Here is a 72,089-nt window from a genome sequence, read left to right as displayed (position 1 = left end):
GTGTGGTACTCAAACACACATGATTAATGCCTACTATATAAACTGTCTTTAATGACTAAAATCAGAATACATAGATAATAAAACAAAGAAAACACAATAACGAAATGAGAACTAAACTGAATATAATCCTGACACACGTTTGATCCTCCGACAGGATGGACTCAAAATCTGAAGATAAAAATCTGAGTCTGTGTCCATCATACAACACGATTTTCTGTGAAATCTGTCAACTCTGACCGTCCAGAATCTGCAGACTGATGTACATCAGCTAGTGTTGACTCCTTCAGACTGCAGATCATGATGAAATCTGTACCCATACCCTCTGCTTATGCAGAAAGCTCAGAAAAAGATCATTTCAGTGGCTTCAATATAAGCTTCAGCCTCAACTCTCCATGTGACGAAATCTCACCCTCTATTGGTGTCCAGTTCAGAGAATACTCTTTTTCCTACCACAGTGAATTCTGTTCTGTTCGGGTCAGTTCTTTGTTGTTGGTTTTTTTTTTTTTGCATAAATCTCATTAATGTATTTAGAAATATTAGACTGGCTAAAAGCTTCCAATTCTGTCACTCTGTCTCTTCTCTTCTTTTGGATCTTAGTTCAGCCTTTGATACTTTTGGCCATTCGTTGTTACTTGAATCTGTATTTGGTTGGTCAGAGACAGTTCTTGGCTGCTTCAGGTCCTGTCTTACTGACTGCAGTCAAGTTTTTTTTATGGGTGGCTATAGATCCAAGGTTGATCCTGTTCATACAGGTGTCCCACAGGGGTCAGTATTGGGTCCCTTACTTTTTAGTATGTATATTTACCCACTTGGTCAACTACTAAGATATCTTGACCTTAATTATTACTTCTGTGCTGATGATACACAGATTTATATTCATTCAAGACCAGGTCAACATGTCTCTTTTACTGAAATACAAGACAAAAGTACTGATTCAAAATGAATTTTGCATTGTATGTGAAATCACTAACTCATAGTGGGCCAATTCTGCATATTTCACTTTATAGGTGAAACCTGGACACAATTCAAACACTACTGTGCTTTGTGCATGTTCGTTAGATATGAATTCTGTCCCAAATAATGGTAAAAAAATAAAATAATTCACTCTGACCACCTGATATTTTGCTGCTTTTCTGAAAAGCTTCAAATTCTCTGGTCAGCTACTTGCTACTTTGTGTGCTCTGTATACTTAAATTAGTATTTAAGAACAATGTGGAAAATACATGGATACAGAAGACTTTTAGGGTAGGACAGCCTGGGTTATTTTCATAAGATATGTTTAATTTAACTGATTTTAAAGTTAAGGTTTGAAATATATTCCATGGAAGTTTCAAAGTGTGTTGCGCGTTTGCATAACTGATGGAAAACTCATCCGCCAAGAGTGTTCAGGTCTACAGCTAATTGACAAAGCATCTGAAGCTCTCCAAAAACTCTCAGTACATTCAGATGTGTGCTTTAGCAGAGGAAGGATTGTTAAACTGAGGAAAGAAATGTGGAGTGCTCTCTCTCTCTGCAGTACCTCAGCATGGGGCAAACTGAGCCATCGCTAAGCTCTGGGGCCTTTGGTTGCAGTGTCTCGTACAGACAAGCTTCACAGAAATGAATGAGCTGGAGGTTTTGGAGACACCAGATGTGGACTAGAATCAGATGTGATATTGCTAAGCATCTTTTATCTGCCCTTTTAAATTAAATAAATTGTGAAATGATGCAATAGCATGATTAAAAAGTAGAGACTGTGAATTATAATGAAGGCAAATGCTTCCCAAGGTCAAATGAAAAGAGAGAGGCCTGAGATTTGAAAGAGATGATGATGACATTAGTGTTAATAAACAGAGCTCTAAAACTCACTCACTTGGATATTAACTGTTACTCACATCTACAGCAATAGTTCAAAGCTGCAATGCACAAATGCTGACAATAATAAATTAAGAAAAACAATCATATATGCATATATACAAACAGGCCATTTCACTGCTTTAGCTGTTTAGATGGTCATAGAAACACTCACCAGTTTTGTAACCATTGTTTTAACTGTTTCTCAGTTTCTATGTTTCTGTTTCTTTTTTTTTCACCATGGAATAAAAAATTAAAAAGGTTATTGCAACTTTTTATCTCAAATGTATGACTTTTTTTATTCAGAAATGGAAGATTACTGTATCTCTTGCTATTCTGGGGAAATGTCTGAATTGTGAGAAACATTTTGAATTGCATGGAAACAAGCTTCCATTTTAAAGATATCTAACATTGTGTTTTGCACCATTGCTTTGGCAAAGCATTTGTCTGTTAAACTAAAATCAAAATCATGTTATTAACTATTGTGCTTATCAGATCACAAAAGACTGCAATTTCATAAAAAAAAGCATATTGTCTGTTGTGTTTCAGAGTGGTGTAAAGTATTTGAGTAAATGTAGTAAATATAGTTTTATCACATCTTTGTGGCTATTTTGCAAGCATATTAGCAACTTTTACTCTCTACTGGACTATATTTTAGAATAAATACATCTATTCTTCACTACATTTCAAATGACAACAGCCTTAATTGATTACATTTTGCAAGGCACACAAACTGTTTCTGCTGCGGAAGAGGCGATGTCTCCATCTGCAGGAGACTGAAGCTACTGGATCTTGTGTGGTTTTCCTTTAAAAGCACTCGGATTGGTCAACAAATCCACTGCATGTGAATGTGAGTGCATTAGCAGCTAACCGCCAAATCACTGGTGTTTCATATCAGATGAGGACATAACTCTAACAAAATAAATAAAAATGTCTTACTATTTTTGTCTTGTTTTCCACTGCAAATATCTAAACATTCTTAAATAAAGATATATTTACCTGAGAAGCAAAATGACTTAAGTCTTGTTTTCTGGGGGGAAAATTTTTTCAAAATCTTCGTTTTTGTTTTAAACAAGAAAAAATATCTGCCAGTGGGGTAAGAAAAAAAATCTTGTTTTCCTTTGAAGATTCCCCATTTTATTATTTTTTTTTTCTTGGTCTTGATTTTATACCTATATGTCCCTTAGGTTTTGAGGGCTAGTGCATCTTTGAACCTTCATTCAATACAAGCTAAATTAATGCTGTTACAATGAGATGAAACTTCAAGACTTTTACTCAAGTTGTATTGAAATAGGTGACTTGTAACTTTTAACAGGAGTCATTTTCACAGTGAGTTTCTTTGATGAGTGGGGCGGGGCTGAGAGCCGAGGAAACGGAGCGAGGCCAGTGGAGTAATTGAAAATGAGCGACACCTGCACCACTCACCGGTCTCGAGTCCCACAGAGGAGCTCCGGAAGAATAAGGACGAGAGAGGACCAGGCCTGGATTTTATTTTGTGTTTTGGTTCTGTTTGTGCGCAGCAGTCATCCGCGAGGGGCTGTCGCACTGTTTATTTGGTTATTAAAGTTTGATTTGAATGTTCGCCGGTTCCCGCCTCCGTCTTCCCGTGATTACGAACGTTTTTACATTGTTACATTGGTGCCGAAACCCGTGAGGAATGAGGGACACGCTGCCGAAGATCCCTCGCCGCTGTGGTGAATCCACGGTGCCATCGAGCATGGTGGAGCAGTCTGCCACCGTGGATGCTCGAGGCGGTGGGCTGGAGTGAGTTGCCTGGGGGACGGACGAACTCGCTGCTGGCCGCCTGGGATGTGGAGGGACGGCTGCCATCTGTGAGGGAGCGGAGGAGTCGCTACCGTTCGCCTGAGGCCAGAGCCTACTGCCATCCACCATAATGGGGAGGAGCAGGGAACGGGGGACTCCTGTGTCGTGCCGTCCACTGAGGGCCATCCAGTGCCGCCACCAGGCACCGCGGAAAAGTTTACCCAGCTGGTGGAGGGCCGAATGGCGGTGTGTCTGGGAAACGGAACAAGAATTTTTTTTTCTCCTCTCTCCTCTCTCCCTTCTCTCGTCTCTGTCTCTCCTCATCCTTCTGTCTCCTTTTCTCTTGCCTCGTCTGTCTGTCCATACCCCCAGGTACCCACAGCCACCGTGATCGGCTCCCCCGGACTGGGGAGGGGGGGGGAGTAGAGCGCAGTCTCGTGAGTACCCCCCAGCCTGCGAGGGGCGATGTGGGTATGTGAGTGGGGCGGGGCCGAGAGCCGTGGGAACGGCGCGAGGTCGGTGGAGTAATTGAAAATGAGGGACACCTGCACCACTCACCGGTCTCGAGTCCCATGGAGGAGCTCCGGAAGAATAAGGACGAGAGAGGACCAGGCCTGGATTTTATTTTGTGTTTTGGTTCTGTTTGTGCGCAGCAGTTGTCCGAGAGGGGCTGTCGCACTATTTTGTATTTATTTTATTATTAAAGTTTTTATTTAAATGTTCGCCGGTTCCCGCCTCCTTCTTCCCAATTAACAAACATTGTAACAGTTTCCACTTTAAAGCTCAGGTTCAATGCAACGTCAGTAAAAAGACTTTATTCAGTCTCTATTCCATCAATTCGTAGCCGTGAATGAAGAGGTATCATATCGATCACAAGTGCAGTATGGAGCACCTCAAGGCTCAGTACTAGGGCCATTACCCTTCATGCTTTACATGTTACCTTGGGAGATATCATCAGGAAACATGGTGTTAGCTTTCACTGTTATGCTGATGATACTCAGCTCTATATTTCTAAGCAGCCCGGCGAAATATACTAATTCGAAAAACTAGCGGATTGCATAGTCGATATAAAAAACTGGATGATGAGTAATTTCTTACTACTAAATTCTGAAAAAAACAGAGGTGTTAATTATAGGACCTAAAAACTCTGCATGTAATAACCTAGAACGCTGTCTAAGACTTGATTGCTGCTCTGTCAATTCTTCGTCATCAGTTAGGAACCTAGGTGTGCTATTTGATAGCAACGTTTCCTTAGAAAGCCAAGTTTATAGCATTTGTAAAACTGCATTTTTCCATCTCAAAAAATATCTTAATTACGACCTATCCTCTCAATGTCAAATGCAGAAATGTTAATCCATGCGTTTATGACCTCAAGGTTAGATTATTGTAATGCTCTATTGAGTGGTTGTTCTGCACGCTTAATAAACAAACTCCAGTTAGTCCAAAATGCAGCAGCTAGAGTTCTTACTAGAACCAGGAAGTATGACCATATTAACCCGGTTCTGTCAACACTGCACTGGCTCCCTATTGTAGCGTATGAGCAGTTCATTCATTCATTGGTTCTGAATTAATGAATCATGGCTCGTTGAATCTAAAACAATGCACATTCCTTGGCTAAAACCCAAAGCTTTTAGCCCCTGAACTCATGCAGGTAAATCAAACTCTCTGCAAGCTGAATGGCCGGGCCTGGTGCCAGCATGGCTGGGTTTAAATTCCTGACCAGATCGTAAAACTTTATTACCCCAACTGAGAGAAACAGAAAAAAGGCCAGCTCGCTAGGAATTCTTGTAAGGAAAAGGAAAGTAAATATATCCTAAATGTATTGACGGTATTTCCTTTTTGTGATTAGATATCTTCCATATCAAATTGGAGTATCTACAATTTTACTCTCCCAATAAAACAATCACCTTCGAGTGGGACAAAACAACCCAATGACACATGTTCCCTTTCAGTCGGTCACGTTCGACGTTACGAATGGGATCTCGCCAGAGAGCCCAATCACCTTCGAGTGGTACAAAACGAGCCAATGGTACACAAAGTACCTTGGTCTGCGGGATTTGCATCGCGAGCTCCGCCCCGCAAAGCGGGTATATAAGGAGCAACGCGAGCAACTCGCATTCAAGCTTTCGCTTCGGAGCCGAGCACATCGCTTGCTGCTATCACCGGAGTGTTACAAGAGCTGGTGCTGGTGTGACGGCGCGATTCAGCGGTTCGTCTGGGTTTCCTGCGACAGCTCCCGCGTTCCCCTGAGTGCTTCAACACCTCTGAAAGAGCAAGATTCTTTCACAAAAAGAGATACGGGCCGATTTGCGTCATTTTTAAAGATGTCATTTCGCCCGTGCGTTTCTGGGTGCGGTCGATACATCGCTCCTCGTGACGGTCACGATCGCTGTGTCACGTGTCTGGGCTTTCAGCACGCTGAGACTGCGTTCGTGGATGGCTCATGTTCTCATTGCGGGGACATGACCATCTCGGCGTTGAGATCGAGACTCGATTACCTTAAAAGGTATAGAGTCCCCTCTGCCACACCCCGTTCTAGCTCTTCTCGTAAGAGGGCTACTTCGGCTGGTGGCCAGGGTGATCTGAGGGTTACGGTGTGGGCTTCCCCGACGAGCCAACCTCCTTGGGCCACACCCCCCTCACAAACGCCGCAGCCGGTTGATTTTCCGGATGAGTTTGCTGGACCCTCTCAGGGTCCTGACATCTCATTCGGGGCTCGCGAAGAGGACCGTATGTCGATCGCCGCATCACAAGGCGGGCTTGAGTCCTCGGGTGATGAGGGTTCGGCTGCATTGCCTCCCTCGGGAGTGCCAGCGTTGTCCGAGTCCGATCCCGAGCTGACGGCCGTGCTTTCCCGGGCAGCGGAGAGCATCGGACTTGAGTGGAATCCTCCGCCCTGTCCCGAGCGCTCGAGGCTGGATGATTGGTTCCTGGGGGCTGCTCATGCGGATCGCCAGCACCCCCCTCTGGTTCCTTTCTTCCCGGAAGTGCACCAGGAAGTAACCAGTTCATGGAAGGCTCCTTTAACTGCCCGAAAACCGTTCTGGTACTTCCTCCGCCTTCACTGCCCTCGATGGTGGGGCGGCCAAGGGGTATGCTGGGATTCCCCCGGTGGAGCGTTCTGTTGCGATGCAACTGTGTCCACAGAGCGCCTCCGCTTGGCGTGGTGGTCCCAAGCTGCCCTCCAAGGCCTGTAAGTTCTCATCCACTCTTGTGGCCAAGGCTTACAGAGCTGCGGGCCAGGCCGCCTCTGCCTTGCATGCCATGGCCTCACTTCAGGTCTATCAGGCCAAGCTGCTCCGGCAGCTGCACGAGGGCAGTGCTGACCCAGGGGTTTTGCAGGAGGCGCGCACTGCTACCGACCTCGCTCTCCGGGCGACGAAGGTCACTGCGCGCTCCTTGGGTCAGGTGATGTCCACTTCGGTGGTCCAGGAGCGCCACCTATGGCTGAACCTGGCAGATATGAGGGAGTCTGATCGGGCTCAGCTCCTCAACTCCCCGGTCTCCAGGATGGCCTCTTCGGCGACTCGGTAGAGAGCTTTGCCCAGCAGTTCTCTGCCGCCATTCTGAGGCCATCAGACACATCCTGCCCCGGCGGCCCACTGCTGCTTTCACCCCGCCGCAGGCGCAGCCGCAGCCGCCGCAGCCTGCTCGTCGCCGAGGGCGCCCCCCTGTGGCCTCCTCCACTCCCGCTCGGCCACAGCAGCAGCCTTCACCCCGGCCCGCAGCGAGGAGATGGCCGCAGAAGGGCGGCGCAACCCGTCTATGACCCCAAGCCTACAAAACGCCAGGCCAAGCGGCGTTCCTGAGACGGACGACCCGGAGTTGGAGACGTCAGCTCATCAGGAGATGGTAGCAGGACCACTCCTTCCCCCGGAGGAGCGCCGGGGGAGAATCCTTTGTTCTCATTTTCATTTTGTTCCGCCACTGGCCCTGCGGCCGGTGGTACCCAAACCTTCACTAAAAGAGCTGTTTCCTCTACCTCCGGGTCCCAAGAGGCCACGAACGACAGTTGGCGACGTCCTTCCTCGCCGCTCTCGTTCAAGCGCATTCCCTTGCCAGTTTCCATGCAAAGCCGGCTCGAGAACGCTTCACCTTCTCATGCCCTCTTTGCTGCTTGGAGTCAGACGAGTGCCCGCACTCCGCCCCCGCTAAGGGACGCTATGCCTCCCATGCCGGGGCTGTCTGCTCCACCACGCTGCCCCACCGTGGGTACGCCTGTAGTCCCCTTGACCCCGCTGGTTCAGTTTCTGGGAGCCTGGCTAGAGCTCCCCAGGCCTTCCCGCTGGCTCATCCGGACGCTCAGGCTCGGCTACGCGATTCAGTTCGCCCGGCGTCCCCCCAGGTTTCGGGGTGTCCGCGCGACGATGGTGGGCAAGGATGCCCCTGTCATGCGCGCGGAGGTCGCTACCCTGCTGGCAAAGGGCGCGATAGAGCCGGTCCCTCCAGCCGACATGAAGTCCGGCTTTTACAGCCCTTACTTCATAGTACCCAAGAAGACAGGTGGGTTACGGCCAATCCTGGACTTGCGTGTTTTGAACCGAGCTCTGCAAAGACTCCCGTTCAAGATGCTAACGCCCAAGCGCATTTTCGAATGCATTCGTCCGATGGATTGGTTTGCAGCGATCGACCTGAAGGACGCGTACTTTCATGTCTCCATTCTTCCTCGACACAGACTGTTCTTCGGTTTGCTTTCGAGGGGCAGGCATATCAGTACAAGGTTCTCCCATTCGGGTTGGCCCTGTCTCCCCGCGTCTTTACGAAGGTCGCGGAGGGAGCCCTGGCTCCTCTCAGGGAACAAGGTGTCCGTATCCTCAACTACCTCGACGACTGGCTGATCCTAGCTCACTCTCGAGAACGGTTGTGCGAGCACAGGGATCTGGTGCTCAGACACCTTGCCCGACTGGGTCTTCAGGTCAACTGGGAAAAGAGCAAGCTCTCCCCTGTGCAGAGGATCTCTTTTCTCGGTATGGAAATAGACTCGGTCGCCATGTTCGCGCAGCTTACAGACGAGCGCACGCAGTCACTGCTGAATTGCCTGAGACAATTCGAGGGCAAGAGAGCGGTTCCACTGAAACTGTTTCAGAGGCTCCTGGGGCATATGGCGTCCGCGGCGGCAGTCATACCGCTCGGGTTACTCCATATGAGACCGCTTCAGCACTGGCTTCACGACCGAGTCCCGAGATGGGCATGGCAACGGGGCACGCTCCGAGTGACCATCACTCCGGCCTGCCGCCGAAACTTCACCCCGTGGTTGGACCCCTTGTTTCTACGGGCCGGCGTGCCCCTACAACCGGTGTCCAGACATGTTGTTGTGTCAACAGATGCCTCTGCCACGGGCTGGGGTGCCATGTGCAACGGGCATGCTGCATCGGGCTCCTGGACAGGACCCCAACTTCAGTGGCATGTCAATTGCCTCGAGTTGCTAGCAGTACGTCTTGCTCTGCACCGCTTCAGGGCCCTGCTGAAGGACAAGCACGTTCTGGTCCGTACGGACAACACTGCGACCGTAGCATACATCAACCGTCAGGGTGGTCTACGCTCCCACCGCATGTCGCAACTCGCTCGCCATCTCCTCTTGTGGAGTCACAAGCATCTGAGGTCGCTTCGTGCCATTCACATCCCGGGCAGGCTCAATCGTGCAGCCGACAAGCTCTCACGGCAGCAGTCTCGCCCCGGGGAATGGAGACTCCACTCCCAGTCGGTTCAGCTGATTTGGGAACACTTCGGAGACGCTCAGGTAGACCTGTTTGCCTCTCCAGAAAATTCCAACTGCCAGTTGTTTTACTCCCTGACCGAGGGCACCCTCGGCACGGACGCCCTGGCACACAGCTGGCCACTGGGCCTGCGCAAGTATGCGTTTCCCCCAGTGAGCCTTCTTGCACAGACGTTGTGCAAGATCAGGGAGGACGAGGAGCAGGTCCTCATGGTTCCGCCTTTTTGGCCCGGCCGGACCTGGTTCCCCGAACTTGTACTCCTCGCGACAGCCCCTCCCTGGCCAATTCCTCTGAGGAAGGACCTTCTTTCTCAGAGACGGGGCACCCTCTGGCACCCACGTCCCAATCTGTGGAACCTAAATGTGTGGGTTCTGGACGGGTCACGGAAGGTTTAGGTACCTTGCCACCACAGGTGGTAGCTACCATCACTTCAGCTAGAGCCATGTCCACCAGACACGCCTATGCTTTGAAGTGGAACCTCTTCGTCACTTGGTGTTCTTCACGGCGTGAGGACCCCTGGAAATGTCCGATTGGGTCAGTGCTTTCCTTTCTTCAGGAGGGGTTGGAACGAAGGCTGTCTCCTTCCACCCTCAAAGTCTATGTGGCCGCCATTTCGGCTCACCATGACCCTGTTGAAGGTAAGTCTCTTGGGAGGCACGATCTGATCATCAGGTTCCTGAGAGGAGCAAGGAGGCTTAAACCCGCCTCGCCCTCAGCAAGTCCCCTCTTGGGACCTCGCAGTGGTTCTATCAGCACTGCAGAGAGCTCCCTTCGAACCCTTTCTCTCAGTAGAGCTAAAGTTTTTATCTTTGAAAACTGCGCTCCTGACGGCTTTGGCTTCGGTGAAGAGGGTCGGGGACCTGCAGGCATTTTCAGTTGACGAAGCGTGCCTGGAATTCGGGCCGGCTAACTCTCACGTTATCCTGAGACCCCGGCCTGGGTACGTGCCCAAAGTTCCCACCACTCCTTTTAGGGATCAGGTGGTGAACTTGCAAGCGCTGCCCCTGGAGGAGGCAGACCCAGCCTTGGCACTGCTCTGTCCAGTATGTGCGCTCCGCACCTATGTGGACAGAACTCGGTGCCTTAGGACCTCAGACCAGCTCTTTGTCTGTTACGGAGGCCAGCAGAAGGGAAAGGCTGTCTCCAAGCAGAGGTTATCCCACTGGATAGTGGATGCCATTGTCCTGGCTTATCAGGCTCAAGACCTGCCATGCCCCCTAGGGGTGAGAGCTCACTCAACTAGGAGCGTAGCTTCCTCCTGGGCGCTGGCGCATGGCGCCTCGCTAGCAGACATCTGTAGAGCTGCGGGCTGGGCGACACCTAACACATTCGCGAGATTTTATAATCTCCGTGTAGAGCCCATGTCCTCCCGGGTACTCGCCCCTTCGGGCCAGTAAGGACCTGCTCGGTGTCAATCCGCTTGCTGCGCCATTCCACTCCACGGACTGGATGCGTGCGCTATTCCCCTCAGGTGAGTTACTCAGTCGGAACCCTGGGTTCCTCCAGCACTGTTGATGTCCAACACTTGCGTGCATGCCCTTTGGTCAGCCCTGTGTGGGACTAGGTGCCTCCATGTGTTGTGATTCCCCTCTTCTGGGTAATCCCACGTGTGTATCTCCACAGTAAGTCTCTCTGCCGCATGTGTCTTTCCCTTGGCAAGCCCCATACCAGCTCTGTCGTTGAAACTTCCACCCTGCGGGCTGGGTACCTCAGAGTTCTTATGTATCACCGCCTTGGTAGATACCTGCCTTCGGTAAGTCCTCCCACGGGCAGGCGGCCTGCTAGCATACATCCAGCTGGAATATGCTACCCAGTGTATTCTGTGTGAGCTATAGGCCCTCACTCGTGCTGGCCTCACGACAGGGTGCTATCACTCACAAGGGTCGCTGGAAGACAGCCATGTGGCGTTTTGTAAGGGACCCCATTCGTAACGTCGAACGTGACCGACTGAAAGGGAACGTCTTGGTTACGTATGTAACCCTCGTTCCCTGAAGGAGGGAACGGAGACGTTACGTCCCCTTGCCACATCGCTGTTCCGCTGAATGGCCGGGTCACTGGCTCGACTCCTCAGCGAAGACTTGAATGCGAGTTGCTCGCGTTGCTCCTTATATACCCGCTTTGCGGGGCGGAGCTCGCGATGCAAATCCCGCAGACCAAGGTACTTTGCGTACCATTGGCTCGTTTTGTACCACTCGAAGGTGATTGGGCTCTCGGGCGAGATCCCATTCGTAACGTCTCCGTTCCCTCCTTCAGGGAACGAGGGTTACATACGTAACCAAGACGTTTCTCCTACCTTTACCTGTCATTTTTGGTATCTGTTTAACCGTCTTGCTTTGACCGAACCACTCATACATAGGAAATTACAGTAAAATGTATTATTCTGGAATTACCATCTTGCTGGAATATAATTGCTGAATTCTGACAACACCATAACTCACTCGAGTGGGTGTCTCCCCAGAGACAAAGGAACTTTTTCCCGCTTCAGATCGTGGACGTTCATTGGTTGTTCGCGCAAACAGAGGCGTGAACCCAGTCGCTCCATAAGAGACTGACACAGAACTTTCTGGTGGCACTTTTTGTTTCGGCACTTCGTCGAGAGAACGTCTGTCGCGATGGCTCCTTAGGGAGCTTTCATCTCCGTTTTTCTTTTCTTTTCTTTACTAAGTTTTATTCTTATATTCGCCTCTCCCTACACGAGGGAGACGAGCTCTGAATTATTTCTTTGGTAACTCCACGTTCGTTGAACCTTTGAAACTTCGCGCGAGTCTGCTCGCCCCGGAAGACACGAGAGAACACGCCCAGCTCTTAGCAGGCACAAAGATACCCACATGCAAGTATTATTTTCTATAGAGATTTAAACGCTGCTTAAGGTTGTCTATTCCCTTTTCAAGGTGATCTGATTCCTTGTTGTCTTTCAAAAAGGTTACTGTATGTGATTTTGCCATACTGCGCGATCATTCTGCATGATTCTGCCTCTCTCTCTCACCTTCTCTCGCTCACCCTTTCTCTCTCTCTCTCTCTCCCTCTCATTTTGTTATTCGTTTTGTATTGTATATGTTTTTACTGTTTGTATTGTTATACGCATATTTACTCTGTGTGAATCGTAGTTTGATGTATTATTAGTTCAATTATTAAAAGCCAATATATTCATGATTGCTTCTGTCTAAAATGCTCACATTATGAAGTCAATGAAATGTTTGATCTTAGCTACAAAGCTTATTTGTTACTTTCCAGTAACCTAAATTTATAAGGACGGGAGAATGGTTTCATGGCTAGAAACTATTTTTTCCTGGAATTATAAGAAGTGATAACTTTATTGAAGTTGATAAGTTAATCTAACGGCCGTTTGCTGGACAAACCACTGTTTGATTTGCATTAATTCCCAGTAAAAGATATCACGTTAATTGATATGAAGAATGGAATATTGACATATTAATGAGTAAATTACAGTGCCTTGTAATGAGTTATTGATATATACAATTGACCTATTTTTCATCTTCAATAATTTTAATGTAACTGTTACGCGAGATATATATATTAATCATATTCCTGATTAATTATTAAAATTCCCTATATATCATTTGAGCTAACGTTAACGTACTACCCAGTGCGGCTACACTATCAAACATCGTATAGATTTTAAAATCTTGCTTATTACTTATAAAGCCCTGAATGGTTTAGCACCTCAGTATTTGAACGAGCTCTTGCGGGCGGCAGATCCTTTTCCTATTTAGCACCTAAACTCTGGAATAACCTACCTAACATTGTTCAGGAGGCAGACACACTCTTGCAGTTTAAATCTAGATTAAAGACCCATCTCTTTAACCTGGCTTACACGTAACACACTAATACACTTCTAATATCCAAATCCGTTAAAGAATTTTTAGGCTGCATTAATTAGGTAAACGGGAACCGGGAACACTTCCCATAACACCCGATGTACTTGCTACATCGTTAGAAGAATGGCATCTACGCTAATATTAGTCTGTTTCTCTCTTATTCCAAGGTCACCTTGGCCACCAGATCCAGTCTGTATCCAGATCAGAGGGTCACTGCAGTCACCCGGATCCAGTACGTATCCAGACCAGATGGTGGATCGGCACCTAGAAAGGATCTCTACAGTCCTGAAAGACAGCGGAGACCAGGACAACTAGAGCTCCAGAGACAGATCCCCTGTAAAGACCTTGTCTCAGACGGCCACCGGGACAAAACAGATGATTCTTCTGCACAATCTGACTTTGCTGCAGCCTGGAATTGAACTGCTGGTTTCATCTGGCCAGAGGAGAACTGGCCCCCCAACTGAGCCTGGTTTCTCCCAAGGTTTTTTCTCCATTCTGTCACCGATGGAGTTTTGGTTCCTTGCCGCTGTTGCCTCTGACTTGCTTAGTTGGGGACACTTCATTTACAGCGATATCATTGACTTGATTGCAAATGATTGCACGGATAATATTTAAACTGAACTGAGCTGAATGATGACATCACTGAATTCAATGATGAACTGCCTTTAACTGTAATTTTGCATTATTGACACACTGTTTTCCTAATTAATGTTGTTCAGTTGCTTTGACACAATCTGTTTTGTTTAAAGTGCTATATAAATAAAGGTGACTTGACTTGAATCTGGACTCTAAAAACAGGATGGAGCTCTTGATTTTGCTCTCAAACAGCACCAGATTGATGCAGGGGAGGACTGAAAGATTTTCTCCCTTGAGAGGGTTCGAGCTCCACAGTCTCCTGAGAAAAACACTGACCTGCAAACATCTGCTCTACCAGTCAGTGGAATATCAACACAAATACAATATTAACAGTGTTTTATAATCCACTCTCAACACATCACAATCTGTCAGTGACTCTGGGAATATGAGGTTATCTGCATGTTTCCATATGAGCACATGCACACCATCTCTTCTGCTCTGTGTTTCATGGATAAACTGAATGCAAGGCTCCACTGCATGTGTGTCTTTCTTGAGTCATTCTCACAGATGCCCACAAAGCTGCACTGCAGATGATCAAATTGAGTTTGCAGTCAAGATAAAGGCATTTCTTACACAGCAAGCAACACAATCACAATCAAACACTTATTAATCACTGAATACACTGTAAGCATTCCAGTTTGTTTTTAAACAACTCATTGTAACTGGAATGTTGGAGCATTAATTATGACTAATGTTATAGTTTGCTGTGCTGCAGATTGCACTTTGACAGCTTTGTTGGCTGTAGCAGGACTGTATCAGTTTCATCATAGTGTTACAGAGTGGAAGAGCTTGAGTTTATTGAGTCAGATTTGTCAGGGCAGCTGTCTCTGTGTGTGTGTGTGTGTGTGTTTTTTTATATTTATTAGCTAACAAGCGTGTGTGTGTGTGTGTGTGTCTGAGTCACATCCTAAATGAATTCGCTAATGAGATTTAAGTCTTCCATGTGGATTGTTATGGGAAAACAACAGACAACAAACAACTGCAAAATCTTAATGAGGAAAATGTAATTTTTTTAGGTGAAATATTGTGGAATCACTCCCAGCTTTCACACATGAAGTGGTGTGGATGTGTTTAAGGACGACAAGTCACCTTTGTTTTTATACAGTACCGGTTTGTATAATAGAGATTGTTTCTTGCAGCTTCACAGGATTAAACAGAAAAGTAACTGAATCAATAGCTGTTTTACATCCACCTATTTTTAGCAAATTTAGGAATATCACAGAAATGCTGAATGGAAATGCAAAGATGCGCATAAATTCTAAAAATGTGCATAAAAACATTTATTCCTTTAAATCTAATAAGACGACAAACTATGATGGAAAAACATTGTCCTCTATGTGCATCAAAGAGGTCATGTGACTTTGCCTCAACAGACCATGTGACTGGATAACGGGACCAGTGCACCGATCTCATCACACATCCTCTCAAGTGTCATCTTATTCATTTTGAAATACCTGAGCCATCAAAATAATTTGTTATTGCATTTCCTCTGCTACAAGTCACTTGTTTTGTAGGAAAAAAAAACAAAAAACAAAAAAAAGAGCCATGGGATGAAAACAGTGGTGTCACACTACGCTGCCGGGAAGAACAAGGAGCCAAGGATAATCAAAATAGTCTTTATTAATCCAACACAGGGGTAAATCCGACATGGAAAACAGGAGGAAGACACGCATGGAACTGGTAGACCCAACTAAACTGAACTGAAAGGACTGGGGCTTATAAAGACAGGATAATGAGGGAGCTAAGGAGACACACCTGGGGTCAAATCAACAATCAAGTAGAGACAGAAACTAGATCACGTGGGAGCTCGATGGAGCTGATGGTCCGATGGTTGATTATGGAGACAAGGGAGCTAGGAGTCGAGGTGGAGCCGCTGGGTCTACGGGCCAAGGCAGAGTCCGGGCCTCGGAGGCTGGAGGCGGAGGTGAGGGAGACTCCGACCATGGCGATGCTGGAGGATGGCAGTCCCGCAGGGCTCGCACCACATAGATTGTGGGCTGAGAGCGAGCAGAGGGGCTGCCAGACAACAACGGTGGAGGAGGCAGGAGCGAGTGGGAGGGCGGGCATTTTCGAGGAGTGGGCACTGGAGGACACTTTCTAGGAGCAGGCACTGGAGAATCGGAAGCCCCCTCAGGGCTGGAAGAGGAAACCAAGGATGAAGAAAGGCTGGACGGGACCAGCAGAGATGATGGAGAGAGGAGAGGGGGCAGTTCAATCTCCAGTTCAGATTCCCAGTCTATAAGATCCACCTCCTCATTTTGGCCCTTTTGGTGTTCCATAGTCCTCTCTCTCACCCTCAGTTGCAAATTAGTCATGGCTATTAAACCTGTATGCATGGCATCTACTTTGTATTTTATAAAGCAATGTTCTATGCGTTTGTCCCTGTCAAATAAACATTAAATAAATAAACTATGGAACGCAAGGGGCAGAGCTCCACTCCGCGCTCACACAGTCCGCGGCTCTCTCCCTTGTGGTGGGCACTGTAGCCGGCTCTCTCACCTGGTCTGACGGATTGGGCTCTGGTTCTCCTTCATAAATGGGCTTGGGCTTATGCTTCGTACCGTGGGGAGAAGGTGGGTTGGGTTCTGGGTCGGGAGTGGCTTGCCAGTGTCCATTCCACAAAGGCGGCAAATTCCTCTCGAGGGCCATCTTCGGACAACAGCACTCTGCACGTGGTATTGAGGCTGGCATCATAGAACACGCAGAGCACGTGCTCCACTAGGAGGAGGATAAATTCAGGGCAAAGGAGGGGATCCACAGGGAACACAACAGAAATAAAAAGACTGAGGAAAACCGGAAAACAAACAGAGGGTGGACAAACAGAATTTAAACTGTATATTGGTCGGGTCTTCTGTCACACTACGCTGCCCAAAGGAACACGGAGCCGCGGATAATTGAAATAGTCTTTATTAATCCAGCACTGGGGTAAATCCGACATGGAGAACAGGGTGAAGACACATGCATGGAACTGGTAGACCCAACAAAACTGAACTGAAAGGACTGGGGCTTATAAAGACAGGATAACGAGGGAGCTAATGAGACACACCTGGGGTCAAATCAACAATCAAGGAGAGACAGAGGCTGCATCCAAAAACTTAGGTAGGTGACTTGCTGCCTCGCTGACGTATCAGGCAATGACTTTGCAGGCAATGATTTTGCATGAAGGCTCATGAAACTGATTTTGGACAGGCTTCTGAGGCAGAGTAACGGTTTAATGATCTACAGCAAAATATAGAGAGCTTTGGTGATAACTAAGTGGATATTTCATTACTGCAATATTAATTACTCGCTAGAAATGACATAAAAAGTGGAAAATGTTGATCAAAAACATACATTTACTCACAAACTGACCACCGACTGCAACTTTCAGACGCCATCTTTATTTCTTGGCTTAACTGTCACAGAATGGAACGCACAGGATTGTGGGATATCAAAGGCACCGAAGAATACATCTATGCTGCCTTCAAAAATCGGCCAGATGAAGGCATCTCAGGAGACAGGAACTGAAACTAACATTGAATTCAGACGTGCCTTGATGCCTTCCTACCTTGGAATGCGTCCTCGGAAGGCAGCATTTTTCAGTTTTCGGATGCAGCCAGAAACTGGGTCACAGGGAAAAAACACACACAGAGTTCTGTGATCCATAGTTCTGACAAGTGCTTTATTCTCAAATGTTTTATGTGATATTGTTATTTTGTTCACAAGTTAAATGCATAACTTTCAAAAATGAGGTAAATCCAAACTCAGCTGTACAAGACAATAGTATCATTGTTTAGCTCCAGTGTTGATTGAGCTCATTTTAAAAACTGGGTCAATGTTGCAAAATTCATGAATTATGATTGAGTTTGATTCGGCTATAAAGCAGCTCCACAGAAGACAAGAGTTTCATCATCCAGCTCAATTCAGTTTAAGTTTTGTTCTCATCTAGTGGTGTCAGTGCAGTCAAATAATATTGCTGAATACTAAGTTTCTTTTAAACCCCAACTGAGCAAGTCAAGGTGGCAAAGAATCCAAACTCCATTGGTGACAGAAGTGGAGAAAAAAAAACAAAATAAAACCCTTGGCAGAAAACACCATAATTCATCAAAAATCACCCATCTTGACTAAATAAATGAAGACGGTATGATATTTATCAAGGTGTCACACCAGCATTACGTGGACAGGACGAGTTGTTGTCTGTTCAGCTGGGTGAAATATGAACGCAAAGTAATAGACATCTGGTTTATCAGTGGCCTTAAACACGATGAATATCCTTCTTAATTAAACTGTGTTTTGGTCCCAGAATGATGCATTCACAGCTGGCTGTAGGGATCTGTGCTAAGGACCCATCCATTCGTGGGTACTTTGTGGAGTGTGGATTCTTCATTAAAGGAGAACCATCTCTCACTCCTGCAGTATCTGTCACTTTATGTCCTTTCATAACTCAGTTCATCAAACTTTAACTTGAGCTCCTTTTCTGTCAAAAATACTAGAAATGGCAGCATCCTCAAAATTATATTCCTTCTTAGAGAGAAATGGTATCTGTGAGGATTTCCAGTCAGTATTTAGACCGTATCATGGTACTAAGACTGCTCTCATCAGAGTTACAAATGACCTGCTCTTATCATCCGATCGTGGTGGTATTTCTCTATTAAGTGCTACTGGATCTTAGCGCTGTGTCTGACACTATTGACCACAACATTATGACTACAAAATTATGTTGCCATTAGTGGAATTGCATTGTCATGATTCAAATCTTACTTATCTGACCATCATCAATGGAATGACGAGATATCATATCAATCACAAGTACAGTATGAAGTGCCACAAGGCTCAGTACTAGGACCGTTACTTTTCACACTTTACATGCTACTCTTGGGAGATATCATCAAGAAACACGGTGTTAGCTTTCACTGTTATGCTGATGATACTCCACTCTATATTTCTTTGCGGACCTATGAAACCTACAAATTTGCAAAATGCATAGCTGATATAAAAAAAACTGAATGACTAGTAATTTTTTACTGCTAAATTCTGAAAAAAAAAAAAAAAACAGGGGTTTTAATTACTGGACCAAAATCCTCTGCATGTTATAACCTAAAAGACTGTCTAACACTTGATGGCTGCTCTGTCAATTCTTCGTCATCAGTTAGGAACCTAAGTTGTGCTATTTGATAGCAATCTTTCCTTTGAAATCCATGTTTCTAACATTTGTAAAACTGCATTTTTTTTTATCTTAAAAATATATCTAAATTACGGCCTATGCTCTCAATGTCAAATGCAGAAATGTTAATCTATGCGTTTATGACCTCAAGGTTAGATTATTGTAATGCTTTATTGGGTGGTTGCTCTGCGCGCTTAATAAACAAACTCTAGTTAGTCCAAAATGCAGCAGCTAGAGTTCTTATTAGAACCAGGAAGTATGACCATATTAGCCTGGTTCTGTCAACACTGCACTGGCTCCCTATCAAACATCATATAGATTTTAAAATCTTGCTTATTTCTTAAAGCCCTGAATGGTTTAGCACCTCAGTATTTGAATGAGCTCTTGTAACATTATAGTCCTCCACATCCACAGCATTCTCAAAAATCAATTTGATAATACCTAGAATATCAAAGTCAACTGCGGGCGGCAGATCCTTCTCTTATTTAGCACCCAAACTCTGGAATAACCTACCTAACATTGTTCGGGAGGCAGACACACTCTTGCAGTTTAAATCTAGATTAAAGACCCATCTCTTTAACCTGGCTTACACGTAACATACTAACACATTTGTAATATTCAAATCCGTTAAAGGATTTTTAGGCTGCATTAATAAGGTCAACCAGAACCGGGAACACTTCCCATAACACCTGATGTACTCGCTACATTGTAAGAAGAATGGCATCTACGCTAACATTAGTCTCTTTCATTCCTATTCTGAGGTCACTGTAGCCATCAGATCCAGTCTGTATCTAGACCAGATGGTAGATCAGCACCTAGAGACAACCTCTACAGCCCTGAATGTCAGCGGAGACCATGTCAACTAGATGAGCCCCAGAGACAGATCCCCAGTGAAGACCTGGTCAACTAGACGGCCATCAGCACATGACCACGGGCACCAGCTGAGTCCTCTGCACCTGTGTTGCAGGCTGGAATTAAACCACACAATGCTGGTTTTGTCTGTCCAGAGGAGAACTGGCCCCCGACTGAGCCTGGTTTCTCCCAAGGTTTTTTCTCCATTACTGTCATCGATGGAGTTTTGGTTCCTTGCTGCTGTCGCCGTTGGCTTGCTTAGTTGAGTACGCTTGACTGATTGCACAGACACTATTGGAAGAGAGCTGAAATCATCAATCATCAATGAACTGACTTTAGCTGGAAAAAATGATTCTGTTATTGTCTTCTTGCATTAGTGACAATCTGTTTTCCTTGTTAACACTGTAAAGCTGCTTTGACACAACCAGTATTGTATAAAGCGCTATACAAATAAAGGTGACTTTACTTCAGTATCAATGTGTATCCAAGCCAGGATTTCTGTTATGCAGCACTGGAGTACATACGTTAGCACTACGAATGATATTTAAGGGTTTGAGTTTAGAGTTAAGGTTCGTCCAAACCGCTTGTCCTCTTTAGGGTTGCAGGTGAGTCTATCCCATCGTCTCAGGCCACGGGGTGAAGAAACACTCACACATTCACTTCACCTCTGCTGCATGCCTTTCAGTTATTAAATCACTTACTGTTCTCTGTTGATTGGCACCTGTTTGGGCTGATATGCATTTGTGATTCTTAATATAAAGTAGCCCTGCAAATAAAGGCTTTTTAAATACTAAAATGTATGCATGTGCCTGGATGTGGAATTTTTTCTTTTTTTCTTTTCTGCAATAAGTTCCACTTTTAAAATGCTATTTTTAAAATTGTTTTTCATACTTTAGTATAAGCATCTTGTGATCACAATGAAGAAAGCATGAAATGTTTTTTTTTTTTTTTTTTTTGGAGCTTGTTGAGCAATGCATTATTTCTTTAACACACACACACCACACACACACACACAAAGCTATTTATGCCTGGAATGCCTGTTAGCACAAAGCTGTGTATTTGGATCTGACACTCATGACAAGATCAGTTTGATTCTTTAAAATAATTAGATCTTTTTATAGCATGGCAGGGTTAGTTATGTGTGACCTGTACCATGAAGCCGGTTTAGCTGGCTAGTCAGGTATATTTTAAATTAGTTTGCACCAAGGCTGGGTTTTTAGTTACCATAACTTTCACAGCACAGCTATCCTTGCTCTGGGTAAGAGATCTCAAACTCCAACTGGACCAATCAGCTGTGAGCAAACTGATATCTCCCCCACATTTTCTGCCTCCAAATTGAAAGTTAACCTGGCATGTGATTGGCTGTTCGTTACTGATGTCACACTTTCATGTGCACACGCTCCCCAGTTATTCATGAACTCAGGATCAAAGCTGGAGTTTACAGAGAAAGCAGATGATCAGTGTCATGGTGTTAAAACGTCATGGTACAGGCCTCGGGCCTGTGATAAAAGAAGCATCTGTTTGAAAATAATGATTAAGATTTGTGCTATCATGCATTCGAGGTTTAAAGAAAACTTTAAATTTAAAAATACTAGTTTTACATGGTACATGGTTAGTTTATTCTGTCCAGTAGTGCTTCTCATTGAAACAGATGGCTCAAGAGAAAATTCTTATTTACATCTTTTTATTTTTTAACTGAACAGAAAACTGTATGAAACCAATACATCATTCTGAAAATACTAGATGTCTTTGGTGCCATCTAGTGGAAACCAGACATTAAAATATTTGCTAAATGACATAAAGGGAAACATTTAAAAACTGCATTTGAGTTAAGAAAAATATACCTCCATTGTCGAGAATGTATCCAAACAAGTGATCATTACGAATTTAAATCACTTTAATGTATTTCCCAAAATAAAGGAGATTAAAAACACACACAGGAGGACGTGTTTTGCAGCTGAAGTGTGAAAACATCACATGGGATAGAGGCAGCATTTAGCTTGCCACCGCAAAGCAATGCATCCAACTCATGCCTGCCACATGCTCTTATGAAACGAAGGGTGCGCTGGAGCTGCTTGCAGCCTGTCCTGATATCTATCAGCTCTTTGTTGTGGCTTGTGCACAGCAGCATCAGCGGAAACCGTCTCAAGTAAGAACATGTGCTGCACTTTAGCAAGTCAGCAGCAAGCGGTGGAGACGCTCTCTCTGTGTCAGGAATACAGAGCACCTCAATCACACAAGCCAATGAAACTCAACGAAAGCCACGTAACTTGTGTGTAAAAATTTATTTAGCATAATTTAAAATCATTTCACGGTTAGTTCATTTATACAATTCTTTTTGGTTATAAAAAGGCAATTTTGACAAAAATCCCAGTGTATAAATGTGTACCACACACCATAGACACACAGCCGCACTATTGCTCTGAAAGATGAAACAGAAAGCAGTTCACTGTCACAATCGCCCGTCATTCACCCACCGTCACACCTAATAGTGATATCAGCGTTTGCACAGGTTTCATTTCTCTCACACACCAGCAACACTTACATGGAGTTTGGAAACTGAATTCAAAGTAAGGAATGATTCGAGACACTGTCCTGGATTTAACGACAGAAACACATTGCGAATGGTATCAGGTGTGACTCGAATGTTGACACGCGTGTCCAGTTACTCCACAATACAGCTTTGTTTTGTCTCTTTGGCCAAGTTTGGCAGACAATTCAGAAAAAGCTAAAAAGTTATTAAAACATTGGCTGTCTAGTCACAGGTTTCCACAGCACACTGCCATTCAACGGTGTGTCAGTTTTTGCAAAAGGTTTAACCACGACTTCCAGTTCTGAAAGCAAATCACATATCAGCGGAGTAAAAAACACATCAAAACCCCATAATGCCTGCATCTCACCTACTATTATATTCACTGCATCCAGATGTAAAGAGACGTCTATGACGACGACGACACTGGAAATCGTGAGACGTGTACGTGAGATGAGGATATTGAAATACAGTGCCGTTAGGTCAACATCGGGCCTCTTTTTGAAACATGCAAAACCAAAAATAAAACTCGTCAGTTAATAATAAGAACATAAACCCAAACAACTCCTTTGAATGAGACGTGTAATGATACACTGAATGGATTAGCACGCCTGCAGCTCAGTCTTTGGGCTGGAAAGACACATCAGCGTTTTGGTGTTTGTGAGGCGTTCGCTGGCTCTGAAGGAACGAGGCGTTCACTAAAAACAAACGACCAGCGACTCTCGTGGAGCGTTAGATACCTGACCTTACATAGTAACCTGACTGACCATCTCTGCACAGGAAAATACGGGCCGATGCCTGAATCTGCCATCGCAACAACAGTACTAACACTTGTTTAGCAGCGGGACGCAGCCCTTTATGAAAAAGCACATAAGGCACGACTCTCAGGATGATGGGGTCACATTTAACCCCAAAATCACAAGTACGAAAATATATCTTGCATTAAAAATATCTAGTTTGGACCATTAAGACATTTTGCGTTTGTGGAATATAATTGGAAATGTACAGTATTTGTTACACTATAAATATCTGAAAAAAAATCGGTCATTGCGCCTGAGGGAGAGTTTCTTTCTTGCATTGTGGGAAATTACCGTTTTTTTGCATTATTGGAGATCTGGTAAAAATCTTATTGCTCCTTAAAAAGATTTAATTTCTTTACGTAAAGTATAATAATTTTTTTCCTCTAGATTTTTGGAGTAAAACACAACCTGCAGTTTTTTACATGAAACTCACACTTGGATCAGCGCAACCCAAACAATCCGTCATTTTAGCTGTCGAAATATTGCTGAACAGCTATGGATAAAACACAATATGCATATTTAAAAATAAAAAAATAATCATTTTAAAGGCACATGAAAGATTTGGCTGGGACATCTATAACCGTGAGTCTGATGTGTCGACCTCATTCAGTCTTCATTATATTGCACTTATCTAAACGCACAGGACGCCGCGAGTCACTAAAACCTCCACAAGCTCCTCACGGACACGGACGATCCTTATCTTACATTAAGAGGATCTGGCAACAAACTTATTAATCGACAAAAAAAAAGACAGGCAAGCAACTTCAACAGACTTATAAGAGATTTACAAGATAATGAGACACGGAAAAGTCAACGAAACCAAATCAGAAAGTCCTTAAAGAGCGAGAAAGTGAGACGAGATGGATACAGACACCAGGATGGACCCCCTGCGAGTTCATCTCCGTCACGGCCGACTATAAGAGCACACACTTCTTGGTATTCTTTTTGGTAACGGGGTAGAGCACGGCGCGCACGGCCTCCACGAACACCTCCCTCACGCCCTCCTGCAGCAGCGCAGAGCACTCCAGGTACTTGACCGCACCGATCTGCTTGGACAGAGCGCCGCCCTGCTGGTGAGAGGTGGGCGCCAGGCCCTGCTCCTTCAGCTTCTTGACCGTCTCCGAATCCGTGCGCAGGTCCCTCTTGGTGCCCACCAGCAGGATGGGAGCGCTGGGGCAGTGGTGGGTCACCTCCGGGTGCCACTTGTGCCGCACGTTGGCGAAGGACGAGGGGCTGCCGATGGAGAAGCAGATGATGAAGATGTTGGTCTGCGGGTAGGAGAGCGTGCGCATACGGTCGTACTCCTCCTGCCCCGCCGTGTCCCAGAGGTTGAGGCTGACCGTACGGCCGTCCACGCTCATCTGAGCGCTGTAGTTGTCAAAGACGGTGGGGATGTACTCCTCGGGAAAGGCGTTGGTGGTGTAGGAGATGAGGAGGCACGTCTTGCCCACCGCCCCGTCGCCCACCACAACACACTTAATAGTCTGCATTCTGCGTCCTCACGGCAGCGGCACCTGCGGTCAAGAGCAGGCTTTGAGACAAGAAGCAGACTGGTGTATTCTGTACTCTGTGGAGCTGATACTATGACAAAACCAGCCTGCGTGACCTGAACACGTCCGCTCCGGACACCGTGAATGCTTTCGGCGATCACCTAACATAACCTCTGACCTACCTTCTCTACGATCTGAACCTCTGCGTACTGAATATCGAACTTGATGTTCAGAGCTGCTTCTTCATCTTGAAAACTTGACGCTGTATTTTTAAAAACTGGATATTTGCAGTCTAACAATTCAGAAAATAAATGTCTATTTAAAAAAAAAAAACTGTCAAAAATAATCAATTGTGTTAAATTTTAAATGTTCAATATTCAAGTAAAAAAAAAAAAAATCTAATTCAGAACTACAGTACAGGTCAAAAGTTTGGAAACATTACTATTTTTGATGTTTTTGAAAGAAGTTTCTTATGCTCATCAAGACTGCATTTATTTAATCAAAAATACAGAAAAACAGTAATATTGTGAAATATTATTACAATTTAAAATAATTGTTTTTAAATTTTATTATACTTTAAATTATCATTTATTTCTGTGATGCAAAGCCGAATTTTTTGGATCATTATCACATGATCCTTTAGAAATCATTCTAATATGATGATTCATTATCAAAGTTGGAAACAGTTCTGCTGCTTAATATTTTTTCAGAACATGTGATACTTTTTTAGGATACATTGATGAATAATAATAATAAAAAAAAAGAAGCTATGTTTTTAAAATATAAATATTTTGTAATAATATACACTACTGGTCAGTAATTTGGGGGTCAGTAATTTTTTTTTTCTTTCTTTTTTTTAAATAAAATCAATACTTTTATTCAGCAAGGATGGTGTTAAATTGATAAAAAGTGATAGTAAAGAAAATATTAGAATTATTATTAGAATCTTTTTTTATTTTGAATAAATGCAGTTCTTTTTAACCTTTTATTCATCAAATATATTAGACAGCAGAACTGTTTTCCAACACTCATAATAAATCAGAATATTAGAATGATTTCTAAATGATCATGTGATAGACTGGATGTTACATGTGACACTGAAGGCTGGAGTAATGATGCTGAAAATTCAGCTTTGCATCACAGGAATAAATTATTTTTTTAAAAGTATATTCAAATAGAAAACTATTATTTTAAGTTGTAATAATATTTCACAATATTACTGTTTTTTCTGTATTTTTGATCAAATAAATGCAGGCTTGATGAGCAGAAGAGACTTCTTTCAAAAACATTAAAAATAGTAATGTTTCCAAACTTTTGACCTGTACTGTGTTAAATGCTACATACAATTCTGTTTTATTAAATACCACTTCAACAATTCAAATTCTAATAGTTTTGTCATATTATAAGCTCCACAGTACTCTGCTTAAAAAACTTAGAAAAGCACATTTTCTACAGAAACAGTTATTAAGACTATGATATAAACTCTTGTTATTTGGTATCAGCATTATTCAGTGTTTCAGGTCAAGTCTTTTAAAGCACTTGAAATCTCTCACTCTGATATATTATCGTGAAATATCGGGCTCTATATTTTTGTCAACACATTTTCTTTCAATCAGCACATGTTTTGTAGTTTTTATTTATTTATTTTTAGACCAGTGCTAATAGAAAGAAAACTAGCTGACAAACAGATGGAACCCAATATTTGGTAATTATATCGCTTAACGAGATACTTATAAGCATTTTTTTGTAGGCCGGTCATTTTTGACTGGCAGCACCAACACAAGGGTGGAAAAATATTGATCAGCACAACTGTGTTCAACATTGATGATAATCAGAAATGTTTCTTGATTAATAAATCATCATATCAGAATGATTTCTGAAGATCATGTGACACTGAAGAGTAATGATGCTGGAAATACAGCTTTGTCTCAACAGGATATTAAAATAGAAACCATTGTTTTCTCTGTATTCGTGCTCAGGTGAGAGGAGTCTCTCTGTGCTCGCGGGAGCTGCTAATGCTCGAGTCTCGAGCTCGTACTGAATCCTTTAACTTACTGAACATTACAGGACGCGTTATTATCGAGGTGCTAATGTTAACAGCTCCTGGACTGTGGAAACCGGTTTATCAGACTGTGACTGGGACTGATATTAGCAGGGACCGTCTGCTCTTCACACGACGCTAAAGCACATCTTACCCGTTATAATATTCAAAATATTATTATTATAATGAGTAGTGTACAGTACATTGTGATTACGGGTAGTGTTGTTTTTAGGTTCACTACTGTAATGTGTGTAGCTATGTTTTGCTAATGTGTGTAAAACAGTCACGCCACGAACACACTTTTCATATAATAATGATAATAATAATGATGATAATAATAATAATGATGATAATAGCAGCAGTGGCATGCTCGTATTGACGCGTCGCGCTCCAGTCACACACCTCAGTCAGACGCGCCCAGTCACAAGTATTTCCTGTATCTCTTTCACACGCGTAACGTGTGTTTCACACAGCAAACCGACAGCAGGACAAACACGGGTCTTCATGTGAGCCATAACGCGATGATAAAACTTATTAAGATAGTTTTTAGAAGTGCTCACCGCCTCTGAAGTCCTCGCGACTCTCCGACCAGCGCTCAAAACCGAGCGTTTGCGCTCGCGCAGACTCAGATCCGCCGGAAGCCGCAGCAGCTCCGCTTCAAAATAAAAGCTCTTTCTCAAGTATTGCGTTTGCGACATAGTACTGAGTAACACTCGTTTTAATTAATTATTAAAAAGGACCGACCAATCTGGAAATCTGAGTAATGCATTTCACGGTTAACACAGATTTATTTTCACGCTTAGATGCGAGATATGAACTCAGAACTGTGAAAAAAATATTTATAACGTGCAAATAAATAATAATTTTTTGCAAGAAAGTCAAAAATCTGTGTTTACTATTCTACCAGAAGAATCAACTGAAGATTTTTAGGCATACTAGTATCATAAAATTAATTGTTCAAAAATTATAAACAATTATTTTAAAATGACAATCATATTATTACAAAAGTATTTTTTTTTTTTCTTAATTATGGAGTTAAAAAAAATATTATATTGCATGCAAATAAGTTGTTTTTATTTTAAAATATTAACTTCAAACCTCAAGGAGTACTTGAAGCAAATATTTTTCCTCAAAGGGGTTTCGGCTCACACAAAATGGTTAATTTAACCTGTTAATTTAGCAAGAAGCACGAGAAATTCAGTTCTGCGTCTCCAAGAGACACTCAAAACACAGTTTACCAGAGAACACACAATATGAGTTCAAACACATTTTTATTATAAAAGACTGCATTGGAATATTACTCTTTAAACCTATTAAATCATTCAACATCTTCAGCAGACATCAGGCTTTGTACAGAAGAGGAGAGCAGAGAGGAGATGGGCTCGGTGTTATAATTGTGCTGTTCTGAGACAGACGAAGAACATAATCCTTCACGATCGTCCAGAACATCACGGGTTTAACTCAAACCAGCTGAAATCACTAGTAAAGGTAGATGGGATTACTTCACTGTGTACTTGATTCTCAACACAAATTATAATCAGAATCAGTTTGAACTATCAATTCCACCTCATCCTCTCAGCTCAAACATGTACACAAGCTTACAGACGAGCAACTGATGGACAGAACAGACTGTCATTTAAATATGAAACACCGAAGAAGTCCTGCTGTTATAAACACTCACTGCAGATACAGACATCCTGAAGCCGTTCAGCCACACATTCATTCCCAGAAACACCACCACGACACAGAAACACAGTCTTATTGAGGACACACACACACACACACACACACACACGGTGCCCGCAGGCAGGAATGCATGTCTGAATGGCTCGAGTCACGTCTGTGATCATCAGGCTCTCCTCAGACGCTGGCACAGTTCGCTTCGAGACCCATGCAGATAATCTCCAGCAGACACAATCAATGGATTTGAACTTCTAGACATTAATGGAGGCGGATGAGGAGCCGTGACAATATCGTTTTGTAGAATTTACAGCCAGAAACACAGTATGTGAGAGAATAAAGGTGTGTATGCTGCTCGGGGAAACACGTTCATGCTCCCAAACCATTCAGTCCACATCAAACTCGAGCGCTCGGCTTTACTGCTGGCCCTCCTTCTTCTCTCCCGCTTCTCCTCCGGAGCCGGATCCGGAGCCGCCTTCCCGCTCCGACGCCATCTGACACACACAAACACAGTCAATATTACTTCAGAAATACACCAAGTGTACAAGATTTCAGCTAAAATGCAACGTTTTCTACATAACCGATATTGTTTTTTTACCAAACGTCATCACCATTAAATCTCTTTATTATTAATACTACAACTGCTATGTTAGACGGGGGGTTAGTGGAGCGAAACAGAGAACTGACCTTCTTGTAGGCCATCTCGAAGAGTTTTTGAGCGAGGCCTGCTGCAGGTTTGTGGCTGCTTGCTTGATGTTTTCTCCCCGTCTCCGCGTCCTTCCGCGAGAGCAGCTCTCGTACTTTAGCGATCTCCTCCTTCAGTTTGTCACACTGCAGAGAGAGACAGAGAGACAGAGACAGAGAGACAGAGAGACAGAGACAGAGAGACAGAGACACAGACACAGACACAGAGACAGAGACACAGAGACAGAGACACAGAGAGACAGAGACAGAGAGACAGAGACACAGAGACAGAGACAGAGACAGAGAGACAGAGAGAGAGAGAGAGAGAGAGACAGAGAGAGAGAGAGAGAGAGACAGACAGACAGACAGAGACAGAGAGAGAGAGAGAGACACAGAGAGAGAGAGAGAGAGACAGAGAGAGAGAGAAGAGAGAGAGAGAGAAGACGAGACAGACAGAGAGAGAGAGAGAGAGAGAGAGAGAGAGAGAGAGAGAGAGACAGAGACAGAGAGAGACAGAGACAGAGATAGAGACAGAGAGAGACAGAGACAGAGACAGAGAGAGACAGAGAAAGAGAGAGAGACACAGAGAGAGAGAGAGACAGAGACAGAGAGAGAGAGAGAGAGAGAGAGAGAGAGAGAGAGAGAGAGAGACAGAGACAGAGACAGAGAGAGAGAGTCAGTCACACCCGGCGCCTCTGAAACACAGCAGCTAAAGCAGCTCCTCAGACTGCAGACAGACCTCATCGGCGGGCAGCTGGTCCTTAAACTCCTCCATCTTTGACTCGGTGTCGTGGACGATGCCCTCGGCCATGTTCACCGCTTCCACGCGATCCTTTAACCCAAGAGCAATCAGTTCAGACGCTGCAGGAGGTTCTGAGATGTGAGAAAGCCCAGGTGTAACGTGTGAGAAAACACTACCTTCCGTCTCCGGTCCTCCTCGGCGTACTTCTCAGCGTTCTTGATCATGTTTTCGATGTCGTCTTTGCTGAGTCCACCAGACGACTGGATGACAACTGAACCAAACACGCATTAAATAAAGTGTGAGATGAGTGTTTTTTCATTAAGACAACTCAGTGGCTGTAAAAGTGGACATTGCAGACGTCATTTCTGAAGTTATATTTCAGAGAAAGATTAAAAGTTCATCAACATGCATCATTGATTTTTGACTGATTTGTCTCACTCTGCTGTTCTCGGCCGGTGCCCTTGTCTTTAGCGGAGACGTGCACGATCCCGTTAGCGTCGATATCAAAGGTGACTTCAATCTGAGGAACACCCGAGGAGCCGGAGGGATGCCGACCTGTTCAGCACACACGAACACAACATCTGAGCCAAAACACGGTTATGGTCCTTCTCTTGCTCGCTTCCTAATCTAGACGTCTAATAAACCTAGCACTGTGTATTAAGAGTGTTGCTGGCTCTTTGACAAAGTGCTTTGTTCCTCTTCTCTAAGTCTGGATAAAAAAACGTCTGCTAAATGTATAGGTGCATGTGAATGTTTGTACCAGGGTGAACTGTCCCAGGATCTCTTGTTGTCTGCAGCCATCTCTCGCTCTCTCCCTGACAAACCTTGATCTCTACTTGAGTCTGTCCATCAGCAGCGGTGGAGAACACCTGAGGAACACAACCAAAGCTCACGTCAGTCCATAGATAGTGAAGCTTAATTCAGCCACAGTGCAAGGAGGAAGAAATGATCAGCCCACCTGGCTCTTCTTGGTGGGGATGGTTGTGTTTCTGTTGATGAGTTTAGTGAAGACTCCTCCCAGAGTCTCGATGCCGAGAGACAGAGGAGTGACGTCCAGCAGCAGCACGTCGGTCACGTCTCCGGCCAGAACGCCTCCCTGGATGGCCGCTCCGATGGCCACGGCTTCGTCCGGGTTCACCGACTTACTGGGAGCGCGACCGAACAGATCCTGCACCGTCTGCTGGACCTGAGGACACACACACACACACGAGCAGGAATGAAGACGCTTCACTCGAGGCCTTGCTCACAGAGTGTGTGTGTTCTGACCGGGCTCACCTTCGGCATGCGGCTCATTCCTCCCACCAGCAGCACTTCTCCAATGTCGCTCTTGGAGACCTCGGCGTCCTGCATGGCCTTCTGACAGGGAGCCACGGTCCTGCGGATCAGATCCGCCACGATGCCCTCGAACTGAGAGCGGGTCAGCTTCATGTTCAGGTGTTTGGGGCCAGAGGCGTCCATCGTCAGGTACGGCAGGTTGATGTCCGTCTGTGTGCAGAGAGATTACCATACGGTTTCTTAAACTCTCCAGTCATAATGCTCCTAATACAGGGATGTGATTTCTCCATATTTATCAACGGCCTTAAAATAATTACTAAAACTGCAAAATGCGGTGTCTTGAAATGCATGCATGGGTTGCTTTAAACAGCACTTTTTGTTTATTAGTCATTTTTACAGTGCATGTTTGTGAAATGCAATATTTCTTAGTGTGACTGAGACTAATGCAGAGGCTGCGATGTGATCACATTAATGTTGTGTGTGTGTAGAGCTCCTGATCTCTTTGTGTCTTGCAGCAGCTCTGTTCATAGCTCATGCTAAGCCTGGGAGGCTGGGTCAGCCCTGTTCCACTCACTGACCTGCAGAGAGGAAGACAGCTCACACTTGGCCTTCTCCGCAGCCTCTCTCACCCGCTGCAGAGCCATGGTGTCTTTGGTCAGATCCACTCCAGACTGAAAACACACAAACCACATCAGACCAGAACATCTGACATCTAGATGCATTCATACGGTCCTCTACTAATGCGTGTTTTAAGAGCATCTAATCAATCACGTCAAATGAAATAAGCCTACAGCAGCTTATGATGGAACCTGACTGCATTAATTAGGTAGAATTAAGTATAATTCAAATCAGTATTCTTACAAGTTTTGCTGGCAGCTGAAGAGAAGTTTAAAAAAAGGCAAATGCATTTCAAATCTGTTAAAACGTATTTATTACCAATAACCCACTGCGGTCCATTTATCAACAGTCTTGCATAAAGATGACAATACTTCAGTTTTTACGTTCTATAATGAGCGGTGTATCGGTAATCATTTTAGCCAATTCTGTGCAAATTCTTTTTTTTATTGATATATTAAATCAATATGTAATTGTTCTCAAGCAGCCTTTACAATGAGCCTTTACAATTAAACATCAATGATGGATAGTAGTGCTCAAATATATCAGCGATCACTACTGAAACACACACACACACACACACACACACACAAACCTCTCTCTTGAACTCCTTCACTATATGTCTGAGGAGATGCTGGTCGAAATCTTCTCCGCCCAAGAACGTGTCTCCATTGGTGGACTTCACCTCGAACACACCCTTCTGGATCTCCAGGACAGAGATATCGAACGTCCCACCGCCGAGATCATACACAGCGATTCTGGGAAGACCAGTGATATTCTTCAGAATCAAGTCCAAGCACACAGTATCAGCAAGTAGATTCATGTCAAATAATATTCAATAAGACTTGTGATTCGATTCAATATGGATTATTTTGGATATATTTCAGGTACAGGACATGGCAAATTTTCTCTCAACTAATGCTGTTTAATATAGCTGAGTGTTAATAATATTTCTGGAAGGTTGAAACTTGCTGATTTGTATACAAACACTTCAAATATAAGTTATACTTTAACTTTAAATTACATAATTATATTTCTACCCCAAATTGTTTTTTGAAATGTAAACACAAATGGTGGCTGTCACAAAAACTTGGCAGATTTATTCAAACATAAACTATATATATATTAAACAACAGTAAGAAAAATGATAATGAATGTGTTATATGGTGCATATTTATCAAAAAGCTCCTCTCTAGAGTTAATTTTTCTAGTTTATGCTCACCAAATGTGTTTTTATATGAGTAAATATGACGTTACATGACATTGGCGATTGTTGTTTTTCTGCATTTGAAACACGAGACGGATTCGGTAAGTGGTGCTCTTTATTTTAACACCTTCGGATGTTCATTCACGTTTATTTCATGCTGTAAGTGCTATTAAAGCAGAGGAGACGATCAGTTCACAGCGATCGCTCACTCCACATTACACAGCGCCAAAACAGCTTTGAATGTTGCAATAAAATGGACAGAATTTGAAATCTGACACTTTGTTTCATATCATTAGTGACAAATCACAAAGGATGGGAGGCGCTACAATGTTCCCTTCATCATCTGACAGGCGAGACTAATCGATCCTAGAGATTTCTGAATCGATATGGATTCATAAAATGAGAATCGATTAAAATTTAGAACCCAGCCCTTTTTAACCCAGCCCTACTGAGTGTCTAATACTTACATTTTGTCCTGAGTCTTGTCCAGACCGTAGGCTAAAGCAGCAGCCGTCGGCTCGTTAATAACACGAAGCACATTCAAACCCGCGATCTGTCCGGCGTCCTTGGTTGCCTATAAACACAGCAGATATTAAAGACCGATCAATCAAAGCTGGTTCACAACGAACTCGCACATGCACAGATAGTTATCAGGTAGAAGAGAAACCTGCGTCACACCTGTCTCTGAGAGTCGTTGAAGTAAGCCGGAACTGTAATAACAGCGTTCTTCACCGTGTGACCCAGGTAGTTCTCTGAAGAAACAACAAGCAGTGGTTTAACAGAGCGTATCATCAGTTGTAGAGGTGGACGATAGATTGTGGACTACTGTCTCTGTCGCGGTTACACACTCACGTGACGTTAACTGGTCACGAAAACTTACCGTTTGCACGTTTTTTTTTAGCATTGTGGTTTAAAAATAAGTTATTTTAATCCGCTGAAATGCACTCAGCAGTGAAACAGAACTCATTTGGCTATATTTCAGTCTTAAGTGAAATCAAACATGTGTGAGTGTATATCAGATTCGTGCAGCTCTTAAAGTGACAGCAGTCTAATATTCCTGCTGTCTGTCCTTCATGTTAACCAAACAACAAGAGAGAAAATCTCTCGCTGCTCCTGACTAAATCACTTCTGTAACTTTAATAACAATATGCAGTGTTTTTATTCATCTGATAACTTTAAGAAATGCTACATGCATTGTATATTCATTTGTTCTACTGTAGTTTTTTGTTGTTGTCCTATTGCTTGTAATTAGTTACTTTAAATTTAAATTTAAATCGCTGACTGTTTACTTGTCTTCAGTGAGCTTGAGTTTTGTTTTTTTTAAGGCTAGGTATTAGTGTTTTTGCGACACTAACACTGATGACAAGAATTATGACATTCTTGTATCATAAAGACCTTATTTAAAGCAGAAAATAACTATATTGTGAAATGTATCGCTATATATATGATGACTCATATCGTACATAAGATTTTGGTCATACTGTCACTTGTTTTGAAAGTATTGTCTTCCGGCGGAGCACTGACCTGCGGTCTCCTTCATCTTGATGAGGATGAAGGCTCCGGCCTGACTGGGCGAGTACAGTTTACCGTGGGCCTCCAGCCAGGCGTCTCCGTTAGATGCACGCACGATCTTATACGGCACGTTCTTCCTGTCAATCACAGCAAAGCTCGTCACTTATATCTGTGAAGTTACATAACAAATATATAGAGGGACTGGAGTTGCCAGTTCTTACAAATCTTTCTGAACTTCAGCGTCATCGTAGCGGCGTCCGATCAGGCGTTTCGTAGCGTAGAGTGTGTTGTTGGGGTTGGTGACGGCCTGGCGTTTAGCCGGCATCCCCACGAGTCTCTCTCCGTCCGCTGTGAAGGCCACCACTGACGGCGTGGTCCTCGCTCCCTCGGCGTTCTCCAGCACCTGTCACCAGCACACAACTCAGTAATGACACTACTGATGCTTTACTGAAGAATCTGAATTAGGGTTGCAAAAGGGTGGAAAATTTCCAGAAACTTAAAAAAAAAAAAAAAATCCCTGGAACATTCCAAAAAATCCTGGAATGTTTCCGAAATTTACTGGAAATTTTCCACCTTTTTGCAACCCTAATCTGAACACACCCAACAACTGGGTTTCTAGGGCTGCATGATACTGGTTAAGCTCTTAAATTACGATTATTGTCATTTAAAATTCTCGTTTTACATTTCTTCAGAATTTAAGCATTTTCAAAAAAAAGCACAAATCAAAAGAACGATGCATCGTTCACAGCAAAAGCAAAAGACTGGCTTTTTCAGCTCATCAGCACTTTGGCCTTAATGTAGTGAGTGTGTGTGTGTGTGTGTGTGTGTGTGTGTGTGTGTGAGTGAGAGAGAGTGAGTGTGTGTGGTTGCCAGGTTGGGAAGATTAAGTAAACCACTGGGCAGAAAATCTTTTGATCTGATTGGGGGATTTTAAACTAATAAAACCTGGCAAATGCAACTATAAAAGCATTTTTTTTTTCAGTATGAATAACCAATTAAAATACAATTTATCATGCAGCCCTCTGGGTTTCCGTACATGATTCTGCTAATTTATTGTTCGTCAGTGTGAAGCTGCTTTAAGACAATCTTCAGAAATCAAGGTGACTTGTGGCTGAAGGTTCATTCAGGTCTGCTCCTGGTCTCAACATTCATTCAGCAGACTCACAGCCGCTGTGCACCGATCTCTCTCTCTTTAACATTTCAAACCTACAGGCAGCTCCAGTATTATGTGTTATACACAATTCTGAATATTTTTATGCTGAGGTTAACATGAATCATGTGATCAAGGACACGACGGTGACAGTGAGAGAGCTCACCTTTGCTTGTTTCCCCTCCATCACAGCCACGCAGGAGTTGGTGGTCCCCAGATCGATGCCAACGACAGCGCCTCGGATCGCCTCGGACCTGAAACAGCACCAGCACCATCAGCACCTCCAACACTCACCGATGAGCTCGACAGAACCACAGATACTCACGCATAACGACGCCTGGCTGCAGTCTGCAGGGTCTGCGCAGTCAGTCCACGCCAACCAGCCTGAGAAACACACACAACATCACATTAAACCATCACACGAAAACAACAGATGAGGAGGGGTTAGTGTGCAACGACTCACATCAAGTCTGACCATGTGCTGTAATGCCATGATGAAGAGAGAATCACGTGGTACATAAACTTCTCATTATGTGTGTGTGTGTTAATAGTTTGAGAGTAAAGCACACACAGATGAAGGGAAGCTCCTCGATGCTTCAGGACACTCGATGAAGGTCAAACAAACTCTTCCTAAGCCCCACACACACACCACTGAATGAACTCTTCACACGTTAAGAATCTGTCTAGATGATATAACATCTGTTCTGTATAATAAACCATCGCTTGTCTTAAACTAAACAGGTTCACTTAAAGGGGGCAAAAGATTCGAACCCACACCTCCGCGGCGGAATGAAGGCGCCAGCGCTCTTTAAGGGCACTCGGTAGCGGTCTCTTACCTTCTGGATGAGATCAGACACAGTGCTGCAGCACCTCTGAGCGCGCGACACACTCCTCGCCGCGGACAACATCTTCGTCTGATTACTGTCAGGGATCTGTGCAGAGCTGCTGGGGGTCAGGTAACTTAGGAGAGCTGTGGGGGGTCAAACTCGGGCCCTGTGCTGTCAGCGGCGCTCGCGGTGAAGTCTCACTGACGCTCTTCTAGAATTATCCAACACCGCATGGCGTTCAGAAGGACCTCATGGCAGCTCGCGCAGCGCCTGAACAGAATCCGATATTCCGCTCTCGTTTTAAATAGCAGTTTTGTTCAATGCAATTATTCGCTGTGTATTATGTGATATTGTTGTCTAAAATGATATTTCTCTGAGGCTAACACATGATTAAAACAGTTTTTCAATGACAAATGTTTAAGGCATATATGTAGACATCACAGAGTGTAATCCTGAAGGTCATTCCAAAAAGTTTCGTAGTCATTACATCATACACACATCATGACTTTTATGCAATCGTTTATATTATTATTATTATGACATTCTGTCAAGCTTCTAACTTAATCAGACAAACATTATTTTAGGGTATTGTGATTTAAGATCCTACAAAAGAAAAATATATTTTTATTATTAATTTAATTTTCAATTATTAGCGCATTTTACATTTACATTCCAATTATATTTTAGGTTGCGCGCCTTCTCTCTCTCTTTCATTCTAGTTGTTATTTTTATAACTTAATATTTGTAGTAGTAGTTTAGAATTTTTACAGTTTTATATATAATTATGATATATATTATTTATGTTGAAAAATCATAAATAGGCCTACTATTGTCATGTTATATTATTGGGCTATCACTCACATTTTACATTCATTGATGTGAATTTCTGTTGATATGCAGACATAAAGATCTCAGAGATTTGTCATCCATGAACAGTTTCTTGTGTTTCTTCTTCAGACCTGCAGAGTGTCTCTCGGACAGTAGGTGGCGCTCACAGAGAAGCAGAGACACTAGTGACCCTTGAAAACAGAGCAGCCTTCTGTTTGTGATGTTTGTATCCGCTGTGATGATGTTCATCAAACAATACCAAATACAGAAAGAAGACATTTATATCAAATTTAAATCTGGACTAAAACGTACCAGAACCGAAAAAGAAAGAAAGAAAAAATAAATAAATAATAATAATAATAATAATAATATATATATATATATATATATATATATAGATATATATATATATATATATATATAGATATATATATATATATATATATATATATATATATATACACTATAATAACTATAATATAATATAATAACTATTCATTATTTGTAAATGTTTCTAAATGTTTACTAATCATTTAGTAAATATTAAGACACATTCTCCCTGTCATCTCGATGGCAAAAAGTCTGAATTCACGCTATTTACACATCTTTACTAATCATTTATTAATTATTAGTTCATGTTTTTCAGAAGCCAATCTAAAGTGGAGACTGTTCATGATTTTAAACGTTTATAAACTTTTACTATATTTACCATTTAGTACTTTTTAGACAGACATAACAACAAGTAATTTTAATTTGGGTGCAAAACAAGTTCTTGTTGCCTCAACATTCACAATACTTTAATATCCGTAAATAGAGGATATTCCTTGACTCAAACATCAACAGAAGAGAAAACATACATTTTAAAGAAAATACTTGTTCATTTATCAAACCAATGCAGTGTAACAGATTGAACCGTGTCCCCTTACAGTAATCAAACTGACCCCTGTACACTACTATTATCCTCTTGCTATATCCATCTGCCGGGGAAGACCGGAAGGAAGGGCAAACAAAGAGGCTCAGATAACTGGAAGACTCTTAGTCTACAGACAGAAACAAGAGAGGAAGCCATGCTTCCACAGATACACATCCAGAGGGGAAATAAAAACAAATCTGGTGTAGTATTAATTAAGGTGGTGCACAATGCCTTTTTAATGATTTATCAGTCAGCTCCGTCGAGAAATGATGTCCTGATAAAGAGATTTAAGGTTAAATGCCAGAAAGGGGCTCATACTGGAGCTTGAAGTTCTGATAACACATTATATTTTTATAACTAGCCTTACCAATCTCCCTGGACAACGATTAATAGAAGAGTTTCTTTATATATTGCATTTAGCAGACGCTTTTATCCAAAGCGACTTACAGTGCATTCACGCTATCAATTTTTACCTATCATGTGTTCCCGGGGAATCGAACCCCCAACCTTGCGCTTGGTATCGCAATGCTCTACCCACTTGAGCTACAGGAACACTATCTTTCATATGCTATTTCCATCCCTGAGGCCGAGCGCATGCGTGTGGTCTATATTTGACGGCCAGTGTTCGGTTCACCCGTGTGCTGTGGAGTCAGCTGTGTGTGATGGACAGACTGTAATGTGAGATGCACCTTACACCTCCCAGTCTTCACCAGCAGCCCAGAGCCTGTCCCGCGTCTCACAGAAGACGTCCTGTCAGAGGGGGGCGACACGACTCGCTGTGCACTCTCTTTGAGAGGAAGACTGCAACACTGTGTCTTCGTATCTTCCTTCATGGTGTTATCAGCCCAGTGGAAGCTGCACTGGCCCTCACACTAACAGCACACACTGGTAAGATCCAGAACGTCAAACAACCGTTCCTCACCGCTTCGACAGAGAGGATATTAGCCGTGTCCAGCTCATAGGCTCTGTTCTGATGTTATTTTAGATAGATATATGTTGACTTGCTGCAAGAGGGCCTTGTGTTCCTGCTCATGTTTAATAGACAGACATTATACGGCTGTGCCAGAAATAAATCTGGCTTCAATGCTGACAGTGAAACACGTTCATAGGAGCTACACTTCCATTCCACTCTTCAAAATAAGCTATATCCTATTTGTTGTTGTTGTTGAGAAAATACAATATTCAGAATACTGTATAGCAATCCAATTTGTTATAGTACTGAAAAACCAGAGTGTATTTGATGTTGAGTCCCATGTGTTCATCACGTGCTGTCTTGTTATTATCTGTCTCTGGGTTTCGGAGTTGCTACAGTATGTGGTTTTTTGCAGTTCTTGATGTTTCGTTGTAGGTTCTGTTTTGGGATTCATTATAGCACCATTACATAGCTGCTTTTCTAAACAGTGAGAGAAATACAAATGTTAATGAGATGTATTTCTTTTTTCTTTCTTTCTGTGACTTCATGCTGTAAATGCTTTTTTATTGTGACTTGAGACTTTATTTTGGAGGTGCAGCTCACTACGGAAAGACTCTGTAGTGAAAGCACTATACAGTCACAAGGTGATTTGTGGGAACAAAACCGGATGAATCTAATCAGGATGCCTTCAGACTGATACAGTGATAAGGAATATTTCAGGTTATTTCATTTTGATTTAATTAAAGACCTCTTATGATCTGAGATGGCACTTTCGGAGGGGCGGAAGATTTATCCTGCACCATGTGTTTCTAAATGCAACATGCTGAAGGCACAACTAAATTAGCTCACAGAGCTGCTCAGGTTTCGTTGAGTACCAGAGAAAGACAGCAGAGCATTGCTAAAGTCAGCCATATGTTTACAAATCTTGCTCAAGTATAAATAAACAGAAGAGTTTAAGAATGCAGAAACGACAACGATTTTTCAGTGGTGCTCATTTACAACTTTAACTCTACATTGCCTTTCCAGGGTTTTATTTATTTATTTATTTATTTGTGTGTGTGTGCTTTATATAAACGGTCTACTGTGTACCTCAGATTTTTATGTAATGGTTGTGTATTAAAGCTGATGTGTGACACTTCAAGAACAGATACCACAGACTCACTGCTACTGCAAATTGATATTAGAGAATTAAGACTAAATCTTCCACAAATGTATTTAAACATAATGAACACTCGTGCCCTTCTGTTGTCCTTACCTGAGTTTCTTGAATGTTCTAGTGCCTCCTGCTGGGCTCATCATCACTCTTCAGAGATACCGGAAACATGGCACAGTAAGACACAGACAGGAAAAACATATACTGTGCTTTTAAAAGAAATATTTCACCCAACTCTGACAATATTTACTTACTTTAAACCTGTATGACTTTATTTATTCTGTGCTCTACAAAACTAAAAATTATGAAAACTGTGCAGGTTACTTTCTTTCATGCAGTTACAATGAACAAGTGTTAAAAGCTTTCATCACAAGGTATAAGTGGTTCAAGTACTTACTCTCTCGCATAAAGCCACTGTATGGCTTCAGAAGACTTGAAATATATTGCACAAATTGTATCATCCACTTTCATAGACTTTTATGGTGCTTTTTATTATTTAAACTTAAAAACTTCAGTATATCACCAAAAAATAAATAAAAAAAGTGACCAGCACTGTTGAATACTATGGTAAAATAGTTCCTCGCTGTGCAATACCATTTAATATAAACATACTAACAACCAATTCCATAGCTGTAACACTTAGTTATATGTGCATTTTAAATGTTCTTGTAGCTTTGAATATCTTAGAACCATTGTTTTGTTATAAACTTCATGAAGTTGTGTTCTGACTCTTTCAGGATTCAGAAAAAAACCTCAACTATGTCCCTAACTATATCATCATGCTCCCGTGACACATCCTCCTCCTGCTCTTCATCCTCCTCCTGCTCTGCTACAATACAGCAGAGGCACTCAAGTCTAGTTCAGCCTGTCTGCATCAGTCCTCAAATGGTGAGATCCAAAATACGTAACATCAATACGCTTTTCATTCAGACCTAAAAAGTAGTCAAGTTTTGCAACATTAAACTCTGCCTTCAAATCACAAACTACATGCATATACACACTCCACATTTCAGTTCATTTAATTCATGTTGCTCCACTATTGAGCAGCTGTCATATATTGGAGCTAAAAGAAGTATTATGTTGATCTGCCAGTCAAAAACTCATGCTTATGTATGATCAGATGCTTAATGAAATCATGCATTTAATAGGTAACGACCAAACAGATCAGTTTTGCTATTGTGCTATTCATGTTTTTTATAAAAGTTTACAATGTAAAAAAAAAAAAAAAAAAAAGGTACAAAAGCTGTCACTGGGGTGGTACGTTTCCAATAGGTCCTAAAATATACCATTTAGGTGTGAATATGAAAACTTAGGCAAAATACGTACCTTTAAGGTACTAAAATGCACCATTTAGGGGTAAATAAAGTACAAATGTGTACATTTTGACAGCTTTTGTACTTTTTTTTTCTGAGAGTGCACTTAATCAGCTCATCTGCGTCTTCATCTGACTGTGCAAGCATAAAATACGGTTGATTATTTTTTGTTATGTGTACTTCCAGCCTAAACACATGTGTGTTTTTATTCAGGTTCAGAACACAAACCAGGGTTCAGGGAATTCTGGAGTGTCTCCAACTTTTGTGAAGGTAATGTGATAATAACATACCGTAAACCGTAACCTGACTGGATCAGTATCAGGTTGTGGTTTGACACGCTGTGAGCTGTTACTGGTGTGTCTTCAGGGTCTTCATGACGTGAGTACAGTGAAGGGGCAGCTGGTGGTGCTGGAGTGCAGGATCAGAGGAACGCCTCCGCTGCAGATCTCCTGGTTCAGAGAGGACGAGCAGATCATCGACTCGGCAGACTTCCGGATTCTTAGAAAGAGTGAGTGAGAGCTGGACACAACTCAGACTGATTACAGCATTATTAAACCATGTCTTCTGAACCCATACTATAGCTTTGATCAAAACTGAAGTTGTTTCTGGTGCATTTAGAATTCAAAAATAAACTAAAAACACTGCTTCTTTACTGTATTTTTGTCCTTGTCAGAGGCAAGCTCAGCTTCTGTTCCTGGTGAGTACACATTAATCTCAAAATAAAGTGCATGAAGGGATTAGAATTATTCTTGGTTTGACAGATACACAAACACATTTGTCAAATATTAGGCTTTTAACCCTTCGTTGTTTTATTATAGAGGAATTGTGCACCCTCGTGATCACAGAGGCGTATCCAGAAGATTCTGGGATATTTAAATGCACAGCATCAAATCAGTCTGGAACAGTGACATGCAGTGCTATGCTTGAAGTATATACAGGTACCTTTCCTGTTTGATTTTATGCATGCTTAAACAGCACAAACAAATCTAAATCAATTTATATATATACCTTAAGTACGGAGCCCCGAAAATTTGTTCCCTCCATTTATAAATTGTGTGCACGATTTGTTAATTTGTTCCCTCCATTTATAAATTGTGTGCACGATTTATTTAGTTTTTCTTGCATGTGATGTGCTGGGCTCCGTACTTAAGTTATTAATTTTACCATAACACAAGGAATAAAACACACACAAATAAAAACATGAAGTTAATTGACTTCACACAACGTGATGATGATTAATGTACATTAAACACCATGTTTCTCAATAATCCCACAAAATCTGAAGCATCTGAACACCTGTAATTTATGAAACAATGCTTTTCCCTGCCATTTGTGTGTTTGTACATTAAATATTTCAGCGCAATTTGATAATACTTTCCACCTCTGATAATAATGAAATACTCTGTACTGTAATACAGAAAAACAAGGTAGCATATTCCTAATGAACTGATCTATATATATATACAGTGCCCTCCATAAGTATTGGAACAGTAAAGACAAAATTGTTCTGTTTGCTGTGGAGTCAAGAAATCTGTAAATATGATTAAAAGATGAATATGAGACAAAACTACAGAATGTCACATTTTATTATTGGGTGATTCAACACAAAGATTTTTTACCAGCTAAGAAGATCAGCTCTTTTAGAGTTTCATCTCTATCTGATGTGAGCATAAGTATTGGAGCAGTTGCCTCACAGCTCTTTCTAAGTGTTCAGCTGTGTCCTGTTGCATTAATTCTTCAGATATTAAAAGCAGGGAATGTGTCTCAGTTGTATTCATTGCTTCTGCATTCTAAGTCTTGCATTCGATGATGACACACACAAACCAGGATGAAGACAAGGAAGCCGACTCTGAAAGAAAAGCAAGCAATTTGGATGCTAAAAGAAAAGAGGAAGTCAATTAGAACTATAGGAAAAACAAAGGGCATGGAGAAATCATAAAAGCTGTGAAAATGAACCCTAAAATACATGTCTGTAAAATCACCAACAATCACCAGAAAGCTGGGGTGATGCTCTGACAATCTAAAGTCCGAAGGAGAATTAGACACAGATTTACAGAAGATACACAGCAAGATGCAAACCTCTGATCAGCACCAAAAATAGAAAGGCAAGATTCTTCACAAATGTGAGCCAGTAGAGTTTTGGAACTGACTTGATGGACCGATCAGACAAAGATGAACCTTTATCTAAGGGATTGGAATGCATAAGTGTGGAGAAAAAAGGGAACTGCAAATGATCCTAAGCACACAACCTCATCTGTAGAGCTTGGTGGAGGTGGTGTCATGGCATGGGCATGCATGGCTGTCTCTAGAACAGCACCTCTTCATTTTAATGATGACTTCATGTATGATGGCAGTAGCAGAATGAATTTGGAAGGGTACAAAATCATCTTGGCTACCAATATTCAAGAAAATGCCACCAAACTCATTAGAAAGCACTTCATATGACACAAAACACCCTGCCAGTTCAGTCAAGGACTTTATCAGGGCAAAGAAATGTAAAGTGTTAGATTGCCCAAATCAATCTCCAGATGTATATCCGACTGAACATTAATTTCACCAGCTGAAGAGGAGACTAAAGACAGAAACTCCCCAAAACAAGCAACAGTTAGAAATGGCTGCATTAAAGGCTGGAGAAAAGCATTTCAAAGCATAAGACCAAGAGTCTGGTGCTGTCTGTGGGTCGCAGACTCACTGCTCTGATTGCATGCAAGGGATCTGCAACTAAATATTAGCTTTTAATCTTTTACATCTGCCATAAATTCAACTGTTCCAATACTTGTGCTCACATCAAATAGTGGGATGAACTCTAAAAGTACTGTCCTTTTTATTTGGTAAAGCATGTATGTGTCGAAAGACCAAAAAAATAAAATGTGACATTCTGTAGTTTTGTTGCATATTCATCATTTAATCATATTTGCAAATGTCTTGACTCCACAGCAGAGAAAGCAATTTTGTCTTTACTGTTCCAATACTTATGGAGGGCACTGTATATATTTGATTTAAAGTTTTTGCTATCACCATTTTACAAACACATATCAGAGTAAGGGAAAAAAAATAATACAATCAATATTTAATGATATAATTTTATTCTTTCAAGACCTAGAGGAGGTGTCGGGAGAGGAGGATGAGCCGTCCTCTCTAAGCTCAGCTGGACTAGAGCAGGATGACCAGCCCTTGTTACTACAAGACACACTAATTCCTCCTCCAGAATGGCCAGACAGCTCTGAGGAAGAGACTGCTGCCCCTGTAGCACGGTAGGACTTTTATCAGAGTTTTACGCATTGCCAAAATGTTACGTTGTTGAAGTCAATTTTGTGTGTGTGTGTGTGTGTGTGTGTGTGTGTGTTTCATGGATGTTTATGACTATAAACTCTATTTATTATTATTTATATTTAATAGTGCTCTGTGTAAATGTGTTAATGTGCTTAGATCATATTATATTAGCTATATTTTAACATTTTATTAATAAAAGTTCAGAAATTTCAAATCAAAAAAGTCAAGTCAAATTTAATTATGGGAACAGATTTAAAAACAATGTGTTTCACATAGTTAAATTATGTTATACAATGGCACTAAAACACAAAGAACAAACAACTGTTAACAAGGTATAAGGAAAATGAAATAGGGCCCAATACAGGACCTTGAGGTGTCTCAAAGATAATAGGTGTAGACGAATAGGAGCTGTTCCCTGATCTAACAGTTCTGTCTTGTCTGTCAAAACATAGTAAAAGAGAGAGAGAGAGAGAGAGAGAGAGAGAGAGATAGAGAATTACAGGATAAAAATTATCCAGCAATGTCTGGCTTGTGTTTCAAAGAACCAAGGTAAAAGAACCATGTAAACACAACTAATATTTGGGTAGACAGATGCCTCCGGTAAACTTGGCAACCACTGGATGCTGTAAGAGATGAATATGTACCTTTAGCCAAAATTGTATTACAGTGACCTAGAGTTGTAGTGTCACTGACTGATTTGAGCTCATAAAAGTAAGCTATTTCCGGTTGTTGAATACCTAGCTTCTTTGTCAAGATTCCTGCTTTCTTTTTTTTGTAGTCGGTAGCTTCAAGCAGGCTGCAAGCAGGAATATCTATTGCTGTGGTGATATGTTGATCCTTATAAATTACATGCATGTGCCCTCTATTCCCACATTTGACTGGCAGCAAGCTAAACTATCATACGGGTTATTGACAGTTGGCTGTTGAGGCTGCCATCAGAGAGTGAAGGCACTGGTTGGAGAGCATGCCATCTTCAGCCCTCACAAGAATAAATCAGGTTAACAGATTTATTCACTTTTACTCCCATGTTCTCATTGTTCTATGTCGATATTGTCCGTGGGTTGAATGGGTGGGTCCTCAAGAATGGTGGGGGCAGGAGTCTGCTGCTCATGACTCACATAGTTTTCTATAGATAAACAGCCTAACAGTATCTCAATGAGTGAACAGATGCCAGAGAATCGCTCTACACCTTCAACCTTTCAGACCACTTTTACACAGGGTTGATATTACTGGCCAGAAAAAGCATTTCAAAGAGCAGGTAAGCACAAGATTTGTAATCTGTATCATAATCTTTTACACTTTATTTTCAATCAGAATGAAAATCTGTAAATCTGTAAAAAGTCGTGAAAATCAAAACATCTGTTCTAGCAACTGTAGCAATTTTGACCTATTTAATAATTTTATTAATTCACAATCCGTCATTTCACTTTTTTTTGTTCGGTAGGTAAATTAAAATGTGTTCTTTTGCTTTATAAAAATCTGGATTCTGTACGTTTGACCTCTGTAGGTCATTCACGACTTAGCTTTTCCACCCTTCACTCACTGCTGTGTGTTTGTGTTTGCAGACGATGCACTGCTGGCTTTTAAACTATATATATATGTTATGTTAATCATCTGGTCCTGGTGTGGTGATAAATAAATGTATTTTTAAGTCTGTACAAGCCTCAAAATTGAATTTAAAACCTGCAAATAATTAAACCTTTATGATTTTAAGGACAGCGTGAGTGCAGCTGTCAGTAAGCTTCATGACAGGGACATGTCAGATATTAAGTCATTCTCAAATTCATGTTCATATTCAAGTTATTATGCTAGTAATTTAATTTATTTTGAAAAAAATATATATCATTTTGGGCGCCATCCAGTGTATGGTGCTAACATTATCAACAGTAGCCACAATTAAACACTTTCTGACCGCAGCTGCTGATATGAATTGCATAACCATTAAAACATTTTGTCACATTCTTGTTTTATTTCCTAAATATTTTGCTCACATATTAATATATATTTATTTCCTGTTTGAAATTTACTCTTGCTTTTATACTGAGCTTACCATCACAAACATTCATTGTTATACATAACTGAACTGTTACTGAGAAGTGAATGACATTTAGCGAGCGTAGGTCTTTATTCACAATGACCTCGAAACAGAGTAACTGAGTGCCAGTTTCGCTGTAAATGACCTGCACCTGCTACGTCTGTCACTCGAGCCTCATGACACTTTTTTTAGCCACATGGCTTTCTCACAGAAGCACACCAGCACCATACAACGCTATCAACCCCCTGCCATGTTCATTAAAGGGTAAAAAAAGATGTTTTTGGCATGTAGAATGTTTACAAATGATAAATGTGTATTTTGTAGATTTTTCTGGTGGTTTGCTTGTGTGTATGGTGCTATACATATGATCAATGGTCATATACTTAAGAGGCGTCTGTAGACACAGACAGAGACAAACATACTTTAGTGTCTTTCGAAGTAGAAAGATAAACATACTAGTGTTATTTAGCCCTGTTTCCCCTCCTTGAGGCACTGAGTTGTTGAGAGCAGCCATCAATCAAGCTTACAATAACACTGCTCTGTTTGTTTGAGCAGCCTAACCAGCCTGACACAGCAACACCAAGTCAACAGTTTGTCTGACTGATGGGGGGTGTTCAGGACACCTGTCTAAATCAGTCGTTTAGTTTTGCAGATTTTTTTTACTTTTAAACGAGGCTCTCAAGCCGACATTTAGGGCCAGATTTACTAACAGCTTGAACCAGTGCAAACCCTCTTTTGGCATGAAAAATCTACTGTCAGGATTTACTAAAGCCATGCATTAGAAAAAAAGAAATAGTGATGAAAAGACATGGACTCAGTATTTTTGTAGCTGACATTGATGCATATGCATTTGTAAGGTTTTACCTTTCAGACATATCATTTATGGGAGGAGAGTATTTAAATGAATCAAGCCAAGTGATTTACTAAGGTTTTATGCTCGTTAATTTACTGGTACTTGCACCAGTATCTAACACCAAAAAAAAACATTTCTTAACCCATTTTGATCTTGATATGGATGTGAAAGATGCCAATTTGCATTGCTCTCTTGGAAGATTATGTTGGTCATTATGGAAATGATTTGTCTGTGTTCGTGAATTTGCTCGTTGTCAGTTGATCATCGCAGAACTTTCCACTCCCATCAGTGTTTCACGGGATTCTGGCTTCATGATAGATTATCCTGTTTAGTAAATCTGGCCCTTAATGTTTGTCTTGACAAACTTTACTTTTTCTTGGGAAATCACACTTATTGGGGTTATATGAATTTTTCTTTGACTCCGGTTTGTGTAATTGAGGCAAGGTCAAGTCAAGTCAAGTCACCTTTATTTATATAGCGCTTTAAACAAAACAGATTGTGTCAAAAGCAACTGAACAACATTAATTAGGAGAACAGTGTGTCAATAATGCAAAATGACAGTTAAAGGCAGTTCATCATTGAATTCAGTGATGTCATCATGTAGCTCAGTTCAGTTTAAATAGTAATCTGTGCAAATAATTTGCAATCAAGTCAACGATATCGCTGTAAATGAAGTGTCCCCACAACTAAGAAATGAAGCAAGGTAGTAATAGTTGTGCTTGCAGAACAGGTTGCATTTGCGAGTTCAATTCAGATGGATGTGAATGGTCATTTAAAAGCATTCTCAGTTCACTTCTGAATGGTACACAATCGTGGTTGCTAGTAGGAGTTCCTACTCTACTGCTGTATTCAACTGTAAGAGGCTGCCGATGACGGGGGTTAAACTATTCTTAACTTTGTCACATTGCCTAAGGCTCCTGGAGGGCCACTGTCCTGCAGAGTTTAGCTCCAACCCCAGTTAAACACACCTGAACCAAAGTAATCAAGCTCTTCAGGATTACTAGGATCTTCCAGGCAGGTATGTCGGAACAAACTGGAGCTAAACTCTGCAGGACATTGGCTCTCCAGGACCAGGATTGAAAGGTCTTTGTCACTCATGTCCCTTTTCTTTGAATTCATTCACTTGTCTGCAAATCATCAGTGTAATATCCTTTTTTGAAACACCTGTTGGTTTGAGTAAAAATATAGTGAAATGTGTTTTTCCAACAGGGAGTCTCTTGTGGACACGGACAGCAAAGTGTTGACTGAAGCTGCTGAGCTCTCCTCCATGAGCAAACCTGATCCTCCAGCAGAGGGGGTTTTAAAAACAGTGTCCCACATCCATTCCTTCCCACCAGCAAGCTGAGTAAAAATGCCAGCGGAGCCCAGAGGCAGTGCCCATGAACGTGGCTGACCTGCCCCACCTTCTCGCCATCGCTGTACCCCCCAGTGCCTTTAATTATGAGCGCCCTCGCCATTTCATCCAGTCCCTGCCCAGTTTCCACACACCTGACAGTGAGATCAGCAAACCCAACAACCTCAGTCCCCCGGCTTCAACTGCTGCTCCCTTACTGAGTCCTCCTCAGCCTGGACCTGCTCGGACGTCCATGTGTTCAAGCATGACTTTGATTCCTAAACCACGGCGCTCTCCAAACAATGAGAAACTATCATCAGCAGCTTTCCTCTCATCTGTCCTGCCTTCACTACCGAGCTCCCAGGCCAAATGCATTTCCACACCTCAGTCTCCACATCCCCGGTGCTCCCCTAGATCCCCCAGCCCAACACCAAAGGCCCAAGAACAGCCTCGGTCTCCTCCACCTCAGTCGCTGAATCATGCTCCTGCAACTGTCCCATGCGGGATATCTCCAGATATCCCGAAAACAGCTGCTCCACCTCTACAGCCCCCACCTGTGTCTCACATGACCTACACACCCAACACGTGAGTGTGTTATGGCTGAAATGTATCTTGAACAATGACGTGTATGGTTATATATTTAGTTAAAAATAACAAAAATACCAGTGTCTCCAGATCTCAAAATGGAATAGTTCACCAAAAAAATGTAAATTTGTTGAAAATGTCATCACCCTCAGGTAATCCAAGATTAGGATGAGTTTGTTTCTTCATCAGATTTGTAGAAATGTAGCATTGCATCAGTGTCTCAGCAATGGATGCTCTGCAGTGAATGGGTGCCATCAGAATGAGAGTCAAAACAGTTGATAAAAACATCACAATAATCCACAAGTAATCCACAGCACTCCAGTCCATCAGTTCACATCTGGAGAAGACAAAAGCTGTGTGTTTGTATATTATGGATAGAAGACTCATATTTTAGTTAAAAACGTCTTAATGCTGGATTTGTTTCATCTTTTGTCTTCTCCAGATGTTAACTGATGGACTGGAGTGCTGTGGATTACTTGTGGATTATTGTGATGTTTTTATCAGCCTGTTTGGGACTCTCCATTCTGACGGCACCCATTCACTGCAGCAGCATCCATTGCTGAGACACTGATGCAGTGCTACATTTCTACAAACCTGATGAAGAAACAAACTCATCCTGATCTTATATTACCTGAGAGTGATGACATTTTCAGAAAATTATCATTTTATGGGTGAATTACTCCTTTAAAAGAGAAACATTTAAGTAATACAATTTTCCCCATGGGCTGTTTTATAGCTTGCCAAAGCCAATCTTGAAGAAGAAGACGTTTCCCGAGCCAGCGTCTCGTGCCACAGATGAAGAGATTCAGGGCTCAAAAGATGCTCTTATCCAAGACCTTGAAAAGAAGCTTCGGAACAAAGCTCCTCAACAAAGGAAATTTTGCAGAAGACGTCATATGAGGACAGCGGATGGCTAGAAGATTGTTGGGAGCAGATAATGCTGCCTCAGTATTTGATCTTGAAAATCCATTCATTTCACAGCCTGCCACAGGTATTGTCATTTATGAGTTATTTGATGTTTAATGCAACAATTCAATCATTAATATTAGAGCTCATTAAGAGGGAAATAATATGCACCGTGATCATGATTTGCGCATGTGGGCAAGCTAGAATGTCTACAGAGAATTAATGTTTAGATAATAATATTATATCATAACTTCAGCAATACCACACAAATAAAAACTAAAAAACCCTGGTACTCAAAGAGTGTCAACTATGCTTTATTCCCCATTTGTTACCCTCACTCTAGCTGACTTCAACAGGACTATTCAAAGCCAGACCAAAACAGATACAGTCTCTCCATGGGCCTAAAATAGAATGAGCAAAATCCCATGTGCTCTTCAGCTTCCCCTATTCATCATGATGCTATTATTATAATACCACCACCATGTGAATATACACTAAGGCCTCAGTTCCTTTAGTTTGTCTGTTTGTCTATCTATCATGTTTTTTTAATGTTATTCAAGCAAATGTTATGGCACTATTCTAACAGCCAGGCTCTCCAGAGGGTCTCCAGCCTGGAGGAATATGGTAAATGTCATTTTAAAATAAGAGTATCAGTTTGGAGTTTGTCTCTGAAGTGCTTTCATCTTATTGTTGTGCATGTACACCTAACAGTTCTGGCACTTTTTGGAGTTAATAAATGAACACTGGCTGACATTAGTGAATGTGTCAAACTCTGAATGATTTTTCAGACGCAATCTAAGATGGACACACATTGTACGTGTTGTAGCTGATTGTCTAATGCTCTGAGCTCTGCCCGTGTTACTTTACGACTGCCCTGTTTGTCTGGATAAGCTTAACTTTGCATTATTGAGTTTAGTTTGGTTAGAATTCTGTTAATTTCCACCTTTTTCTTGCGCACAGGTCCAGAAAGAATTGTCCCGGAGGGGGACAGTACAGAGGCATCAACCATCCAAGAGAAGTGTTATGCTCCTCGTTTTATACAAGTGCCGCAAGATCTTACTGTTGAAGAGGGACGATTCTGCAGGATTGATTTTAAGGCAGTTATCATTTTTTATATATAAAACATCCTGTATAACATTAAGACGCATGGGTGTTTTTTAACCCACATTACATATGACTCCAATGCTTTGTTCTGGCCCTTCTTAAGATGAAATCTCACACACACAGCAAAGTTTTTTTTTTTTTATTACAAAAATACAATAGTAAAATCTTTACAAACCAACATTTAGCTTTTTTTAAGTTTTGCTTTTCTTTCTTTTTTTTTTCTGCAGGTTGTAGGTTTGCCAACACCAGATATTTCTTGGTATCTCTCGATGGAAACTCATCCGACCTGATGATTATCATAAGATGCTGGTGTGTGAGAGCAAAGCATCCACTCCTTTCATTATTGAAATCGTGACCATTCATCATTCAGGTGTATATGAATGTGTAGCGAAGACCCGTGCTGGAGAGAGCCCACTTCTCTCTGCGCCTGGATTGTGATTGGTGAGCAAGCCTTTTTGTTGCCTATATATTGTAGAGAATAAGAAGGTTGCAACATCACAAAATGAGGAAACAAAAAGGAAATTGTAGGGCATAAATACTTTAGCAAGGCAAGCTGTTTCCTGTGGTTATATTATGATGAGATAATGGATGTTATATAAATAAAATCGCAAATCTGAAGCTGCCATCATATTGCCGCCGCCACTAACAATATCAGCGGAGCTTGCCGTTTTTTTAGAAGTTGGTGTGCAGAAATCGGGTGGAAGCTTCATAAGTTTAAAGAAACTTTTATGGCGATATATACGTATATAATATATAGTCGTCTCTGTTCTGGCCACCAGAGGGCTGCCTCAGGACCAGAGAATTTGATCCCGAGAGAGTAATCACATTTAAAATGGTATTTAAATGTAAAAAGATTGAATTTTGTAAATCCCTAATACCTTTTCGATATGATGGGGTTGTTGATAATGATTTGAGTCATGGATTTGGAAATGGTCAACTTTTTAAACTACGGATTTGAAATTTTTTTTTTTATAAAGACTAGTATTGAGCAGAAACAGTACTTTTATGTATATTCATCTGTGGCCTCCTTTCTATCCTTCCTGCATGATGAGATCATTGTGAAACTGACTTTTGTTGGTTAAAGGGTCACAAGACACATATGTTGAGGACATTAAAATATACCATATAGGAATGATACTTATGCACTGTTCAAAAGAAACAGTCATATTTTGTGAAAAGTTTTCATAGACCAAATAGATGTACTTTTCTAACAATATATTGCTTCAGATGACTCATGGTCAGGGGAGAGAGCCACTCTGTGCTGAATGTGCATCTATTGCAGGTGTCCACAAACATCATTAAATAAACATAATTTGAATTCATTCGTACATAAGCTCAAATTGAAAATTCTGAGTATTGACTGATGGCCAAGTGACATTTTTATTTGGGCTTGTAATGTTGTATCTCAGGGTCCTCTGGTTATCTACAGGCACCTCTGTTCATTATATGACACAATGACTCTGAAAGTGAATGTAATTCTTTTCTCCGTATGTCCTCAGCTCAGGAGCAGTTGTGTCCTCCCACATTTGTGGTGAAGATGAGGAATTCTCGGGTTCTCGAGGGCGATGCTGTGCGGTTAGAGTGTAAGGTGGCGGCATCTCCAACACCTCAGCTCTACTGGAAGAAAGACAAGGAAATGCTGCGAATCGACCCCATGAGAATGAGGTCTGACATTATTGTTATCATTCACTTGTGAATGTGAGTGTGGATGCAAAATGTTTTCTATATAGACTACATTTTTAGCTCCCTTTCGAAAGGGCCTGTCACGTTGCATGAAACACTTATGGGAGACTCCTGTTTACACTGAATAATAAAACCTGATTTGTTAATGTTTGTGTAGCTGTATGAATAAATGGCATTTCAACCCGCTAAAACGGGTGGAGCCTTTTGCCTTTATAAGTTGGTGCCAAATGCCATTTTATCAGCATTTTCTCCTTCAGTGCAAAGATCATCTCCTTGCTGGACTCTGAAGAAGAAGAACGGAGAAGTCTGTTTAGAAGTCACGCTACAAGCATGGCTCATGCAGGGCACCCCTGCACGCTTCAGACAGGCACAGTGATTGCGTCACTTGCCTGGACTGTTTTTACACTGAGGCTGCACTTACGAAGACAGACTGCTCTCACTGCGAGAACATGAGTCTCATCTCTCTTCGCTTACGGATCACCTTCTTTCATGAGGGCAGCCCCGTTCCTACCGCTCTGCTGTTTATTGCCTCAAAGGGACCTCAAGGAAGAAACAGAGGAGTCAGGGTACTGAGCAGCCAGGCTCAAGTGATCTCACGCCAGCACAGGTCCCAAGTACTTCACTCTTCCCGCACTCTTCTCCCACTGAAACGTGCCATGAACGAGTCAGGCCTGAGTTCTGATGCCTTTAAAGTACTGTGCAGTGCAACTGTGATCAGCAAAGCCATGGCAAACTTGGTGGTGCTTGAGTGCCACCTCTGGTTGAATCCCACAGAGATCATAGATGAGGACAAAGTCACCTTCCACGACTCCCCAGTCTCCCCCATGGAGTTATTCGCCCATGCCATTGACGAATACGCAGAGCACTTCACTGCAGCCCAGAAGTCGTTGCAGGCCATGTGCCACTTTCTTCCTAAGTGCTCCCAGCTTGGCAGCTGTTTCAAGTTACCAGAAGGCTCCATCATCCCAACAGCTTGTGAAGCCTGCTCTGTCTCCCGTTCAGCCTCAGCCCAAAACAAAGCCTGAGCTCTGACAGGGCCCTCAAGATGGATAAACACTTCCCCTTTCCTAAGCAACAGGGCCCCTGCCCTAAAGTGACATAGGACCCTGAGCCGCAAAAGCCATCCCGATCTCAAAACAGAGAGGGTTAAGTTCTGCCGAGGCTGGACTTCCCACAAAGAAGTCTTGCACTTGCTCCCAGTACCCTGTTCAGCTCTGGACGATGGAAGCTCTGTCAGTGCTGGGCCCTCCTACCCACTCAGCATGTGCTCAAGCAAATTACCACTGTGATAGCAGACCCATAACTCAAAAGAGCACTTCTCCTCTACATGACAGCTCAAATGTCAGTCCCCTGCCTTTACACAGTGATCTGACACTCAAAAAACTCAAACCACTTGCTGCTCGGCAAATGTTACTCACTCCAATTCACTTGAAAACCCCTTGTTTTAGAGGTGTTATTCAAACTTTGGTACAGGACCATGATGCACATGTCCTCTGATCTGAAGAACAGAGTCTGTTTGCAAAAGGTGCCATGAAGTCCGTTCCGCAAACAAACAGCAAGTTAAGCTTTTAAAGCTACTACTTTCTCGTTTCCAAGAAACATGGTGGGCTCAGGCTCATCCTCAGTCTCAGACACCTGAACCATGCCATAATGAGATGCCTATTCAGAATGTTAACTTTGAAACAGATCCTTACGCAAGTATGCCCAGGGACTGGTTTTTTTTATCGATGGATCTGGAAGATTCATAACCAGATAGCCTCTCATCACAGACCATTCTTGAGATTTGCATTTGAGGGAGTGGTTTTTCAATATACCGTACTGCCTTTCGAACTGTCTCTGGCCCTGTGCACTTTTACAATCCGCATCATGAATTACATTGACTACTAGGATAGTGTTAACCAGGTCAGAGTGTGAACTCTTTACTCACAGGTCACTTTCTGCTCAGCCACCTGGAGCACCTTGGGCTCAAAAATCAGTTTAGCCCAGCGGTAGCTTTCTGATGGACAGGAAATGATGTCCACCTCCTCTGTGATTCCGCTGGGCCCTGCTTCATATGAAGCTCCTCCAATTTTGGCTCAAAGCCAGTGAACTGTCCCACGCTTCGTGTCTGGGACATCTTTGCCTCAAGGTGAACCACCACTGCATCAGAGCTGTGGTCCCTTGAAAGGCCCCTAACCTGTACCAGGAAGGCATCCAATTGGGACTGACCTCTGGGAGGAAGGTTGTCAGGGAGGGAGCGCTGTGGAAGGGCAGACTGGCATTTGGCACCTGGTCCAGTGTGAAGCAAAATCTACAACTTTAGCATCTGTCAAGCGAGTGAGCGATCTGCAAGCACTTTTTGCCTTGAGATTGGACCTAGCGACTGTAAAGTCATCCTCAAACCAAGACATGGCTATTTGCCTAAGGTGCTTTCCACTCCATTCAGAGAAGAAAAGGAAATAAATGGAAAGGAAGTGACATGTGGCCAAGTATGGTGTCCCATACTTGGAAGTTGTGCTCTGCATTTAACCCATAAAATGCACACATACAGCAGTGAGTAGTGAACAAACACATACACACTGTGAACACACACCCGGAGCAGTGGGCAGCTAATGCTGCGGCACCCCGGGGAGGCAGTTGGGGGTTCGGTGCCTTGTTCAAGGGTCTCCCCATCAGTCGTGATATTGAGGGGTGGAAGAGAACACTGGTTATTCCATTCACTCCCCCCACCTACAATCCCTGCCGGACCTGAGACTCAAACCCATGACCTTTGGGTTCCAGTCTGACTCTCTAACTATTAGGCCATGACTGCCCCCAACAGGTTTACAGGAGGTAACAGGAGAACAGGTTATTACCATTCTATCTCTTCCGAACACAGAGGATTTTGCGCTTTTATAACATGGCACTACTGAACGCAGTCTGCATTAGTGTTTCATGCAAAGTGAGAGCTTGTTTTGAAAGGGAATGCTCTGGTTACTAATGTAACTTAGGTTCCCTGAGAAAATGGAAACAATAGTTGCGTATACAACCATGCTATAAAGATACACTATTCGATGACTGCCGCTTATCAGTCAAAAGATTCTGATGGAATGGCATTCAGTGCCAACTTATATAAGCAGTCTGCTCTGCCCGTTTTGGCAGGCTGAAATGCAATTTGTTCATGCAGTTACATGAACGTAAACAAATCAGGCTTCAGTATTCAGTAAACAGGAGTTACCCCATAGTGTATCACACAAAGCTCATTCCCGTTATCTCAGGGAACCAAGGTTATGTTAGTGACTGAAGCGATATTGCATATTATTTAAGATATGAAGATAAAATATTTTATACTTTTTATACACTTAAATTACAAATTTGGTCGATTTTTGTGTTTAAAGACAGTTGAAGAAAGGAATAATTCATACAAAAAACAAAGATTCATCATTTACTTTCCTTTCTTTTCCTGTGGAGCACAATTTTTTTTTTTTTTTTTTATAGCTGTTTTACATTATAAAGTTATTTTGTTGAATGTCCTATACCCTATAACATATGAAGAAAAACAAAGGCACCATAACAGAAGTCCAAGAGGAAAATTCAATTAAAAAATGGTTATTTCACAGAAAATTTCCTATATGAAATAGTCTGATTTAGACTTTACAATCTACAAATTTTCATATATATATATATATATATATATATATACTTTTTTTTTTTTACTCTAGTCCAAAGCACTAACAATATATTCAGAAACAATTTATTTAATGAAATAGAACACAGAAAAAATAAATAAACGCAACAGGGCGAGAATGGTCAGGTAACATGGTTTCTGAAGAACTGAGTTTAAAAAACACACATTCCCATGGATTTTAGCTGCACAGAATAGATGTCCTTGGTAATAATACTTTAGATAGATTCTTCCATTTACTTTTTAAAAACTGATTTAACACATTAATATCTTGGACAGTTTTTTTTGCTAGATGAGTTGTATTGATGTAGTCTTTGCAGATGTGTGCATTTCCCGTGACGTTTGCATGTTTGCTGTCAGTCTTTCTCAGGACGGTTCAGGAAAGCAGTGTTTGGTCATTGATCCAGTGATAAAGTCTGATGCGGGCTGGTACACTGTATCTGCCACTAATGAAGCAGGCATGTCCACATGCAACGCCAGGCTAGACGTGGGCAGTAAGTGCACTTACTGTGTTTTTACTTTGCGTAGTTTATGTTTGCAATTATTCCAGGTCATCTCTCAATTATTATGACCTCACAAATGAGTTTAAAATGTCTTTAGATGCGACACAATTATTGAATTATTTTCTGTTAACCTGATTGCCTCTCAGCCTAAAGTGTGCCTGTTTTCTCGTAGCTCGACTGAATAAGTCCTCCCCTCCTGTCAGGACGCTGAAGAGTCTTCCCATCTTGAGCCAGTTTTCCACATTAAGCACAGAGCCTGTTCCTCATCACACCGCCCCACTACATGAGAGCGAAGAACTGTAGACACTCGTGTTGACATGCATTATGTAGTATATGTCTCTGTAAATGAGCCAGCTATGCACTTTATCCAGTGTCTGCCTGAGGAATGACTGGATGTGAGAATCAACACACTCTCATGGTTGATTTGGTTGGATATGGATTACCAGTCTCATGTAAAGCTGCGTATTTATCTAATTATTTTAGTTTGTTCAGTTCTGCATAAACTAGACTAATGCTTTGATTGCTGTATTTTGTTGTTGATGCCATGTCTCCACTGTGGAAGCTCAATATGTGTGCACTGATACACTCGGAAACCACATGATGATCTTATATGTACTGAAAACGATATTTGTTGGAATTTTTGCTACTAGTACAAAGAATTTGATCAAATGTATTGATTACAGTCCTTAACGCAGATATCATGTGTTAAATATGATGTGACATGAACATTTGAGTAAAGATCTTTGTGAAAACACTACAGATTTATCTCTAAGTTATTTTTTCCCCGTCATGACATACTGGACATAACACTAACTATATCAAAAATGAGACACCTGCCAAAAGACTAAATCGAATCCACCACACTTTCCTCAGCTTTGACTGTGTAGATGGAAGTTTAAGCAGTTAGAAAGGCTCTTTTGCAAAAGGTTTATTACAGAAACATTCTATAAACAACTTATGAAAAGCCAAGACAGAAATATTTTGTTAATCATAACCATGTGGATATATAACGCCATCCTTCATCACATGATTTCTGAACCTTTTCAGTACAAACGCTGTATCAGTACACAGGACTCGGTGTGACAGCTACAGAAAATACAGTCATGACAATAAAACATTGTACACATGGCAAACTACACAGATACAGTGCATGTAAAGAAAGAAGATCCACCCACTCATCACAACACAGTTATGAGTACTATAGATATGGCAAGGAATGGCTGAAGACCACCGTCAGAGATCCATCACAAGAGATCACCTTCAGATCTCCACATCACTCTCTTTATCATTATCATGGTCACCATCGTAAAAACTCATTGGCAGCTTCAGGCCTGTGATGAAACAGAAGCAGCAGTTACCATCTCTTCTCTATCAGTGAAGACTTTTAAAATCTTAATGATAACAGAAATCACCCAATGTCAAAGTTGACACATCCTTGAATGTTTGGATTCGTTTTACAGACACACAAGGTGACACGCACAGGTTTAAATGACGATTAAAGTTTCATTTGCACACCTATGGCTTTTTTAAATAGCAATCAGTGTCTGTTTAAACAGTCGATGAGTTTGTCAGCTCTCAGCGGTGTGGTGTGGTTTCAGGGAGCACAAAATGACAATACTGGAACAAAAGTGAGCTGCCACAGAAAAGTGACGAGACCGAAACAGAGCTTTCTGGTCAGCATTAAGTGCTATATTAAGAGAGGGGTCAACGAGGCACAGTCACAGCTCCTAGTCACCTGGAGAAGTTGTCTTCTGACCCTCGCTCATCAGGATCGGCCCTCGTCTGGTCGCTCATAGCTCAGCAAGTCTGAGGGAACGTCGTGGATCTGAACGCTTGGTGCGTGATTTAACATCTTCAGGTTCTCAAACACTGTCTGACGAATCTGCTCCAAATACTAGAAAACACAGGTCATGTGCTGGTTACTGCTGATCACACCTTAAAGAAATATAACACACTACACTTACTTTCACACTTTTCCACATATATAATAAGAAGTGTTAGATTTTAATGATGTTTAAATTTGACAATTTTTAAAACTATAACTTTAATTTATGAACCCTGTCCTAAAATATTCATATGCCCCATTGATGTGAAACACCTCAGATCAGAAAAAAAACAACAACATAGAAATGCTTAAATTTTGCAATTGTCATATTTCTAAAAAAAAAAAAAAAAAAAAAAAAATTTTTGAGAATGTCTTAGTATTTGATTTGTGTCTTTGCTGACATGAAGAACACCTGATGATCATGTGATTTGAGAAGTTGCTGTATCTGAATCTCAAGCATTTCTAATTGATTTTTCATTATGCAGCACTTCTTGGTTTTACACTTTTCAAGATCCTCAACTTGTTATTTCCAGGTTTTAAAGAGGTTTTGAGTGTGTACATGCTGACACAAATGAACTGTCAATGTAAAGAGAGTTGTACACACACACACACACACACAAAAAAATGTGAGTAAAAATGCATACTTGTCTAGAATTTTGGTTTTCTATCCTTGTGCTGACATCTGGGTGAAGTGTGAAGTCTGGAGCAAAATATTCAAAGTATTCTGTGCAGAGGACAAATACAGTGATGAGGAGCAGTGCATTAGAGGACAACAATTCACACTAGCACTAGATAACACGTAACAGCAAAACACAGAGTGTCTTCTCATGTGACACAGATGCTGTCTTACCACTATAGGGCAGCTCATCACCACTAATGGACTCCTCAACCAGCAAAGATGTTTCATATGTCCTAAAATCACATCAGAAAGAGTCAGAATACTCAAACATTAGCAGCACTTACAGCTTAGAAACCCACCGTCTCAACATACACAGCCTTCTAAATGAACACGACAGAGGAGAGATAATGAGGAGGAAGTAAGAGAAATCACAGGAGAATATGCAAATCCCAGCGTTTGAACAGAACAGATGGAACGGTACACTGCAGTGCAACCTGTTTTACTGATTATTATTAGTGATGCACCAACATTACAGACTTTTTTTTAAGTTTTAAGTGGTTCTCTTAATGTATTAATGACAATATTGTTCCTTACTGTGGTTGAAGATTTTTGTCATATCACCGTTTAAACAGGAAGCTGCTAGAAAGTGGTAAGTGATGACTTTGAAACGAGGTTATTATTATTAAAAATGTAAGTGTACTTGACAACAAAACCAGAACAAAGCCTGTGTGTCAGTGACAGAACTGAACTGCTACTCATTTCACATCAAGACTTTGGTGAAAACAAACACTGTAGACCTCAACAACTCCTTCCTCTTCCTCTTCTGTAGTGAACAGAGCAGTGGAATGATAAACATACCAACATCGAGCAACGTTTTTCTCACAGTGTATCCTCCTCCACCCCCAGAACAAGCAGCGGGATTTTGAAGCTCTTCACAAACTCCACACAATCTCTACAAGTACAAGTGTTTAAACAAGATTATCAAACATTTCACAAAACAAAAAGATGACGTGTGTTAGATTAAGGAGTCTTTTTTTTACCCGTGTCCGCGTATGCTGAGATTGAAGCATCCTAATCGATCACAGCCCAGAAAAACCTCCACACTGCAGACAGAGCACAGAGATGAGCACCGGAGACACCGAAGAAAAAAAAAAAAAAAAGAAAAAAAAAAAAAAAAAGAATTGAATTGAATTTTGAAAAAAACCTTTATTCACAATAATTCACACAACTATTACAACAGAAAGGAAAAAACTAAACAACACACTTTAAAGCTACACACCATAACAAATACATTCAAGCCTCCCAAAAGAGGGGGGGGGGCATTACAAAGAAAAAACTAATTCATCTTCAGAAACAACACACAATGCTCCATTACAACACCAAATCGTCTCAAAAGTAGACAAGTCATCCATAGTTTTATAAAATTTAAAAATCAATCACCACTCTTGATTTCACCAACATTAAAAAAACCTCGGTGATGCTTTGGCAAGGCTTTTGCTCTATTTTCCTTTTCCTACTGGTATATATTGCCAATTTTGCTTGCCCCAAAACAAAATTCAAAAATTTGTACAGGTATACCTCTTGTTCCGACTATATTTTAAAACCCAGAATAAAAGTTTTTTCAGAAAAAATCTCTTTACAACAGTTAAACATTTCTTTTAATAACGTAAATAACAGTTTGTAATCTAGAACATTGCATAAAAGCATGAAAAACTGTTTCCCTTTGAAAACAAAAGGGACATTCCGAACTAACTTCTGGATTTAAAACAGAAATAAAAGAGTTTTACAGCAATGATACCATGAAGGATTCTCCACTGTAAATCCCCTGCCCTCTTTAATAATGGCGGCTTATACAGAGATCTCCACTCAGGTTTTACATTTTCATCTAGCCCAAAAAAAGAGCGCCATGGTGTATCAACTTTTCTTTCAAAATATGTCTTATTAAAAGCCATAACACAAGCTCTGTACAACAAATTACCTTTAGTCGACAATACTAAATCCAACCACAAAGATTGCCAATTCTTTAAAACCAAACCTGTACATCCATCAAGATTAGGTAAAATCTCTAGACAGGGAAAAAGGTCCTGAGCATTGGGAGGAGTATGTCCCAGAGTTGTAATCTTTTAACATTTGGTTCTCTTCATCTGTGAGAGCTGATCTCAGTTTAAACAAAAACAAAGGAAACAAGACGAACAGATCTAATACCCAAATGTTGAGATGCCATCTCTGCGTTCTCCAAATTTGGGCCAGCCAAAATCAACATCTGTCCTAAAGTGACAGCCCTGGATTTTTGGAGAGCAGAACTGAGCCCATTTAAATTACAATTGTTCGTTATATCCAGACGTGCTCCAAATATCAAAGGTTCCTCTAACAGCCAATGAAGAGAGTATGAGCTTTCAGTCTTTTGAATCTGAAACAAACTCCACACTTTAAACAGGTTTTTATAAAAGTATGGCATCTTTGAAAAGTCCATTTTTAAAGGGTTCATCAAAAAGAGATGTTTATCCAACCCAAACCCCCCAAAGTTTTGCAATATAGCAGAGGCAGCAGCCCTCCAACTCACATCAGACGCACCCATCACAATCTCTGTAGAAACTGCAACCGAAAAGCAGCAGTTCTGCTTTGTAAATTCATGAGTCCTTGTCCTCCTTCTTCCTTGGGCAGGTATAAAATACTCTGTTGTACCCAGTGTAATTTGTCCCAGAAAAAGTCCACAAGCACAGCTTGAATTTTTGCTAGAAGTTGCTTTGGAGGATCCACACAAGCCAACCTGTGCCACAGAGAGGAGGCAACCAGATTGTTTACAACAAGAACACGTCTTCTATAAGACATATTTGGAATGAACCATTTCCACTTTCCAGACGCCCCTTAATTTTTTTCACACACCCCCTTCCCAATTTTTCTGTTGAGTTACATCATCACCCCAAAAACACACCTAAATATTTAATCCCTCTTTTACCCCAAACTAACCCATCAGGAAGATTTGGTTTGCCATCAACCCACTGACCAACCAACAGTGTCTCACATTTTGTCCAATTGACTTTAGCAGAGGATAACAACATAAAATCTCTAATTAATTTAAGTAAAGTTTGTACATCATTCTGCCCACTAATTAAAACCATCACATCATCAGCATAAGCTGACAAAACAATGTTATTTTTACAACTGGGTAAACATAAGCCACACACCTTTTGTCTTATTTGTTGTAACAATGGTTCAATGGCCAAAGAATATAGCATCCCAGAAAAGGAGCATCCTTGTCTTATACCCCCTTGAACCTGGAAAGGAGCACATAAGCCACCATTTATCTTCAGTACACTCTCAACTTTACTATAGAGTACTTTGACCTTGTCTATAAAATCTTAACTAAAACCAAAAGCTCTCAACGTCCCCCAAAGATAGGAATGTTCGACTCGGTCAAAGGCTTTTTCTTGATCCAAAGAAATCAAACCAACATCTAACTTTAACAACTTTGAAACTTCTAATACATCTCGAATCAGTGAAATGTTATATCAAACACTGATCTACCACGAACACAATAGGTCTGGTCCGGATGGATGACCTCATCCAATACTCCAGCCAATCTGTTAGCTAAGGCCTTGGAGAGCAGTTTGTAATCGCTGCACAGAAGTGAGATGGGGCGCCATCTCAGTGAGATCTCCTTTTTTGGGTATGAGGGTGATTATCGCTCTACGACAACTCAGCGGCATCATACCTTCAGACAAGCTGTCATTCAGTACCTGTAGTATATCCACTCCCAGCTCCTTCCAGAATGATTTATAAAAAATCAACTGGGAGACCATCCACTCCTGGAGCCCTCCCAGACTCCATGCCTTGAAGGGCCTTATGCAGCTCTCCCAAGCTCAACGCACCTGAAAGGGCTGCATTACCCTCTTCAGACATCTGGGGTAAGGAAGTGAAAAAGGCATTTCCTTCATTATTCTCCGACTCAGACTCACTTCTGTATAGATCCTGATAAAAACCAACTGCTCTCCTTCGAATATCAACAGGTTCTACTAACAACCCACCTTTCTCAGAGCGCAAAGCTTGAATTAAACGTCTTTGCCCATTCTTTTTCTCAAGGCTAAAAAAAAAATTTGGATGGCGCATCCATTTGGGCTATACTCTGAAATCTTGACCGGACCAGTGCCCCTTGTATTCTATAGCCCAGCAGATCATCCAACCGAGCCTTTTTCCTTAACCCAATTTCTAAATATTGATTGTCTCCAGTGGATTCCGCCTAACTGTTGGCATTCATTTATTTCAGTTTCTAAATTCTCCAAAGATCTTCTTATCTCTCTAGTAACATTGTGAGTGTACTGCTGACAGAACTGTCTAATTTGAACCTTGCCAAAGTCCCACCACTGTTGTACTGACTGAAATTTGTGCTTTGTATTTCTGTATTCCTCCCAAAAAAAACTAAAAGAGCCCCTAAAAAACTTGTCACTCAACAGAGAAGTATTAAAATGCCAGTAAGCACTTCTAGGTTTGAGAGAACTTAACATGAAACAGCATTGCACCATTCCATGATCTGAGAAGCCTATAGGAATAATTGAACATTTATTAAAAATATTAAGATGATGCTTAAATCCATAAACTCTATCCAATCTAGCAAACGACATTACGTTATCTCTTGTATGAACCCATGTGTATTGTCTCTCAGTTCCATTTAATTGTCTCCAGATATCACATAGTTCATACTTCTTTTATTATGTGGATGAGCCGTTTTTGGGAAGGCAAGTGAGGTTCAACGTGGTTTCTGTCTAACATATGTTCAGTACAATTAAAATCACCCCCCAAAAATAAATACTCTTCAGAAGAACAGGTTTGCAAGATAGAACATAACTAAAAAAAAAAAACTCCATCCTCTCAACTGCAGCAGTTGAACAATAAACAAATAAAAACAAACACACTATTTTCAAAACAAGCTCTTACTTTTAAAAGTCTGCCTTTCACGATCTCCTCAACGACATATGAAATTGGACTAAAACTTTTTGCAAACAAAACAGCAACTCCAGCACTTATAGAAGTATGATGGCTCAGTACAGAAGTACCCTCAAACTCCCTCGCCCAATCAGCAGCATTTTTTACATCACTGTGTGTTTCTTGCAGTAAGATAACATCTAGGTTCTTCTGTTTTCATCACTTCATTCAACATGGCTCTTTTCCTAATGTCTCTGGCACCCGTTTCACATTCAAGGTAGCCAGGCGTATTTCACTCATAACAGAAGCAAGCAAAAAAAAGAAAAAAAAAAACAGCCTTTCAGCACACAAGAAGTCATAAAAAAGTGGTATCTCTTACAAAACATCATCATGCAACTCCTTGTCTAAATTCCTTACAATCTTCTTCAAACGATACACTTCTCTATTAGTAAAACAACCTTCTGCCATTAGGCTTCTCGTTTTTTCAACAAACTGCTTGATGTCAGGGAAATATTCTTGAACACAAACACCTCTTTTGTTTTTTGTTGCCTTAAGAAACATCATTTTATATCCTCATGATCATAGCTTCGACCAGAAAACACACTTTGAGAAAGCACTACACTGGAGTCAGACAACTCACTATCACTTTCAGTCTCCTGATCCTCACTAACTTGTACATCCATTTTTTTGCAAGCTTTTTCATCCTGCAATTGACCAGGTTTTTTCCTTTTTTTGGGCACTTTGAACATATTGTTATCCATCTCTGTGACAACACAATCCACCTCACATACACTCTGCAACAACGGCAAAGTCATATTTTCTGCACCATCAGATGATTTTTTGCCTTCTGTGTTCCCAGAAAACTGTACCCCCATTCACTTTTCCATCATTGCAAATAGTTGTTTCAACGCATGTCATACCTGAGTGCTCTAGATGCGTCGAGGTTGAACCAGCCTCAGCGAAGCCAGCAGCATCCAGCCCCTCACCGTGGGAATCCTTACCCGTGTCCGCCGACTCGGCCCGGCTCACCCCCGGCGCCTCGCAGTTCAACAAAACAGCCTCGGTTGCTTCACTCGTACCGGGAACGGAATTAAACATTACTTTCTTTATTAGCTTCGGTTTCCTTTAATTTATCCGGACACTTTCGAAACATATGCCCTGATTTACCGCAACCGAAACACTTTGCTTTCGCAGTTGTAACAAATATCACGTAGTCAAATCCCTCAACTCGAAAATTAAGTGACAATTCTAACTCGGCATCATCTTTGACGACCATACATGCGAAACGCCTAAAAGAAACAACGTGTTTCAAAAGAGGGGATTCACTGCTGATCGCAATCTTTTTGATTGGGGATACCAGTTTTCCGTAACGAGACAACACCTGAGTTAATATTTCATCACTAAGAAAAGGGGGAACGTTGGATAAAGTAACTCTTTTAGATGGTAGTAAGAGTGGAAACACAGTAACAAACTCGTCGTTGATCACAATTCCATGCTCAACTAATTCGTTTGCTTTTTCAGTACTGTTGAGGAAAATCACCATGGCATTATTCATTCTAGAGGCAGATACAATACATTCATGCCCCACAACCACTCCGACAGCCATGCAACATTCCTCAACACCTGCAGCGGACGCCACTTTAACCGCATGGCGCCGCGTGAGTGAACCCAATACCTGCGCAGAAGACAGATGACGAGGGTACAGACTGAGCAGTCATACTCTGACTATAGAGACGGGCAGATATCCACAGCACTGGTTGCCCAGAGAGAGCCGTATCTGCCCTTACTTTAATCACAGAGACACACTTCCTCACCAGCTGCTCTAACTATGAAGAAATTAGAAATAAATTTGATCCCAAATTTGAAACACTTTACCCTGACTTCAAAATGTTGAACAAGAAAACACAACTTCAGTATTTATTAGGTGAAAAAACAAGACTGTATCTTACTAGCAGCAAGATACATTGATGCCTGTCACAAAAAGAGGGAGGAGTCAACAAATAAGTGATGCGCCTACACACACACACACACACACACACACACAACAAACACACAAACATACACCACACACGCACACCACATTGAATTATAAATTGTTTTGAAGAATTTTAAATGTTCTTTGTTCTACTTTTTAAATGTAATACATGCATGTATATAGAGTCAATGTAAACACTATGCTTTGGCAATACATTGTAAACATTTGTCATGCCAATAAAGCACATATTGAATTGAATTGAATTGAATTGAATTGAATTGAATTGAGAGAGAGAGAGAGAGAGAGAGAGAGAGAGAGAGACAGAGAAAGAGAGAGAGAGAGAGAGAGAGAGGGACATCGAGAGACAGAGAGAGAGAGAGATCTCACCTGGAGAACGATACAGGTGGGCTGGTAGAAGTCCACCACCTGCTTGATGACCGGCTGAAACAGGTGTCTGTAGCCTAAGGACCACGCACACAAACAATCCTCAATTTGATGAAAATGCAAAGCTTCATTCTTACATTTGGAGCTCAAGTAAATGTATCTTGATTTAAGGATGTTTAGATATTTGTACTGGATAAATACACTCTTCAGCGTTTAAATGTCATGAGTACTTCCCGCTCTGATTTAAGACTTTCTCATGTCTTGAATCAAGACTTTTTAAGACCAGCAGAAGCCCTGAATATGTTCAGAGAGAATAACAGCTACTAACATAACCTGATAATAACTTCATCAAAGTCTCTGTCCATTTGTCACAACAGTACAAGGATAACTATTATAATATCATGACTAGGCTCTGGAAGTTTAATTCTAAAGCCTCATATATGAATATTTAGACAGTAGAGTAACTCACTCTGGTCATCTATCCCGTCTCGCAGCGGGACGTTCAGGCAGTAGTAGCGGCCGCTCTCAGCTCCCACCTCATACATATCACCTTGATATCAGCACACAACACCACTATCATTACCACGATTCAACAACAGCCTGTACGTCTGTGAACATCAAGCTCCTTTCTTTTATAAATGTATTATGTACTAGTCCTAGTTTTTTGTTTGTTTTTCCAGACAGTAGGAACAACATACCAGTTCCTGGGAAAAAGTAGTTCCCGTATTTGTGGAAGGATACGGTCATGACTCTGTCTGTGAGATAAAACGCTTCCTGAACACCATCACCGTGATGAATATCAATGTCAATGTAGAGCACGCGCGGATGATACCTATCAGACACAAACAATACAGATATACGCTGTACCCAACGTGTCATGATAATTATATAACTATGGATGAGGGTCATATTAAAGAATGTCATTTCTGCATCACCGAACAAAACTGCGTATTTGGTGTGATGTCACTTCCTCTCCATCTCTCACTTACTTCAAAAGTTCAAGAATACTGATGACAATGTCGTTCACGTAGCAAAACCCAGACGCCTGAAAACAGAAAAAAAGGTCATGTAGAGGCTTTATATGAACATGAGTTGCTTGTTAAAGCAGGTAATGGTAATGGATTATGTTGTGTTTCTTCATCTTTGTATTGATCCGTGAAAATAAATGCTCACCTCCAAACTTTTTTGCATGATGTAAACCTGCCGGCCCAAGTTTTTATGGCAATGTCACATATCTACGCAGTGAACAACTGAATTAGTCAAAACCGTCACAAACAATGCAGGAACTCTATACCAAGCATAACATTTTATATTTCATTTTTAGTTATCTTGTTTTCACAGTTTAAAACAGTCCTCATCTCACATTTCAGATACAACCCCAGATCAGAACAAGATGGATCTGTGACTGAATCTGTGATCTGTTAATGAGCTTTCACCTTTATTTAACTGAAAAAATGAAGAAAAGATTTCCAATACTTTTCACTGACCAAATAAACAGCATTCTGTAAATATAAACAAACTCTGATTTTGATTGCTGCAACACAGAGGCACGTTTAACACTGCGTCACATCTACACAGAAGTGCACCGCACTCTCAACAAAACAGACGGCTTTAGCATCTAATCATCTAATATTAAACCTCTTTAACATTATTAAAGTAAATAACGAGTGACTGATACAGTCTTAGATTATTTTGTTGTTTTCAGAATGGCTATAAATGTCACACAAAATACTTAAACTCAGGTTAGACACTTTTAAGATTGAATAAAACACAAAATCAGTACTTGAGATTGTCAGGGTCATAGTTTGTATGTTGTGGTTCCAGGCTGGTTAGGACAAAAACTGCGATTAACCCCTCACTGTCACTCACATTTTTAAACATAGATTTGTAAAGTGCACGATCCAAGCTTAAATTTTTATAATTCATGCACAAAAACATTTTGTAACATGATATTGATGTACCATTTTCATGGTAATGCAATGTCTGATTTTAAAAATGGGTTTCAAAGGATGAATTTTGAGATTTTATGTTTTCAGGTGATATATAATTTCTGATTATTTCTAAAGTGTGACAGAGAAAAAAGCAACAAGTGAGACATTTTTTTTGACAAGGTCAGAACTCCTGTTATGATGTAGATTTTTGAGGGTGCACTCCTGTCATAAATTAAACTATTCTTTTCCTACATAATTTTTAACAGATAACATTGATAAAATATCTATTTAGGAGTCTTAGACCGTTCCAGTGATATATAGTTTGTCATGATTAGATTAGGATTTAATTGTAATATAGTGAAGTAAATGTAGGCGTCCCGTATACGAGGCGGTGACAGATAACAGTGTTAAACGTGGAAAAGATCCCTTTTATCAACAACATCCATCAGATTCTTGATTCAGCTGCATTTATAAAACGGGTTGATATCAAATGCATTATTTTCAGGAAGCTCATAATTGCATGGTTTTGTACAATGCACCGGGAGAAGGCGTCATCCACAGCATCCGACCTTGTGATTTAACTGAGTCGCTCCTTGCAAAAGCCCCAAAGCACCGGTGTACCTCGAACAGAAACTCTCGAACAGACCTGGAAACACAGGACTGAGAACAAAAAATACGACCATTATTATTAGAAAGCCCTGATTTAATACACATTTAAAAGCATAGCAATGGAATCTGCTGCTTACTTTCATTAACATTCATTAAAACTTCACTTGAAATCCCATGCTGATATGTTAACGCAGACCTAGACGACCGGAACGCTTCTGAGAAACAAGGGGAACTCACCAGTCGTAGGGTCCTAAGCCTGTTGAAGGCGTTGAGGGCTCTTGGTGAAGCCCTGCATGTTGTTGGGACTGACCTTCTGCAGGAAGTCGATGTAGTCCTCCGAGTGGAAGCGGCACATGTCGTGCTGGGACGCCCTTGTACGGCTTGAACAACCTGCACAAGAGAGCTCATGAGGTTCTGACGCCCGTGATGCACCGCCACACTAACAGACTGAGCATACCATCATCTTCTTGTACAGTCCATAACGCAGCACAAGACGTGTGTGAGGGACAGCCGGTGAGGCTTCGATGGGGTGTCCAGCACCTGCAGCCAACAAAAACACAAACTCATCTCCTTCCCCAAAATATCACATCCTCACAGCTAACACTCACAGGTGGTTGTCTATTACAGTTTATTCTACTGTAGCCAAATTCTGTGATAAAGATCATACAGGTATTAAATCTTACATGGGCTGCCTTCTTACACACAAAATATTAGAGCTCCTACTAGACACAAAAGGTTTAACCCCTTAACTGTCACCCCCCCATTTTTTAAAACAGGCATTAAAGTGAACTTTCCAAACTTAAATTGTTGTATTTTATGAACACTTTGGAATATAGACCTATAGGTCTCTTTTTAAAGAAGAGAATTAGCAGTTTTTGGCAAAAGTGGAATTTTTTCAAAAAATTTAAGTATCAAAAAAGTTATAGAAGTTTAAATGTACTGTAATAAAATGCACTATATTCATTTTATTTTATTTATTTAGTATTATAAATATTTTACATAATAGGTTTTACTCTAAAATTGGTATAAAAATTAAAGCCTTGTGTCTAAAATAAGTTATGTTCCAAATATTGAAGTTGATATGAAAAAAATTGAGGTTCCTGTGAGATTTTATTGAGGGCGTCATACCACAAACAGCCACTGGGAGCCATGGGAGCAAAACTACTTTGAATTCTGTTTAATGAATTTTTTCCCTAGATTTCTGTCAATTTTAACTTCTATACTCAAAATAACCCACCAAATATAGAATCCTGAGACTCAGAGCTTTCCAATGATATGTTTGTTGACAAGATTATAAAAAAGTTTTGATTCTAAAAAGACCGTAATGCATTTTGTAATATGACACTTGAGGGGGAGGAGACCGCCATAAGATTTTAAAGTACCATTTCCATGGTAACACGATGTCCGATTTCAAAATGGTTTTAACAGGGTGAATCTTGGGCTTCTAAGCTTTCAAATGATATATATAAGTTATGATGATTACTAAAAGATTTTATAGAGAAAAAGACACAACAAACAAAAGAAGCGCCAAGCGTCCCCCAGGTGGGAAAAACAGTGACAGTTTTTAAAGGGTTAATGTTGCTCAATATCGCTCATCTTTAACATTAATATAAGACTTACATTGACGGAAGTCCTCCTCGCGCGTAACAATAACCTCCTGAATTCGACTTTTTCCTCCAATAACAACTAATTAACCCAAATAACATTTTTGTGTTTTAAACTAGCATTGTTTCAGAAGCCGGCTTCTTGTTGACCATCAGTCGTGTCTCCGTGTTAGCTGTTAACTGAAATGATAGTTTTTGTGTCATATCAAGTGAAATGCAGAATAAAATCACGAGTTGTGTGTCCTGATGTCTCTAAACATGTAAACAGTGTTGATCCGGAGTGAAGTCACTGATTAGCGCGGATGCTAACACACACGGCTCAGTCCTACCGTAGTGGAAGTTTCCCACATCCGGGTCGTAGAAATACGCCGTTCGGTTCGTCATTTCGTCGCGGTCTGGATACAAAGGGCTGTTTCTGACACATAATGAGAGAAAGAGGTTTATATATATATTTACTCCCTGCACCTCACTGTTGCCATCTTCATTACAGAACCGGAAGTACTCAGTCGCTCTTGCTTCGTGGCTGCTGCTGCTGCTTGCTGCGGAGTTTCACAGCGCCACCTGACCATGCTGCAGCTCTTACAGGTTGTTTGGAGCATAAAAAATAAATATTTATTATTAGTATTAAAAACACATAATTTGAATGACCTAGGACTGCCGAAGTGATCTCAATAAATTAAGCTTTGTTAAAAGTGTTTTTTAAACGTTTTAAAATTTCATTTTGTGTATTTGTTTATATTTTAATAGGGCTGTCCAAAGCAAATAAATATTTTAATTAATCACAATCGTGCCAATTATTTTGAAAGATCATTTAAGTCCAGTTGTTGTGTTAAATTAGAAAAGC

General features: G+C 41.5%; 2 protein-coding genes and 3 pseudogenes across 3 annotated transcripts; 2 read left to right on the top strand and 3 right to left on the bottom strand.

Moving 5' to 3' along the window:
- Positions 1-22,543: 22,543 nt before the first annotated feature.
- LOC122147409 (rho-related GTP-binding protein RhoG-like) lies at positions 22,544-27,353 on the bottom strand. 2 transcript variants are annotated; one of them, XM_042769774.1, is made up of 2 exons: positions 27,206-27,353; positions 22,544-24,628 (listed from the first exon to the last, which is right to left on the bottom strand). In XM_042769774.1, exon 2 carries the CDS (start codon positions 24,602-24,604, stop codon positions 24,029-24,031), a length of 576 nt encoding a protein of 191 aa, XP_042625708.1. In that variant the 5' UTR covers positions 24,605-24,628; positions 27,206-27,353; the 3' UTR covers positions 22,544-24,028. The 2 variants fall into 2 exon arrangements, with proteins under 2 accessions (XP_042625708.1, XP_042625709.1); XM_042769775.1 differs by lacking the exon at positions 27,206-27,353 and adding an exon at positions 27,048-27,199.
- Positions 27,354-27,899: 546 nt separating this feature from the next.
- LOC109066810 lies at positions 27,900-36,587 on the bottom strand (annotated as a pseudogene).
- A 2,126-nt stretch (positions 36,588-38,713) lies between these two features.
- LOC122147380 (palladin-like) lies at positions 38,714-48,963 on the top strand. The gene is made up of 9 exons (XM_042769660.1): positions 38,714-38,966; positions 40,269-40,321; positions 40,882-41,032; positions 41,671-41,727; positions 41,824-41,965; positions 42,131-42,154; positions 42,276-42,395; positions 44,555-44,711; positions 48,828-48,963. The coding sequence occupies exons 2-9, from the start codon at positions 40,314-40,316 to the stop codon at positions 48,961-48,963; spliced, it is 795 nt and encodes a 264-aa protein (XP_042625594.1). The 5' UTR covers positions 38,714-38,966; positions 40,269-40,313.
- Positions 48,964-48,997: 34 nt separating this feature from the next.
- Positions 48,998-58,134, top strand: LOC122147379 (annotated as a pseudogene).
- A 154-nt stretch (positions 58,135-58,288) lies between these two features.
- On the bottom strand, positions 58,289-68,146 carry LOC109066803 (annotated as a pseudogene).
- Between the last annotated feature and the right edge of the window lie 3,943 nt (positions 68,147-72,089).

This window comes from Cyprinus carpio, chromosome A14, assembly GCF_018340385.1.
Source record: "Cyprinus carpio isolate SPL01 chromosome A14, ASM1834038v1, whole genome shotgun sequence".
NCBI classification, from domain to species: Eukaryota; Metazoa; Chordata; class Actinopteri; order Cypriniformes; family Cyprinidae; genus Cyprinus; species Cyprinus carpio.
This window is presented reverse-complemented; position numbering and strand designations above follow the sequence as displayed.

Bases quoted from the DNA above. Each gene is read 5' to 3' on its own strand.
- LOC122147409 (XM_042769774.1), bottom strand. From the start codon at position 24,604: ATGCAGACTATTAAGTGTGTTGTGGTGGGCGACGGGGCGGTGGGCAAG.
- LOC122147380 (XM_042769660.1), top strand. The intron at 41,966-42,130 runs GTGAGTGAGAGC...TGTCCTTGTCAG, and splicing joins CTTCCGGATTCTTAGAAAGA to AGGCAAGCTCAGCTTCTGTT. The intron at 42,396-44,554 runs GTACCTTTCCTG...TATTCTTTCAAG, and splicing joins TATGCTTGAAGTATATACAG to ACCTAGAGGAGGTGTCGGGA.